This window comes from Oryctolagus cuniculus, chromosome 4 (genome assembly GCF_051225735.1).
Source record: "Oryctolagus cuniculus isolate XC-2025 breed Fujian yellow rabbit chromosome 4, ASM5122573v1, whole genome shotgun sequence".
Lineage (NCBI taxonomy): Eukaryota > Metazoa > Chordata > Mammalia > Lagomorpha > Leporidae > Oryctolagus > Oryctolagus cuniculus.
Genome location: NC_142870.1, coordinates 85,438,498 through 85,509,654, shown reverse-complemented (window position 1 = coordinate 85,509,654; position 71,157 = coordinate 85,438,498). Strand labels below are relative to the sequence as shown.

General features: G+C 51.0%; 1 long non-coding RNA gene across 4 annotated transcripts; it reads right to left on the bottom strand.

Moving 5' to 3' along the window:
- Positions 1–30,758: 30,758 nt before the first annotated feature.
- On the bottom strand, positions 30,759–40,174 carry LOC149127033 (uncharacterized). Of its 4 annotated transcripts, XR_016232461.1 has the most exons (7): positions 40,029–40,174; positions 39,338–39,445; positions 36,318–36,455; positions 35,884–36,034; positions 34,740–34,936; positions 33,081–33,151; positions 30,759–32,639 (listed from the first exon to the last, which is right to left on the bottom strand). It is a non-coding gene; the product is annotated as an uncharacterized LOC149127033 (long non-coding RNA). The 4 variants fall into 4 exon arrangements; XR_016232464.1 differs by lacking the exon at positions 34,740–34,936 and having other exon boundaries at positions 35,858–36,034; XR_016232463.1 differs by lacking the exon at positions 34,740–34,936.
- Between the last annotated feature and the right edge of the window lie 30,983 nt (positions 40,175–71,157).

Sequence of the window (71,157 nt, the reverse complement as noted above, 5' to 3'; positions counted from 1 at the left end):
TAGGAGTCAAAATTCTTTCAAATGCAGGGCATACAGCAGTTAAGGATATAATAAAAAAAGGATTGAAAATATAATTGAAAACGTTGGGAACCACTGCTTCAGGCCAACGGGCTCATTTTGCAGCTGAGGACCAGAGACAGGAGAGGCCAAGAAACCGGACTCAGCTCACGGAGTTGCTCAGCGGCAGAGTGGCAAAGCCAGAGCCAGAACCCTGGGTCTCCAGGCCACTGAGTTTTCGGCTGCGTCTCGGCGTTCTTGAGCCCCATTTAGAAGCCTGCTGAGTTGCTGTAGGGGTGTGAGTGAAAACAGGCCACCTTCCCGAGATCACGGCCTGGCGTCGGAGCAAAGGGGTTGTGCACTTGGCCGCCCCTCCTCTGTGGCTCACCTGGAGAGTCCCCGCACCAGCACCAGCTCCAGCTCCTCTGATGGAATTTTCCCGGGCAGGGGGAAGACTGACAAGCAGCCACACCCTGGGAGGCTCCTAGGAGTGTTGGGGTGGGGGGTTGCACATCCTCTCTTTATCTTCAAAGCCGAGGTTCAGGAAGGGAAATGGCAGCACTTCCCAGAATTCAGGCTGAAGCAAAACACAGAGGACGCATCACACAGGCACTTCATGCAGGAGGCGGGAAGACGCGGTCGCCAGGGGTCGCTGAGGAAGTTGCTTGTCACCGAAGGGGGTGGGGGATGGGAGTGGGTATCGGAGGAGCATCTCCTGTCTGGCAACGCAGTGCATGGGTGAGTCTGGGTTTTCTAAACAGAGGGAATTATGCACGGCCTTCGGGGTTGTGAGACGCTGAACAAGGGTGCTTAGCTGAGCTGTGTTCCCCACCCGCAGAGGGCTACAAAGGTTCGGATCCATGGGTTTAGGTGCGCGGTCATCTGTTTTCCTCTGGACAAGCTGGAGAGGCCTCATTTGATAACGTCTCACGGTTATCTTCTCTGTTGTGGGAAGCTTTCAAAATTTAATAGAACACCAGCTCTCGAGCTTCCACTTTGATCCGAGATTTGAGGTGCCGTCTTGGCCCTGCCTTCTTCCCACGAAGTTAGCAGGCTCTGACTCCAGCTCAGGGAGCTTAGTGGTCATGCCTAAGTTACAGCTAGAAGTAGGTGGACCAGACACAATCGCACAGTTCCCACTGTTGGTTTGAGACCCAACTCTATGTGGTGTGAACCCAGACACCACTCCCAAAGGATTCCTTTCCTAACCCCCTCATGACATAAACATCGATTTCTTTTTTAAAAGATTTATTTATTTATTTGAAAGGCAGAGTGGTGCACACACACATACATACACAGAGAGAAAGAGGGAGAGGCAGAGAGATCTTCTATCTGTTGGCTTACTCCCCACATGGTCGCAACAGGTGGCATTGGGCCAGATGGAAGCCAGGAGCTAGGACTCCCATCTTGGTTTCCCACATGAGTGGCAGGGGTTGGACCATCATCTACTGCTTCCCAGGTGCGTTAGCAGGGAGCCAGACAAGAGCAGAGGAGCTAGGACTCAGACTGGCACTCCGATATAGAAAGCAGACACCCCAAGCAGCAGCTTAACCTCTTGCACCACAACATCCACCTCCACAAACATTTATTAATCACCAGCTGTAAGCCAGGAACTCGGATGAGCCTCATGGGTTGGAGGGTGACCAAAGTTAGGGTAGTTCTACTGAGGAGCTAGTAGTGCTTCCAACTCAGAGTCTGGAAAGTGAGAAGTGCTTCCTGGCATGACTAGGCTTCTGAAATCACTTCTTGTCACACACTTGAGGGTAGAGGAAATGCTGGAAGCAAAGCCGCAGATGCAGTATTCCTTGACATAGGACGCCCTGGTCTATTTCCATGAGACACGTGGGGCAGAAACCAGGGGTTGGCCCCAGCATGGCCCTTTCCTCCTGGCAGCAACCCAGGGAGCCCTGTCAGGGATGATGGCCCCATCTTCGTCTCTGCCACCAGCACTGAAGGCTGAGCCACCACGCCTGCCCCTACTTCAGCTTCCTCAAGGGTGTCTGTGTCTGCCCTGGGTACCACCCCCCCCCCCCCCCCCGCGGCAGCCACCTGGGTCTTTCAGGAAAGCAAATCTCCTTGCACCGCCACTCCCTACTTTAAGCCTCACAGCAGCTTCCTGTTAGGCCCTGCAAGGCCTGGCGTCCCCTGCCTCCCGAACCCTGACTATTTTGGCATCTATCATGCTGCTCTCCTTCCGTCCTCACATTCTCGCCAGGGTCCCTCCTAACACAGGGCCTTTGTGCATGCTGTTCTTGCCTTTCTCTCCCCTCTCAACTTGGCTAGCACTTCCTTAATTTTTAGGTATCCACTTACTTGTCATTCTCCCAGGAAAAGCTTCCTCCACACCTCTGTCTATGCTAAATTCCTTATTTACATGTATTTAGAAATCCACGCATGTCTCCTTTGTGGCCTTAGAGACAGTTCAACTGCTTTTGCATTTTGTATGTAGTTATTTCATTAATGCCTAAAACCTCCCTTCGACTGAGAACTTAAGAAATTAGGAAAATTGGCTGTGTCACACAGTAGTGATACTCAAATATGCTTTAAATTTTATTAATTTTTTATTTATTTGAAAGGCAGAGCAAGAAGGAGAGAGGGGGAGAGAGAGAGAGAGAGAGAGAGAGAGAGAATCTTCCATGTGCTGGTTCACTCCCCCACTGATTGCAAAAGCCAAGGATGGGTCAGGCCATAGCCAGGATCCTGAAACTCAATCTGGGTCTCCCACGTGGGTGGTAGGGACTCAACTCCTTGAGTCATCACCTGCTGCCTCCCAGGGTGCATAGCAGGAGGAAGCTGGATGGGAAGCAGAGGCAGGACTTGATCCCAAGCACTCCGATGAGGGATGAGGGTGTCTCAAGCACCCACCTACCTTCACATATATTCTTTTTTTTTTTTTTTTTTTTGGACAGAGTGGACAGTGAGAGAGAGAGAGAGAGAGAAAGGTCTTCCTTTTCCGTTGGTTCACCCCACAGTGGCTGCTCCAGCGGCGCGCTGTGGCCAGCACACCGCGCCAATCCGAAGCCATGAGCCATGTGCTTCCTCCTGGTCTCCCATGCGAGTGCAGGGTCCAAGGACTTGGGCCACCCTCCACTGCACTCCCGGGCCACAGCAGAGAGCTGGACTGGAAGAGGAGCAACCGGGGCAGAATCCGGCGCCCCAACCGGGACTAGAACCCGGGGTGCCAGCGCCGCAGGTGGAGGATTAGCCTAGTGAGCCACAGTGCCGGCCCACATAGATTCTGACAACAGGAAGGGGAGACCTCCTGTTTGACCATGGTGGGTGCTATGAGAGCAGCTGACTGCAAGTGGGCAGAAGACAATGCCGGGAGTCAGGAGCGAGGGGTCCTAGTCTCTGGCCCTCTACTGACTTGCTCGGTGCCTCTTCGCTGGGCATGCTGTTTTCTGCAGACTTGAGCCGCTGTGCAGTGCTGCCTGGGGTCTGAAGGCCTGAAGTTGAATCCTAGCCCCACCACTTTCCAGCGATGACCTTGGGCATGCTGCATTACTTCTATGAAATATTGGTATATTTAAAGTCTCCCCAAGTTCTCAAAGTTTAGAAATCTGCGAGAGGGGCTGCCACTGTGGTGTAGCAGGTAAAACTGCTGCCTGCAACACCTGCATCCCATTTGGGCACCGGTTCGAGTTCCAGCTGCTCCACTTCCAGTCCAGCTCCCTACTAATGCACCTGGGAAAGCAGCAGACAATGGCCCAAGTGGGTGGAAGCTCTCCTTCTGTAACTCTTTCATATTAATAAATAGAGCTTTAAAAAGAAAAAAAAGAAAGAAATCTGTGAGGGTAACAACTAAGCCAGTGGCAGTGAGAATGGAGTGGAGATGCATGAGAGAGATGTGCAGGCTGAGACCAGCTGTTCTCTAAGTGTGGTCCCAGGACCAGCAGCCTCAGCCTCACCTGGACTCTTGTTGGGAACGTTAGATTTCCAGGCAACCCCGGAGCTACTGAGCTAGACACTACCAGGGAGGGACCCAGGACACGGTGCTCTAAGAAGAGACTTGGTGTAAGCTCCAGTGTGAGGACCGCTGGAGTGGAGGCTGAGGGGGAGGGAGGAGGAAATGCTGAGGGCAGTGGAGGTGCTAAAAGGCCAATGAAGCCAGCTGGATCCACTGGAGAGCTCGCCTTGCCTGCCTCCTAACGGTACCGACTCCTTAACTGGTCGGGGCTGTCTGTAGGGGATGAGGGTGCGGAGGAGGGGCCCTGCTTAGATCATCTACGGGCAGAAAACTCCCTTTTATGAGGGACGTGTAGGAAGTTATAATCAGGGAGAAACTCACGCTCTGATTTCACGAGATGTCCCAGCACAGCTTGAAACAGGACGAAGCCCTGGGAAATGGGACCATGGCGTGCACCTGTGTCCTGAAACATCTGGTGAGCGCAGACGCAGGGAGAGGCAAACAGCACTGAAGAGACCTCGCTGCTTCCTTCCCCCGGAAACCTCCTGAGCACAAGGGGTCCATTTGCGCCTGAGAGATCCTGCTCATAGCAGGGGCTGCACAAGGGCGCGGTGCAGCTCCCAGGGGCCTTTCTCTCCTCGCCAAATCATCCGAATGCCTAGTAGGTAGGATCTGGAGGGGGTGTGCGCATGCGACTCCACCCCTATCACCACGAAGTTCTGCACAATAAACCCAACATCTGGTTTCTCGTCTGTGTCATTACCACAGGGATGCTGTTGAAACCACGGAGGCACTGCTGTAAATCCATAGCATGTGGAGTCCAATTAACTCTTTCCTTACTCGGCACTGGTGTATTTTATACACGCTTTGACCATATTCCTTTTGTGTTTGCTTGTTTTAATCAATGTGTTATATGTTGACAATAGCTATCTCTGTTTTGCATATCTTTTTGGATATGCCAAAGTTTTTTTCAAGCAATGCTTACCATCATCATCATCACAAGCTTGAATTTGATGGGAGAGCTCCCTGGAAGATGAAACTAGAGAAGCATGCTAATTTATTTGTTCATTTAACAAATATTTACTGAGCACCTAGTATGTGCTGGGCATTGGCATATAGCAGTGAATAAAATTAATCAAGTTCCAGTTCTCATGAAGTTTATGTACCACTAGAGCTGACTAATTATTTGTTTAGAGATTATTTATTTATTTGAAAAGTAGAACGACAGAGAGAGGAGGGTGTAGAGACAGAAAGATCTTCCATTGACTGGTTCACCCCTACCCCTAAATGGCTGCAATGGCTGGGACTGGGCCAGGCCAAACCCAGGGGCCTGGAACTCCATTCAGGTCTCCCACTTGGGCTACAGAGATCCCAGTATTTGGGCCATCGTCTGCTGCTTTCCTAGGCACATTAGCAGGAAGCTGATCAGAAGCTGAGCAGCCAGGACTTGAACCAGTGCTCTGATGTGAGGTGCCAGCATCACAGGCAGCAACTTAACCTGCTGAACTGTGATGCTGGCCCCATGGAAGATAGATTATAATTAAATTGTCAGATAAGTGAGTAGTAAACCAGACTGTTAGGTGTGTTAGCCTAAATTTCTGTTGCCAATAACACAACACCACACGCTGGGTAAGTCATCAAGGGGTTTGTTTTGGCTTACAATCCAGGCTCAATGGCCCATATATGGTGGAAACCTCCTTGTTGGCAGGGACCTAAGGCTGCCTGGGGCTCCACGTGGCAAGACAGAGAGCATGTGTGTGTGTCCCCTCTGGTCTCTCTCCTTACAAAGCCAGCAGTGTTTAGTCATGAGGATTCTGTCCTGATCACCCCATGAAATCCTCATCAGCTCCCAGAGATCCAACTTGACACACTCAGACCAAAGCAATGTGCTCTGTTGAAAACAACAACAACAAAGTAAATGAAGTAGCGAGGGCCCGGACAGAAGGTGCTGTTCTATGTTGGACAGTCAGGGAAGGCCTTGGTGCAAAGGAGCCTAAAACAAGCAAGGAAGTGGGCCTGGCGACAAGTGTGCGAGGAGCACTCCCAGGCAGAGGGCAGGGCAGATGCGAAGGCTCTAAGGTCAGAGCCAGTCTGGAACACGCAAGGGCCCAGGTTGGCTGGAGTGGGGGAAACAGGGGGCAAAAGAGCAGAGACGGAGAAGAGGCAGATAGTGTAGGACCTTGTAGGCCACTGGAATGAATCACACACTCACTCTGAGCACGGTGGCAATTATGGATTCTGCACGCAGGGTTTTATGGTCTGATGTGTGGGCTTTAGCTGGAGCATTCTGGCTGTCTCTGGAAAATAATAGTAGGCAGGGGAGGACACAGTGAGACTGCTCAGCAGGCTCTGCAGTAATCCAGGTGAGAGATCAGCAGCAGAGGCTGTGAGCAGGGAGGACACCCTGTCTCCTCTGGGGCAGGGAGATGGGCGGGGTGGGGCTGGGGGGGTGCAGGGCCTGCTGGTTGGGTTGGCCCTGATGACTCATGAGGACTCCCAGGTTTTGGCCTGGGTGGCTGGCTGAGTGGAACCGTCTTTAATGCAGGTGTGGAAGACTGTGCAGGCCAGGACAGGACCTTGGGGAGCACAGTTGGGGAATCTGAATCTGAGCAGTCGGGGGCACTTGCTGAGGCTACAATTCACAGAAGCATACTAGTAAGCTTTTGGTTTAACTCAAAACAGCACACAGATACAGCTGCTCGTGACACTGTGAGCACTGGCTACAGGAGAGGCCAAGGGCAGGGCACACCGTGGGAGGCCACGGCCATCAAATCAATGAGGAGGCCCTGGCAGAGACAGGAAGTGGAGCTGGGAGATATTGAGGATGAGATGTCCAGGGTGGGAGATGAAGGACAGCCCAGACCATGTTTCTCAGCAGGACGAGGCCATGCGGACTCACAACCCATCAAAAAGACACTGCGAAATGTTCCCTCGTTCCAGCCACAGCCCATGTCTGTAATCAGGCCCAAGACATCAAAACTACAGCATCACCGAGGACCTGAGGTAGTGGAATTTCAAGTTCTGACAATGATAGAAGACAAGACATGTTACAGATTCGAATGCAAGCTTCGATTTACATACTTGGCTCCCTGCATAAGTAACAACTGAGGGCTTTGCTATTATCACGCTGCTCTGCCATTATCATCCTCTGGCAGTGATTTGCTTTCCTGCTAAAGCTTTCCAGCATTGCTTATGTGCCGTATCTGTTACACAAAGCAATACATAATGCACTAGACAGGATTATTGGCCCAGATGACAAAACCAGATGTGATATGGAGGAGTTTTTTTTCCTAAAGCCACACATAGACTTTTGGCCTCACACAGCTGTTTGTTATAAATGGGAAGATTCACACCAAGGCCTACACCCTGGGTGATACGGGGTACATAACCCACCATTCACATCCCCGTTTGGATAGGAAGCATACCTCTGGCCCCAGAAGCTTTAAACTCTTTCTACAGGATGAGATTTGCAGCTTGTGAAAGGGGGGCTTTTGAGGAGAACCTGCTGGAGAAAGATTCTGGGGTTGGAAACCTGGGCTCCTGGGCCTCACAGCCACATCCAAACGCTGGGATTTGCACAATGTGTCATCACTCTCAGTCTCAGTATCTCCATCCAGGGAGTGGGAACGATATATTGCTCTTCTTAAAGTGTCTTTGTCAGGGACTGGTGGTGTGGGGCAGAGGGTTAGGATGCCACCTGCCACACTGGCACCTCCTACGGGAATGCTGGTTCAAGCTCCAGTTGCTCCACGTCTGATCCAGCTGGCTGTTACTGCATCTGGAATGCCGAAGATAATGGCTCAAGTACTTGTGTCCTGACCCCCATAGGGGAGAACTGGATGAATTTTCTGGCTCCTGGCTTTGGATTTGTCAGCTCTGGTTGTTGCAGGCACTTGGGGAGTAAACCAACAGACAGAGGATAGATCTTTCTGTTTCCTATTATGTCACTCTGCCTTTCAAGAAACAAAAACAAAAACAAAACAAACAAAAAAGAAAACCAGGTAAATAAATAGTTCTTTTAAAGAAAGTCTTTGTCAGGTTTTTTTCTGTTAAGATTATTTTTTTTAAAGATTTATTTATTTATTTGAAAGTCAGAGTTGCACAGAGGGAGAAGAGGCAGAGAGAGAGAGAGAGGTCTTCCATCCGCTGGTTCACTCCCCAGATGGCCACAAGGGCCGGAACTGCACCTATCTGAAGCCAGGAGCCAAGAGCTTCTTCCTCCCATGTGGGTGCAGGGGCCGAAGGACTTGGGCCATCTTCCACTGCTTTCCCAGGCCATGGCAGAGAGCTGGATAGGAAGTGGAGCAGCCAGGACCAGAACCGGCACCCATAAGGGATGCTGGCACTTCAGGCCAGGGAGTTAACCCGCTGCGCCACAGCGCTGGCCAACTCTGTTAAGATTATGTTGGCCTCAGAATGTGAGCTGGAAAACAGTTGTTTTTCCTCTATTTTTCTAAGAGTTTGTGTAAATTTGGTATTATTAATTCCAAAACTGTAGATAGCATTCACCAGTGAAAACATCTGGGCCTGGAGTTTTCTTTGTGTAAATGTTTAGGAATAAGCTAATGAGTTGAATTTTCTTCTAATAGAAAGTGGGCTATTTATACTTTCTGTTTCTATTTGAGTCAGCTTTGGTCTGTCACAATTTTCAAGGAATTTGTTCCTTGAAACAAATTGCTGACTTTATTGACACAGAGTTCATAATATTCCTTATCACCCTTTTCATGTCAGTAGAATCTATAGGATTACATTCTTGAAATTAGTCATTTGTGTTTTCCCTTTTTTTTCTTGACTAATCTTAATAAGGAATTGCATATTTTATTGATCTTTTCAAAGAACCAACTTCTCGCTTTGCCGATTTTCTCTGTCTGGTTTATGCTTTTTATTTCTTTGCTTTCTGCTGTTATTTTCATTATTTCTTTTCTTCAGATTTATTCGGTTCTTTTTCTAGCTTTTTATGGTAGAAACCTAGATAACTGATTTTGAATTTTTCTTTGTTTTCAATTCAGGCATTTAAAACTATGAATTTCCCTCTAAGCACTGTTTTAGGAGTATATAAAAAATGTTGACATATTATACGAGTATAGTCATTACTCATCAGTTCAAAATATTTCTAATTTTCCTTGTGAATTCCTCTTTGACCATTTCAAAGTGTGAAGACTGTTAGTTAGCTTCCAACTGTTTAGCAGGATTTTCTAGATATCTTATTGTGATTGATTTCTAGTTTAGTTTTGTTGGTTTAGGAGACCATTCCTTAAGATTTCAATTGTCTGAAATGTACTGAGATTTATTTTATAGCTCAGCAAATGTTTGATCTTGGTGAATGTTCTATTTGTAGCTGAAAAGGATGTGTATTTTAAACTTATTGGGTGTGGAATGGTCTATAAATGTCAGTTAAGTTAAGGATTGTTTGGATCTGTATCTTTACTGTTTGCTTTTTTGTGTACTTCTTATAGTCATTACTAAGGGGAGTTCAGAGTTCATTCTTTAACACATAAACCAGAATATATCCTTTCCAGGGTAAATTCCTCAAAGGCTTCCTCGTGTACTTAGAATAAAATCCAGGGTTCCAGCCCTGACCCAGAGGAGGCTGTGTGGTCCAGCCCATGCCCTTCCTGCTGGTCTTGGCTTCCTGCTCTCTTCAGCCTCCTTCCCAGCCCCTCCCTGCCCTGCACTCTGCCAGCCAGTCACTCTGGCCCATTTCCTGTTCCCGGCACCCACAAAAGCTTTTCCTCTCCCAGGACTTTTGCATTTGCTGTTCATAATTCCTTTGCCTGGGTTGTATCTTCATCCAGTTGATTGCAGAGTTGCCTCCTTCATGCCCCTTTTGTCTTCACCCAGATGTCATTGCCCCAGGGAGGCCTGCTGCTTCTTCTCTATCTGGAAAGTCCTTTATTCTACTAGCCTGATTTATTCCTTTTGTGGGACTTCTTGTTGTTAGAATTAATCCCTTTCATTTTATGTTTTGTATTTTGATTTCATTGAATGCTGCATTCCCAAAGCTGAGAATAGAGCTGGTTTACAGCAGATGCTTGGTAAATATTTGTGAGATGCCTGGCCTATGGATGGAGGGATCGATAGATGGACTATTGGAATTTTAGGCCATTCAGCATTATCTGTCTTGTATCACGGTTGTTTCCCGCCGGGTGTTATGTCTGGACTGTGAGGTCTTTAAAAACAGGAACTCGTTCTACTTTTTCTCAGTTTCTTTGACACAGCCTAACAGTCGCTTAGTACATACTTACTGGACAAAACCGTGAATGGCCGTGGTGCTTTCAGAATGCTCTGGGCACACTTCTGCCAGCGGGCACTTTTCTGCGTCTCTCTTCTCAATCAACAAAACCAGAGTGTGACACAGAGTCTTGTATACAGTATATGTTCTATACACCAGCGGTCTTCACACATATCGTGGAAATGAGTATTATGAAGAAAAATGCATGGATTTCTTTTCTTTTTCTTTTTTCTTTCTTTCTTTTTTTTTTTTTTTTTTTTTTTTTGACAGGCAGAGTGGACAGTGAGAGAGAGAGACAGAGAGAAAGGTCTTCCTTTGCCATTGGTTCACCCTCCAGTGGCCGCCACGGCTGGTGCGCTGCGGCCTGAGTACTGTGCTGATCCAATGGCAGGAGCCAGGTGCTTCTCCTGGTCTCCCACGGGGTGCAGGGCCCAAGCACTTGGGCCATCATCCACTGCACTCCCTGGCCACAGCAGAGAGCTGGCCTGGAAGAGGGGCAACTGGGACAGAATCCGGCGCCCCGACCAGGACTAGAACCTGGTGTGCCGGTGCCGCAAGGCAGAGGATTAGCCTAGTGAGCCGCGGCACCAGCCAAATGCATGGATTTCAAACATGTTTTGCATCAAAATGACCTTATTTCTTAATTCCATTTTTCCATGAGACTTTGGAACTACCTTTGGATATTAGTAGAAAGAAAGGAGCTAGGTCAACAGAAAGGAAGTTGTCACAGCCCCAGAACTGAAAGCACTGGCCACAAATTGCAAATCTGAGGCCCCAGAGCTGAAATTTCAGAAAGGATCTTCTTGTCCTTTTGTTACTTGGAGAAGTCAGAGGAGCCTCAATTCTGCAGCAGATGCTCTGTTTCGCTCCCCCTCCCCTGCACCAACCCCATCCCTGGCACAGGAAGCAGAAGTGAGCTCAGAAAGTCATGGTTTCTTTTCCCAGATGTCATCACAGTTGCCTGGGAAAATGGTGACCAAAGCAATGTCATGCTCATCTGATTAGCCGTGAAGGCTTAATTGTTTCTTAAATGTTTGCTGGAAATGAATACTTGAGTGAAGAAGGAGTGGAGAACGTGCAGCACAGACCATGAAATCATTTCCACGCCGACTGCTGAGCATCCAGTGTTCTTTCCCTTGAAGAGCTCACGTTAACCTGGGATTTGTTTTCTCGTTGTCGTATGCAATACTGAGTTTGTTCAAACTCTCAGAACCTCTTCCGCACAGGCCTGCGAGCCACTTGTCTCCAACGGCTGACCCACCTGTCTCCGTCAAGCAGCTGCTTGACCAGGTTGCACTCAGGAAGGGGCCTCTGGGTTGAAGAGATGCAGAGGTGGAAGTAGCATCCTATTCACCAGGGGCAGATCAACACTGAGGTGGACATTTGCTTCCCCACCCGAACCAGCGATAGCTATGCAGACCGACGGGGGGGCTGCCCTGGTCGCTTCTGACCGTCACTCTGTTCACTTTGCCTAGAATGGGCAGAAGGGCCAGGCTCAGGTTAGGCTTCGGCATCTGGTGTTTTTGATCAACATAGTATGCAACCATTCAAACCATTCTATAACATTAGGTATTTTAAAGAGTGGGAAATCTGCATTTTGGGTTCTTTAAACAGAGATATGTAATTCTGGAGAACTGTGGACATCAGGGCTGGCCTATTTTGGATTGTATTATATTTCAGTGATAATAATCAGTAAACTCTATAAAGAGAAATACAGGCCAGTGTGTGCCCAAAAGGTAATGTGGAAATTGACTGACTGCAAGTTAAATCAGGGATCACTTGTGTATTGTTTACCCACCAGATCCCAAAGAAACACTACTGTGGGGTTTATAAAATAGAAATCTCTTGTGTTACATTATACAAGATGAGGCTTAGGGTGAACATTTGAAAGATTAAGAAACTGGAGCTATTTTCTGCTGTATTTGAATTTCTAAATGGCACATTCTTAAGAGTATAATTCGTATATCCATGATGTATATTACATTTGTATTCCCCAGCTTCTTTTGAAATTAAAGAAAAAGAATAATCTCTCAGAAGAGCCAGAGCCGGGGGGCCTTCACGATCAGACTGTCCAGCACTGTGTGGCTTGCCTACACCAGGGGTTTCCAAAAGCCAAGTCTTGGGCTAGAGCCAGGTTCCTGCAGTGCATTGCATCACCTCTCAAGCTCATTACCAGGCAGACTGCCAGGCCCCATCCCAGGAGGTTCTGAGTCAGCCAAGCCGGTTTGGGAACCCCTGCACTCAAGACACTCCCTGAGACGTGACGTTCAAGGAGCCGGGGAGGCCAGGCTGGTCTCTGCCCTTCATGACAAAGAATGCTCAGAGAGGGGATGGACATGGCACTGGGGCCATCTGCTCTGGGACAGGGTCTCTGGGTTATCAACGACTTCGTCACCAATAGTGATTCAAATCTTTCAATTCATAGACAACCTCCTCTTATCAACTGCAAACCTACAGCTTCAGCCATCCTGATTTCACTCATTTCTAGCGTACATATTGACTGAGTGCCTATCGAAAATAAAGCAGTTACTTCTGCATATAAGTCCAACTAGGATGACCGACAAGTACACAGTTAGAACCCAGTGATTACATGCAAATAGCAGAATGGTAGGGGGTACCTGGGAGGAGTTCCCACCCAGCTTTGGGGAGTCAGCTGATGCTGATGATACGTGGAAGTTAGTCACAGTGATGGAGAGAGACCTACTTAGATGCACCCTCCAGGGATAGACACATTTCTATTTCAGAAGGAAAAATACACCTTCTGGGACAGCAGCCAGGCAATCAAGTGTATCTGTCACAGAAGCTATTAAAACTGTTCAGTCCACCGTGTTAATTTCTTAGAGTGGAAATCTGTACCATGGTTCTGTAAGATGCTAACATTAGGGAAGCTCTAGGAAGAACATACATGAACTCTTTGTTCTATCTTTGCAACTTTTCTATGAATTTAAAATGATTTCTAAAAATGTTTTAAGTAATCACTCAAGATAGAAAAGACGGCATCCATTCAAGGTAGTGACTGAGGTAGGCATATTCGAGGGATGTTTAGGAGACAGAATGAAGAGGAGTCAGGGATTGACTGAACCAGGGTGGTGGAAGGAGAGGAATGTTTCAGCCAACAGGGGGTACCAGTCCCTGGAAAAGAGAATGGGAGAGGAGAGGTCTGGAGGCAGGATAGTGAGATCTGATGTGGACATGGGGACCTTGGGGTGCTCGTGGGAGCTTCAGGTGGAGATGCTCACAGGAGTATGGGATATCTAGTTCTGGGGCTCAGAAAAGGGGTTGATACCTGGAACAGAGGTTTGAGAACCAACAAGAAACAAATGAGCAAACCCTGAGCATGAAAGCAGTTGAAATAATTGGGATACGTGGAGTTTTCCTGACAAGGGCCTGCAGAGTGATGCATAAAAGTGGTTGGAGGTCAGGACCTTAAAGGAGATAGAGAAAGAGTACACTGAAATGAACATCCAAAGAAGAAGTAGGAACAGTGGCCAAGTATGATATCATGGAAGCCAAGGGAGGAAGAATTTTCCAGAAGGCAGCAAGATCAACTTCAGAAAGGTCAAGCAAGATAAGAAGAGCAATGAGTGGGTTGCTGGCAGCCTTGGTGAGCTCTCATTAATCTTTATCTTTCAGCTAGATGCTTTCTATAGCACAAGAACAATATGGAAACATCAGTGCATAGTTTAAGTTCCTCCTTTGATGGAACAAGTCCTGAGCGTGAGTCAGCATGCTAATGCCAAGAAGCCATGACTGATTTGAGGCAGAACTAAATTCAAATCCTGACACTGTCACTTGTTACGTGAGTGACAGTGAGTAAGTGATTTAATCAGCCTCCGGAATCTCTGTTGTTTCTTTTATAAAATGAGGATGGTAATGTGCACCGGCCCTGTGAGGATTGATGATCATACATGGAAAGCTTCTACCATGCTTCTGGCACATAGTAGGTGCTCAGGAGGTGGAAACCATTATTACAGTCTAAGTGCTCCTCTTCTGGGCTCTAAGGCATTGTGGGCATCCATTTAATGGGTCAATGGCCATAATGCCTTAAAACAAGGCGGTCTTTAAGACTTTCCGGAGCCCAGACTTCTTGAGGACATTTTATTTAATCTAACGTCCCCATCAACCAGCACGCAGCAAACATCATAGAAAGGAGCTTCATTCTGCAGGATCGGGGGAAAACACGGGAAGTCCTTTTTAAAGATTTATTTATTTATTTATTTGAAAGTCAGAGTTACACAGAGAGAGGTAGAGTCAGAGAGAGTGAGATCTTCCAAGCAATAGTTCACTCCCCAATTGGCCGCAACGGCTGAGGCTGCGCCAATCCGAAGCCAGGAGTCAGGAGCTTCTTCCAGGTCTCCCACTTTCCCAGTAGAAGATGGCCCAAGTCCTTGGGCCCTGCGCCCTCAGAGAGCTGGATTGGAAGTGGAGCAGCTGGGTCTCAAACTGGCACCCATATGGGACACTGGTGCTTCAGGCCAAGGCATTAACCCACTGTGCCACAGTGCCGGCCCCGTCCTAGACATTTTCATGGGAAGGTTTGTCTACACAAATGGCATTGGAGGTGTAGGTCTGAAAACAAGACAGATATGTTTCATCCAGGTCGGAAAAGAGCTAAAGATCATTTTTAAATTGGCAAATAATCTAAATGTATGCTAAATAATCTAAATCTCAATGAAAGGATGGCAAACCAGAGACACTGAGGAGGACACTTGGCACAACTTGTTGGTTGGGTGATTCATCCAAACTCACCAACATGAGTTGGTAACCATGGAGAATATCTTTCTGAATAAAAAAAAAAGACACAAAAATCAGGATTCCCAGTCTGCCTGAAGGTCATGGGCAGGTCCGAGGTATAAAAGGGAATCTGAAGGAGCAGTAACTTGGATATCCGAGTAGGAGGACATGAAGAAGCATCGTGAAGCCTGGGTGAGAACTTTGCCATCTCACCCTCTGGAGCCCAGAGGCTGTTGGCAGGGCTGGTGCTCTCCAGGGGTCTTGGAGGGGGAATGTGAACCTTCCCTCTCCCCTAGCTTCTGGTGGCCACTGGCAATGCTTGGCATTCTTGGCTGTAGACGTCTGGCTCCATCCCCTTCTGTCTTCATGTGGTGTTTTGTCCCTGTGTATCTCTGGGTCCCATTTTCCTTCTTCTATCAAAGGCAGCGGTCACTGGATTAGGAAGTGCCTTCCTCCCACCACCTGCCTTTCATCTGCAAAGATCCTGTTTTCAAATGAGGTCATCACACACACGTGTCAAGTGCTGGGGCTTTGACATATCATTTGGGGGACACAGTTCAACTTGGAAAATTTCCAAGCACTCCCCCGTCGCTATCCTGTCTGTTGTCCAGTCTCTGAGATCTGTGTGCAGTTCTTGAGCCTCGCGATTTTCTCACACCTGCACGGCTGCATGTGCGCCTGGCTCCCACTCCTCTGTCTTCCAGCTGGGGAACCTACTAACCCTCAAAACTCAGGGGACATTTCTGTTTCCTGGAAGCCTTTCACCCCTCCTACCAACTCTGAGAATCAGACTCTGGGTTTTTGGAGCTGCCCAAATTCCTCTATGACATTTAGCAAGGTGCCTGCTCGTTCCACAAGACTGCGAGCTCTGTGTGTGCGCAGACCGTGCACCTTGATCTTGGCATCCTCTGACTGCCACACAGTGAGCACCCAGCCACCCTTGTGGGTGAGCACTTGACAGGAGGCTGCCCTCACTGCTCTGTGGCTTCTCCTGGCTCTGGCCAGGAGAGGACAGTCTGGCCATGCTAAATCATACCATTCCTTTTAGCCCAAGCCAGCACTTTCCATGGGGTCAAGTGTGGGCTGTCAGTGAATTTCCAACCTGATGTCCTCTGTTCCCAGTCTCCCTGGGAGGCCCGGGGGCTGGACTCAGATCCAAGCCTGGTAAGAGCTGACAAGTTGGGCTGCTGGCACCCCCAGCCTGCTCTATAGGAGACTGCAAACAGGGACTCCTGGCCAGAGGGGTCCAGTGATACAATGCAGCATTCAGTGGCTGCTGGTGTGTGGGGAGGGTGTCCCTGTGTGTGTGGGCAGCTTGTGGTCCAAGACCAGCAAAGGCCCATTAAAGTGTCAGGTCCATGCAGAGGCCAGGCCTCTTTGGGCGTCTTTGTCTCCTGGCTGGCGGTTTCCTTCTTCGTCATCTGTCTCCTTAAAGTAGGTCCTTCCCTTGCTCCATCTGCGGCTGCGGCTCCTCTGACTCTCTCTCTCTGGCAAGCGGAGCAAGAGAGAGGTCAGAAGAGAGATGTCAGTGTCGTTTCAGAGCTCTGAGCTCTGAAGTTCCCACGAGACAGAGGAGGGTCTAGTCCCATCCCTTCTTTCCACGGTGGAGGAACTAAGGCCTGGGATCAGATGAGGGTTCACTTCAGACCAGGCAAAAAACTGGCAAGCAAGGAAGGGACAGCTCAGCTCCCTAACCCCAGACAAGGGCTCTTCCCCGAAGCCTCATCTACATCTCCCAGGATGGGAAGGGGTTAAGGTTTGATTGACGTTTGTTGGCAGAACAAATTATGAGCCCTCCCCTGCCTCTGCTCACTTAAAAGATACAACTTCTTCAAATAGGTGGTGACCCTCATTCTAAGGGACTTCCGCACAGGACACAGAGGAGGCAATGTTTGCTGTCCAGGGCTGTGGCCATCAACACGTTGCTATTACTGGAGATCACATCTCATGTAGCATTATAGAAATAAAAATGGGGTTCAGTGTTGATTGCAAAACTCAAAATAGGTCAGTTCATTTTGTTTCATGAAAACAAAAATGAACAGGGAGGCATCTGGGATAGCAGCTAAGACACCACCTGGGATAGCCACATCCCCTCTTGGCATCCTGGTTCTGCTTCCAGGTCCAGCTTCCTGCCAAGGTGCACCCTGGGAAGGCAACAGCAGGTGATGGCTCAAGTACCTGGGTCTCTACTTCCCACAAGGGAGATCCAGATAGAGCTCCCAGCTCCTGGTTGCAGCCTGGCCCAGCCTGTTGCAGGCGTTTGAAGAGTGAACCAGTGCATGAGACCTCTCTCTCTCTCTCTCTCTCTCTCTCTCTCTCTCTCTCTCAATTCAAATTAAACACCAAGCTCCTGGGCTCGCGGGAGCTGAATCTCTCACCATTTCTCTTCAGCTATCCCCTCCTCCAGTCCCCCAGTGAAAGCCCTAACGCTGTGATCAACGGAAGTCCACATTCTGCAATCTGGCTTCGGCAGCCACCTGCCCCCACCTGCCTCTGCGCCCTTTCTCCCACCTCACCTGGTTGACTGAATTCTTTCATGGCATGGCGTGCTTCTCCTTTGCTTGGAGTTCCCTTTCCTCCCTCTCTTCCTTCTGCCTCCTTGCTTCTCTCTCTCACTGCTTGACTAAATCCTAATACCACCCTCAAGGTTATAAAGCACTCACGTGCCTTTCCCGCCTAATATTTCCTTTTACCCTCAGGGGCTCTTGTTTGCCTCTCCTGTGGGACACGGGGCTCCCGGCCTGTTGGCGAACTGTGCACACACTCCTGTGCCCTTCGTTGTTTACTGAATATTTCTTCTGTGCCAGCCTCAGTGCCTGCCCCCGTGGAGCTCACCTCCCAACCTGTGAGGCAGGAGATGGACAATGAGAACACAATAGTCACTGCTACAAGACTGAGAATTCATGTTGAAGGCAATCAGGAGCCAGTGGGGGTGTTACACAGGCACAGAGGCAGTGGGAACACCCATGCGTCGTAAGGACCGCTCTTGGAGGCGTGTGGAGGGCAGATTTGGGGAGGGTAGGAGTGTGGGGGTTAGGGTCATGACGGTGCTGAAGTGCAGGTGAAGAGGCTCATGAGGATGTTATGGCAGCGGCTCCCACAAAATAGTAAAGCACACCCCGAGGGAATACCGGAAGTCCAGGGGAGGAGGCGCGAGGACTGGAATGGGCGGGAAGGTGTGGTTGGCGGCAGCCCCTCTGTGGAGGACCTCACGCTTCTGACTGGGGCCCTGGAGCTTGAGGCAGTGGCAGCCAGCAGGACTCCTGTAGGAGCCACGGGGACAGGAGCAGGGCCGAGGAAGAGACAGGAGCTCCCTGCCAAACACGCTGCTGTTAAGGAGACGGGTGCAGGAAGATGGAGCAGCCGGGGGTGACGCTCGGGACAGCAAACCCAGGTTCCCGGCAGGCTGTGCGTGCTTGAGGTCGGAAGAGCGCAGTAGATTCTCAGTTGTTTGTGAATTAACAAACAACTCAAACTCCAACGTGGATGGTGTTTGCAGGGAGAAGGTGGAACATTAGAGGGACAGAGTAACCGCGGGGGCAGAGCCGTTCTGACGGGCCCCTCACCCGCTGCCTGACCCATTTCATCACCGATGCTGGAGAAGCTGGGACACAGGACTGCCAGGAAGGCGCCAGGTGGTGACAGCACGTGTTCTACCAGCCCAGCCCCGTGGCCTGCGCAGGAAACACCAACGCTGGACTCAGGAGTTTGTGGTTGTATTTCTGGTCATGGCTTCGGACAAACCACTTCCCCTTGCTAGGGCTTAGTTTTCTCTTTTGGTCACAAGATCCGGAAGGCCAGCTCTGAGTTGAAGATGCCACACCCCAAAGACAGCACGAGAAAGCCCTGGCTGACAGCCGCCGTCACGGCTCACTGGAAGAAGAAGGGATGGCCAAACGGGCATCTGACGCCTCTCACTTAAGACAGCCAAGCCTTGGGAGCATTGCTCCCGGAAATCTGGCCCCTGCTTAAGAGGGGGGTGCTTCTAACTTCCTTGTCCCTCAAGCCAGAGGGGAAGAGACCCGTCCGCAGTGAGCTTGGCTACAGCTGCAACAGGCACAGCTGAACCTCGTCCACATGTCCCGCAGAGCGGTAACTGTTGATGCCAGGTGGAGGGGTGGGGGATGTGGGAGGACTGGTTTTGGTGGGAAGACCCAATTGTGTCTCGGGTCTGCCCATGCTTGCGGGTTTCGTGGTGGAGAGAGCACGGGGCCGAACGCGCTGTGTGACTGAGTGTGGGTCCTGGCTCTGCCACCCACTTGCTAGCGGAGCTGTAGGGGTTACTGTGCCTCTCTCAGTCTCCTCATCTGCAAAGCGGGGATGCGGAGGGCTACCATGGGGGAGGTGGGGAGGATGCAGTAGTGAGGGCATGGAGGGCGAGGCCAGGGCAGTGTTAGTGCCTCCTCAGCTGAGAAGCAGTGTGCATCAACCACCTTCCTCTTCTCCAGTTCAGGTGCACACAGGGGGCCCTGGTGGAGGGGGAGGAGAGGACTTGCTTCCTGCTACCTTGGGGATCCTTTACATAATGGATTAGGCAAATGCAGGCCACAGTTTGCAAAGCAGAGAGTCTGTCCATGCATGCAGCTTTTGTGGGGACCCCTGGAAGCTGCCGCGCCCTGACATGGACACTGCTTGAGTGTGGATCAGCCTTGTGGACGGGGAGGAAGCCTGTGTGTGCAAGCGCCTGCCTGGCCTCCCATGAGCCGAGACTGTTGTGCTTCACGAGCTGAGGTTTGAATGAAATTCAAGACTTTGCTTTCTGATGTGAGGCCCCATCCTCCCTCCCCAGGCTACTTCAGATCTCTTCCAGCTGCCCCCTGAAGGCAGGGGCGGGAGTGTCAGAATGTGTGTTTGGGGGAGGTGAGCGGGACTTTATACTGCGCATTACCCCTCAGCAGGGAAAACAGGGTTATTCATTACTTAGTTCAATAAGTCACTGGCTTATCACCTACTTTGTGCCTAGCCAGGTGCTAGACACAGGCCACTATGGGTTTGGGCTCCAAGAAACAGGGTTGCTGGAGGGAGGCAAAGTGAATACAAGCAGGCAAAGAGAAGTTCAGAAAGGAGTTTCTGTCCGGGCAGCACTGGCCTCACATTCCTAGCCTCAGGCTTTTAAAGACATCCCAGGCGCTTAGCGGCAAGGAGCCTGAGGCTGGAAGGGAACACAAGCCAGCACCTGCTTGGGAGGTGAGCAGAACACAGCCATGCCTCTGTTCCTCTTCTCACAAGCAGCCGGTGGGGCTTCTGCAGGCCTGGCCCTTGTCTGCTGCCTCCTCGGTGTGTCCTTAGCTCTGCTGGCCACCTAGCGCTGAGGTGGACCACGCGTGACCCCAGGAATGAGCGAATGGCACACAGGATCCCGGCCCTGCTGCAGAGGGAAGCACCTGCTGGCCCCTGCTGCCGAGTACTATGTGGGCTCTACTCAGAGCAAGTCCCGCTCTGGGGCAAAGGTGCAGCCTCCTGAGCTGGGGGAAATGTGACTCACCTTCCTGAGCGCATCCTTCTCTGCTGTTGAAAACAGTCCATAGCACAAAACCAGCTGGGTTTGGTCTCAGCGAGGGCAGCTGTGAGCATCAGCCTCTGAAGTGCTCCAGGCCACACGCTGGCTGCCTCGTCCCGCTGTGACGCAGAAGCCACCACACTCGCTCCCACTGCTGCTCGTGCTCCTCGGACCTCGTCATGCTCTGCTCATGCACCCTGTGTCTCCCCACCTTCTCGGTGTGGTTCGTGATGACCTCGAGCTCTCTGCCTGCATGGCCTCTGCTGCGCGCAACAGTCCCCGCCTAAGGAGCCTTCCCTAAGCCCCTGGCCGGGGTTAGTCTCGCTCCAGTGTGTGACTGGAGAACGGTGGTTGCAGCTCTCAGAGGGAAGCTTTTGTGCCTGCAGTGGGGCCAACAGAGCCCAGGCTTAGCCCCCGCCAGCCAGCAGGCTCCGCCGCTCTGGGGACAGCCACCTTGCAAGCGGAAGGGGCTCTGGGTACACCACTTCCTGATGTGTCCAGATCACATGTGGAGATGGACAAGACAGGGCGGTACTGGTCCAGGAGTCTGCTCTCCATGGAGGGCAGCTGTAGGCATGGACAGCGTTGGACCCTAAAGGCCTGAGAAGGTCCCACCACAGCCAGCCCCGTCCTTGTCCCCACATTTGCTCTATGCTATGGTGATTTTCTTCCACAATAGCCAGGTAAGCTGTGCAAGGCAGAAGGGGATGAAATCCAGCCACGCTCCACTTCCTGCTCTGTGTGCTCCAGTGAGGCCTCACTCATCCCGCCAAAGGAACACACTTTTCCACTCTGCATCCCGGTGACAGGGGAGCTATAGGCCTGCCCTAATATTTGTAGGGCCTGGGACACAGTGTAAAGCAGTCTGCCTGTATGGAACAGAAGCTTAGTCCTATTAACTAGACTATAGTCAATCCTGCTGCCTTAATTAATACACCTTTACAACAAGCTGACGGGCAAGTTCTAATTTAGAAATCTCAAGTTCTTGGAGTTTTGCCTTAGAACTGAGCAGCACAAACAGAGCTTAGCCCCAGCCGTCTTTTCCTCCCTTCCCTAGCAATAGCTTGTCACCAGGAGCCTCCCACACCCACATGTGGACGCATCTGGACCTCCAAGGCGATGTCCAAGTTCTCTTCCAAATCCCTGGGATACTACTATCCCCCGTTGGCCCCTGGACTTGAGGGTACACACACTTGTAGTGCAGCCTGCACTTAAGAGATCTGAAGAAAGGCCCGTGCAAATTGCAGGCAGGGAATCTGGGGCCCCAGGTAGCCAAGGCAAGATCTAGGCTAGGAAGCCATGTGCCCTTGACCTCTTGTGCTCCTTGCCTGGGAGATAGGCCTGGTCCTGCACAGGCTGCAGGGTGAGATGACTGCCTTGGTATGGCCACTGGGGTTGAGTTCCAGAACTGGGCGGATGGGGCCAACACGCCAGTAAACGTGAACCTTTGGCTAACACCATGCCGTCCGCCCCAGGCCATAACTGTGACATCTGGATGGTCTGCCCCTCTGTCTAGTTGTCTAATGGCAGGCATCTTGTCTTGTGGTGGCCCTGATCTTGGAAGCACAAGCCCTGCCGTCCTTCAGAGCCGAAGTATCCAAAGTGCACAAGACTGCGCTCGGGACACGGCCGCCACTTACTCTCGCCCTAGACTTACCGCGTTCCCTCCCAGGGTTCTCCGCTCCCCCAATAAAACCAGGATATTGGGCTGAAAGGTTTCCAAAGTCCCATTCAGATAGGAGGGTCTGTGGTTTATGACGTTGGAGAGCTGCATTTTTCCTTATCTGTCAATCGCTCTCAACCTTGGGTACTCATTAAAATCTCCTAGGAAACTTGAAAAACTCCCAGTGCCAGGTCCTCCCCTCACCCCCGGAGTCCCCCGCCCACAGTTTCTGATGCCATTGTTCGGGGTGGGGCCCAGGCCTGGCTCGCAAGGAAACTCTGCTGCTGCCGGGGCTGAGAACCGCTGCTAGGGTTGGCCGGTAGCCCCTCCCCAGCGCCTCTCACCGCCTGGGAAACGATGGAGCTGGACAGATGCTTGGATGCAGAGCGGGACAGCTGCGGGCAAGGCTAGACGCAGCGCCCCGGCGCGGGTCCCCTGCGCACGCTCCAGGAAGATGGGGATGCACAGAGCCAATTTCCTGGCCTCCCAGCCTCTCGCCTCCCCAGCCAGCTCCCCCTCCTCCCGCCGACAGCCCGGGGGCTGGGAAGAGGGAGAGCAGGCAGCTGCCTAATCTGGGGAGATTTTCTCAGGGGCGGGAGGAGCCTGACTTTTGGCTCCAGCCTTCCTCCGCCCTCACAGCTGGAGCCGGAGCAGCCCTGGGAGCGCTGGCGCTGGGATCCCAGCTGCTGGCAGTTGTCTGCAGACAGCCGCCAACCTCCCGGCGCGTTGCGCGTCCGGGGTGAGTGCAGGCGCGGAGGAGCTAAAGGAGGCAGAGGAAAAAGTAAGAGGGCGCTCCCGAGGTCCCTTGTTCTTACTGGTTTTCTGGACAACCCTGAAGCGCCTTGGGACCCCTGCCTTCCTCCAGGCTGCGTGACGCCCCCCCCCCCCCCCCAGGGAGCTCAGAGCTTCCCCTTACTGGGACTCCGCACCGGAAGCAGCTTCAACATCGCCAGTAGCTACCCTTGATGGAGTGTGCACCACATTCTCTTAAGTGCCATGGGCTGGTGGTTTTATTAAGCCTTCCAACAATCCCAGGAAGCAAGTGCTGCCATTTTTCGCGTCGTCCAGGTGATGAGAGCAGGACCAGACAAGTCAGCATTTAAGCCAAGATCAGAGCCAGGCATCTGATACCAGAACCGGGAGTGCTTGGCCACGTTTTGGCCTCCTGCCGGGAGCTGATTGAGGATGAAGGCCTGTTTGAGTTCATGTGACTCCTCTCTGCTTGGCCATTCCCAGGCTGGCATTGTTTGCAGGAACAGACTTTGAGAAGTGCGATTTTTTTGCTTTAGGTCGGAGCTCTTCCTGCACAGTGTTAGCTGAACACCTAAGGCACGGAGTCTGAAACCCCTGTCGTTGCACAGGGCTCTGCTTCCTGAGTACCGTCAGAGCAGGTGGTCAGTGCAGCCCTGCTGGGCTCCAGGGGCCAGCATGGCGGTGAAGCCACCGACACAGAATCACCGAGGCCAGGGCAGGTGCGTGGGCCCACACCCTCCCACGTCCAGCGCCTTCCGCTCACTGGCGGCCTGTGGGCTGCTCATGGAGTCCCAAAGGGAGAACCAGGGTGTGAGCTACCTGCCACGGCCTCCGTGCAGCTTGCGACGTGTGGGCCGGCTTGCAGGTGCAAGGCTGCAGAGCGCCCCACTCTGGGGTGTTTTGCTGAGCTTGCTGACTTGTGTGTGCACAGCCAGGAGCTTCCCCTCAGCAGTCCGCATTCCAAGGCCAAGAGCTGGCGATCAGGGGGCAAAGGTAGACCGTCTGCCTCTCAGTGACCCTGGTGCCTGCCTGGCGATCTCAGCGTCTCAGCTTCTGGATTGCTTCCCAGGAGCTCAGTCTCTTTCTTCCCTCGCTTTAACCAGACTGTATTCCCATGTGTCCAGTTACCAGTCGTATCTATAAGCCCTTCTATCTTCCCTTACCAGGTTTTACAATTTTCATTCCTTGACACATAAAACACAAAGTTAAAAGTCTTTGCCTGAGAGACATGAGTCCCACTTCAAAAGAGTGGAGCTTTTTATTAAAATGTATTTTTTTTAATTTATTTGAAAGGCAAGAGAGACACACAGAGAGACTAAAAGAGATCTTCCATCCACTGGTTCACTCTCCAAAGGTCTACAATAGCCAAGACTGGGCCAGGCTGAAGCCAGGAGCTGGGAACTTAATCTGGGTCCCCTACATGTGTGGCAGACACCCACGTCCTGGAGCCATCAACACACTGCCTCCCAAGGTGTATGTTAGCAGGAAACTGGAGTAGAGCCAGGACTCAAACTCAGGCACTCCAGTAATGGGATGTGAGCCTCCCAAGCCACATCTTAGCCTCTGCTCTAAAAATGGGCCTTGTTGGTGTATTGTATTAAGATGTAGATTCTGCCTCCACACCTCTGGGGCAGGACCTGGGATTTTTCATTTCTTTATTTTTTTTAAGATTTATTTATTTATTCAAAAGGCAGAATTACAGAGAGGCAGAGGCAGAGAGAAGTCTTCCAACTGCTGGTTCACTCCCCAAATGTCTGCAACAGCCAGAGCTGGGCCAATGCAGAACCAGGAGCCAGGAGCTTCTTCAGGGCCAAGCACCTGTGCCGTCTTCTGCTGATTTCCCAGGCCATAACAGAAAGCTGGATCAGAAGTGGAGCAGCTGGAACTTGAACTGGTGCCCATACGGGATGCTGGCACTACAGGCAGTGGCTTTACCCACTATGCCACAGCACCAGCCCCAACAGCAGTATTTTTTAAATATTTCTTTCTTTATTTGAAAGGCAGAGAGAGAGAGAGAGAGAGAGAGATTGATTCCATCTGCTGGGTCACTCCCCAAATGTCTGCAATGGCCAGAGATGGGTCGATCTGAAGCCAGGAGCCAGGAGCTTCTTTCAGGTCTCTCATATGAATTCAGGGACCCAAACACTTGGATCATCTGCTGCAGCTTTCCTAGGCCATTAGCAGGAAGCCAGTTCAGAAATGAAGCAGCTGGGACTCGAACCAGTGCCCATACAGGATTCAGTCACCCTGAATCACGATGGTGGAAGCCAATACAAGGAAAGCAGGACAAAAAGAGAACCCGGTCTCTGATGACTCTGATGTTTCATAGTGGCCTGGAAGTGCAACAGGCTGACCTTCTTATTGCTTAAACCAGTTATGTTTTAAGTTAATACAGCTAAAAATAATGCAGGAGTTATATAGTACATATAGAATTCACCTTAGAGGAGATGTAGTTGCCAATGCAACATAGATGCTAATATATGTCAAAACCTTGATGGAATTATTTTAAGATAATAAATATATTTCAAAAGTTTCTTGCACAGGAGGATTTTTCATTTCTAACAGGCATCCGGTGGTGATGACACTGCCAGTCCCCTGACCACACTTTCAGGTGCAAGGCTGTAGAGAGCCTTTGAGCCACACTCACCCAATCAACCTAAATGCTGGAGACCACAGAGCCATCCAAGCAGTGGGTCTGCTCTCCGCACTGCCCCTGCAGGTAAGGAGTGACACTGCAGCCCTGCTGGGATGCTTGAGCAGCCTGGGGCAGTGAACCCACCCCTGCAAGGCTGTCCTTACAATCATGTGTTTACATTCTGTGTTTTAAACATTCGCCTTCCCTTTCCAGTCCAAATTCTTCCACAGCAGTCACGAGCTGTATTTGTCCCACTACTCACTGGTATATCTGCTCTTGCAGTTGGCTCTGGCTTCTGTCCCTGCTCTGCCGGGGGCCACCAGGTTACCTCATGTGGTAAAGTAACTTCATCATAAAATCTGTCTCTGGGCTAGCGCTGTAGCATAGTGGGAAAAGCCTCCTCCTGCAGTGCCGGCATCCCATATGGGCGCTGGTTCGAGTCCCAGCTGCTTCACTTCTGATCCAGCTCTGCAATGGCTTTGGATTGGTGCAGCCCTGGTCATTGTGGCCCTCTAGGGAGTGAACCAGCAGATGGAAGACCTCTCTCTCCCTCCCCTCCCCCCGCCTCTGTAGTTCTGCCTTTCAAATAAATAAATAAATCTTAAAAAAAAAATCTCTCACTGATTGTATTCAACATTATGCTTGAGGCCTTAGCCAATTCACTACAAGTACTAAAAATAGTGTATAAACTGGGGAAAAAAAAAGAGTAAAGTTTGCTTTTTTTTTTTTTTTGAATGATGTGATCACTTTTATAAAAAATCTGAAGGAATCTTCCATAAAATTGTTAGAACAAAGAAGTGAATTCAACAGCAACAGACATAAGATCAGTGTACAGAAATCAGTTGTATTGCTATCTGCTAGCAAAGAAACATTCACAAATTAAAACTTCAAGTATTTCATTGACAGTAGCATACAAATATTTAGGAATGAATTTAACAAAATAGGTTTCAGACTTGCACAGTGAAAACTACCAAACGTTGCTGAGAAGTTCAAGTCCTGAGTAAGCAGAGGGGGACACCGTGCTGCGGTTCCGAGGCTCTCCTGTGGCCCCTGTGAGCGGCAGCTCTCTCTGAACTGTCTGCAATGCGGGGCGATCCCAGGAAAACCCAAGCGTGGGAACGGACAGGCTGATGCTGACGGTTTCTGGGATACAAGCAACCTCCATGAAGCAAAAACACTTTACACTGTTTCTCAAAAACGAAACAATGGTAAACAGAACAATGTAAAAATTCTAACTGCGGTCAAATGCACATCAAATTCACCATCTTAACCATTTTAACGCGCATGGTTCAGTCATCCTAAATATAGTCACGTTGCTATGCAACCAATGTCCAGGACCTTTTCGCCTTCCCAGCTGAAACCCTGTACCCATTAAACGGCAGCTCCTGGTGTTCCTCTCCTCCCAGCTCGAGCAGCCAGCGCTGGACTTTCTGTGTCAATGAATTTGACTTTAGTTAGCTCGTATAAATGGAATTATACAGTATTTATCTTTTTGTGACTCATTCATTGAACTTAACATAATGTCCTCAAGATTCACCCATGTGATTGCATTGCTGGGACCTGCCTTTCTTTTTTTAGGCTGAGTAATGTTCCATTGTGTGCATGTGTGCACACAGGCACATGCAAACACACACACACAGGGTCTTCAAAAGTTCATGGAAAATGCATGCTATGAAAAAAGGAATGGATTTCAATTTTTTTTGCACTACAATAAACATCTTTACATTCCACTTTTCCAGGGACTTGTTGAAATGCCATATGTGTGTGTGTGTGTGTGTGTGTGTTTATCCATTTGTGTGTCAGTGGACACTTGGATTGCTTACACCTGTTGGCTATTGTGAACAATGGTTCTATAAACATGAGTGTGCAAATACCTCTTCAAGACCTGCTTTCGGTTATTTGGGGTGTAACCCAGAAGTGGAAATTCTGGATCATATGGTAATTCTGGTTTTTAATTTTTAAGGAACTACCATGCTATTTTCCAGTGTCACTGCACCATTTACTTGGTGTACAAAGGGTCTAACTTCTTCACACTCTCCCTAACACATATCATTGTTTTAGGTAACAGTCCTAATGGTATGGGTGCTGTCTCATTGTGGTTCTGCTTTGCACTTCTTTAATGATGAATGATGTGACTATCTCTATATGCACATATTGGCCATTTGCAAATCTTCTTGAGAAAACATATATTTAAGTCTTTTTACACAGGACAATTTTTTAAAAGAACAAATTTAGAGGACACATATTATCTGATTGAAAGACTAGTTATGAAACTATAGTAATTAACACAGTGTGGCATTAGGTAACAATTTTCATATGGATCTATGGACCAAAAGTGAGAGTTCAGAAATAGATCTTCATTATGTGGTTAACTGATTTATTTGAGAGGCAGACACACGGCGGCGGGGTGGGGGGAGAGGGAGAGGGAGAGAGAGAGAGGGAGAGAGGGAAAGAGGGAAAGAGAAAGAGAGAGAGAGGAGAGAGGGAGGAAACTCCTACCTGCTGGTTCACCCCCCAAATGTCTACAACAGTTAGGGTAGAAGCCACGAGCCGGGAATGCAATTAAGATCTCCCGTATGGGTGACAGGAACCCAACTACTTGAGCCACTGCTACCACTCCCAAGGGTCTGCATTAGCAGGAAGCTGGATTCAGGACAGAACTAGGACTCAAATCCAGGCATTCTGATGCGTGACGTAAGCATCCCAACCAGTGACTTAACCAACAGGCCAAACACTTGCCCCTGGCCAACTGATTTTGATAAAGATACCAGGATAATTCAACAGGAAAAATTAACTTTTTAAAATAAATTACCTTAAAATAACTGAATATTTATAAAAGATATTAACCAAGACCCTTTTCTCACATCAGATACAAAAATTAATTCAAAATAATTTCAGAGCTAAAGCTATAATATCTCTAGAAGAAAACATGGAAAAATGGTTGTGACCTTGGGCTAGGCAACTATTTCTTATATAGGACACGGAAAATACAAATTGGGAAAGAAAAACACTGATTCACTGGACTACATCAAAACTTAAATACTTTTGCAGCACAAGAAAATGAAAAGGGAGACCACAGACTGCAAGAGAGTATTTGCAGATGACCTGGTTTGTATTGAGAATACATAAAAAGTTAATTCAATAGTAAGACAGACTACTCAACTAAAAAACAACCTGGCAAAATATTTGGACAAATATTTCGCCAAAGAAGATCTATGAATAGTTTGCAAGTATCATGAAGCAATGTTCACACCACTGATCATTAAGGAAATACAAATGAAAACCACCGCAGCATAGCACCGTATGCCCATAAGGAAAGTCAAAACAACAACAAAATCCCGGCAACAGCCAGTGTGGACAAGGATGTGGGGAACCCAGGACTCTGCTAAGTGGCTGGTGGAACTGGAAATGGACTAGCCTCTCTGTAAGAGAGTCTGGCAGTTTCTGCTGAGAGTAAGCACCTGCTTGCTTGCCATGCAACCAACAATTTCCCTCTTGGGTATGCGTATTTAGAAATGAAATGAAGATCTACGTCCTCACGTGCCCATTGCGGGATATTCATCCGAGCACAGAGCTGGAAACAATGCAAATGTCCATCAGCCGGTGAATGCATAAACAAAACACGGCCCGTTCAAACCAGTCACCCAGGGAAGGAACAAGTTACAAACACATGACACCACGCAGAAGTCTCCAAACACTCCGAGAAAGAGGCCAGACACAAAGACGCTGCATGCTGGTGCCCGGGTGAAATGCCTACCGACGGCACACCTGTGATGCAGGAAACACTCCTGCGCTGCCTGCGGCTGAGTGTGGAGGTTAGGGGCCGGGTAGGGGCCCCGGGGCAGCTCTGGTGGTGCTGAAAACGTTCCCAAACTGGGGGGTGCTAGTAGTTTCACAACTACAGATGTGCAAAAGCTCGTTGAACCATACATTTAAAATAAGTGGATTTGATAGTACGTAATTTATATAATGATAAGTTGCTAAAAATAACCTTTAATGTATTAGAATTATCTACTCGAAAAAACAAATAAAAAGGCCACCTCCAGCTGTCTGCTTTGGACAACTTGCTTCTGCCCTCTCTGGGGTCTCCTCACACCTCCGTGCTGGGTCCCAGGCTCCCTCCTGGACCGCTCTGTGACCCAGCAGCAGTAACCGCTCTGTCACTCAAGGTCGCGCTTGGACATTGCGTTCTGATTCCCAGTCCCCCTCTCCGCACCTCTGACTCCTCTTGTGGCTTCAACGACACAGGAACAAGCTGCTCTCAAAGCCATTTCCTGGCAGGAGTCCCCACTCTGAGCAGACGCATTCATTGGGTTCCCTGTGTTTTGTAGCTTTTCTTCTCTTTGGGGGAGTGCCACCTGTTGGTGCCTGTAATAATGGACCCCCCACACCCCACATATACACATATACAATAGTTTACTCACTTTCCACCCCTCCACCTGCTCTGCCTCTCTTATCCTGTATCCATCTTAGTCTCACATTTGAGCTCCAAAAGTGAGGGTCAAATGTAAAGCAATCTCCAGACCTGGTTTTTGCTTGTTTATTTGTTTCGATACGGTTCCTGTACAGAGAACGTTCAGATGTTCAATCTGATAAACTTTGACAATGGTATACACTTGCTTAATCATCACCCAAAGCAGAGAACATTTTTCTCGCCTTTGAGAAAGTTCTCTCAGATCTTTTCCCAGTCAACACCCCACTTATTCCACCCCAAAACACTAACATATACACACTAGCTGATTTCTCTTTTTTAAATGATTTATTTAGTTATTTGAAAGGCAGAGTAACAGGTAGAGGGGGAGAGAGAGAGAGAGAGAGAGAGAGAGAGAGAGAGAGAGATCTTCCATCTGTTGGTTCACTCCCCAGATGATGGAAACAGCCAGGCTAAGCCAGACCAAAGCCAGGAATCAGGAGCTTCATCCAGTCTCCCACTTGGGCCACCTTCTGCTACTTTTCCCAGGCCATCAGCAGGGAGCTGGATTGGAAGTGGAGCAGCTGGGACACAAACCAGTGCCCACATGGGATGCCGGCACTGCAGGCGGCGGCTTTACCCACCACACCACAATGATGGCCCTCCACTATCTGATTTCTAACATTGTGCGTTAGTTTTACCTGTATTTGTATTTCATGTAAGTGTAATCACACAGCTTGAGCTATCTCTTAACATATTTTCATTACTCACACGTGTTTCATTGAGTGTATAAATAGTCTGTTGTTTTTTTATTGCTGAGTGGCACGTTATTGTTGGGATACACCGTAGGGTTTTTTAATGCATTCTGCTGTTGGTGGACACTTGGATTGCTTCCAGTTCTTTAACATTCAAATAAGGTTGCTATAAACATTCTTTACTATTTTATTGGGAACATGTTTTTCTTGCATGAGTTTTTGGGAACATATTTTTATTGGGCAAAGACCTGGAAGTGGAATGACTTGGTTATGTATAATTACTTCTAAGAAACTGTCAAAGAGTTCTGCCATTTAACTCGCACCAGCAGTTTCGTGATGTTCCAATTTCTCCATGCTCTTAACCAACGTTCCTGTAGTCAGCCATTTTGAGTCTAGCCATTTCAGTCAGTGTGAAAGGATTTGCATTTTTTGACTACTAATGTTGCTGAACACTCTGCCTCATGCTTATTGGGCATTATCTTTTGTAAAGTGTCTGCTCAAGTCTTTCTCTCTTGTTTTACTGGATCATTGGTCTTTGTATTTTTCATTGTTGGACAGTCTTGTCGATTTTTAACATTCATTTATTTATTTATTTGAAAGAGAGGAAGAGCGAGCAAGGGAGCTAGAGCTCCCCTCTGCTGGGTCACTCTCCAAATCCTGCAATGGTTGAGGGTAGGCTGGGTTGAACCGAGGAGCCGGAATTCAATTAGATCTCCCAAGTGGATGGCAGAGACCCAACTACTTCAGCCATCTCTGCTGCCTCCCAGCGTCTGCACTATCAGGAAGGTCACAGCAGGTCTCAAAAATAGGCACTTCAATGTGGGACCCAAGGGTCTTATCCAACATGGGACCCAAGGACCTTATCCAATGTGGGACCCACAGTCCTAACCAGCACCTTAACTGCCCAGTCAAACCCCAGCTCCAGTCTTGCTGACTTTTACATCTGAGCTATTTCTCCTGTGGTCCCCTCTTTCCCGTTCTACAGCACTTGCACGGGTTCAGACCCTTCCCATGTCTCAACTAAACTCTAACAGGAGAATTTGACTTGTTTCTTTGACACTGGCTCTTGTATATGATGTCCCCTTGTATATGATATCTTTGATACAAGCAGGAAAATCTCTCCCCATCAACCCATGTCACTCCGCTGCTCCCCAAGTGTCTGGGATGATGATAAGGCCCTCGGTGTGTGCCCAGAGTGACTTCCTCCACCGCAGCTCCCTCCATCCCCATCTCCCGATTTGCATAGCAGCAGTGCCTGTCACTGGCTTCTGGGCCTTGGGTCATGCGCTACAAACTGGCCCCAAACCTTGCTCTCGTTAGCTCTTTCTTGAAAAACAAGTCTCAGAAAGAAAGTGTTGAAATCCACCAATGTGGAGAGCCCGTTCTTGGGTTTCAAATTCCCACGGGTATCAAGGACCTGCCGAAAGTCGGCCTCTGCCTCCCGAGGGGGCGGGTACTTCCCAGGAGCTCTGTGGCAGTCTGGTGTGGCCTGCAGGCCTCAGCCCCCCACCCTGGCCCTGCACCTTGACTTTCTCTTCAATAAACTGCCAGGAAGGAGGCAGGTGTCTGGTGTAGCCACAGTGCCTGGGTTCGAGTCCGAGCTCTGTGCCCAGATCCAGCGTCCTGCTGACATGCACCCTGAGAGGCAGCTCAGGCAGCGGGGTCCCTGCTGCCCACGTGGGAGACCCAGCAGGAGTTCCCATCGCTTCTTGGCCTGGCCCAGCCCCAGCTGGTTTTGGGTATCTGGGGAATGAAGCAGCAAATGGGAGCATGCTCTCTCTCTACCTCTAAAATAAATAATACATTTTTAATGAAAAAAAAAAAAAAGAATAAACAGCCTGGAAGATGAGCAATCTTTCAAAGGCCCTCACAAATCTGGGCGGTGAGGGGAGGCTGTCCCTGCAGGGACCTTGGAACTAAGGGCCATTCAAAGAGCCCGCGCTTCCCTGGTGACCTCTGGAACCCAGGCGGCGTGTCCACGGTGAGCTCTGGGGGCTCTGGGAGTGGGAAGCTGTCCCCTGCCATCGACTGACGGCTGGCACCCAAGAAGCACTGCAGTGTGGAGAAGGAAAAGCAGTCTCATTACCAAGAAGACGTCAGGGCCAGAAACGTGCTCGGCTGCACTTACTCTTCTGCCTTGACGCTTGTGCCAAGACCCCGGGGCTTCCGCCTCCGAAAACTTTTCTCCCCCTCTCTGCCTCCCAGCCTCCCCATATTCCTCCCTCCTGCCCTCTCTTCCTTCCTTCCTTCCATCCCCCCCACCCCAGCTTGATGCGTGGCACTGAGGAAAGTTTCTGCATTTTATGCTGTCGTATATCAAAGTTTCTACAGAAGCCTATTTAAAACATAGCACAGTCCGAAGACAAAAGCCCACACAATTTCACGCAAGGCTTCTTGGGCTAAGATGTGGTTCTCTCTGCAGAAATGATCTTCCTCAGTCCCACAGATCTACGGCAGCAAGGGATCCAAGGGGTCCGAGCCAACCGGACTCACTCAGCAAGGAAGAATGCCCCTGGTGACTTTCAGGTTGCCTTGCTCTGGGGTTCCCACACATACCATGGAATCTGGAAGATGAACAGTGAAAAATGACCTATTTTAACAGGTGCACGTTTGTGTGTAAGTGGGGTTTAACCAAGCGTGGAATTATGTTAACACGGAAATAAACTGTGGACACTGAGAAACATCACTCTTTTGACCACACAAGAATCAGACACATGGTCAACACTGGGGAGTTTCTTAGGGCTTGAAGCGGATGTGTTGGTTGGATTTTTCCAGAGGAAGCTACAATATCACCGGGAAATAAACACCCATGCCTATAAAACCTGACTGTTCGTGTTCCAATTCTTTCTTCAAAGCATGTCCCTTTTCTCCAAGGGACAGAAAGGAAAATTCAAAATTCCTAAATCTGTTTAGGAACGAACAGTTCGGTCATACAAGCCAGCACCAGCTAAAGGAAAGCCACATTTCTCCTCCCAGGGCCATGAGAGGAGCAGCAGGCAGTGACCGTGACACACCTGAGCTGGACAAGAAGCTGCGTGCCTCTGAGCCTTGACGCTGCCGTGTAACCGGAGCTCCTGGCTCTGCCTACTTCTCAGGGCCCTCGGACTGAGCTGATGAATCGGATAATAGAAAGGAAGATGCCGTGAGTAAGTGCAGGCTGCTGCCACTGGCTTGGCCACCGTGGTGAGTGACTCAGGTCACACGTGTGGTGGGGTGACATGGCGCAGGAGGAACCCCACTGGTGTCTTCAGAACACGACTTTTCTCCCCAGAGGGGCCAGCTGTTCTTTCCTGTGACCCGACTGCCCTAGGAGAATCCAGAGCATTTGGCTGTGGGAGCACCAGGTCCTCACCGGGTGGATGGAAGCACAACTCCTTCATGGGGAAGACCCAGAAGCTGCCTATACATACATTATACACATATAGCAGCCAGGGCCAGGCCAAAGCCAAGGACCAGGAACTCCATCCAGGTCTCCCATGAAGGGGTCAGGAACCCAAGGACTTGAGCCATCCTCTGCTGCCTCCCAGGTGCCTTCACAGGAAGCCAAACCAGAAGCACAGAGTAGCCGGGACTTGAACCAGCACGTGGATGCAGGATGCGGGGTGCGGGTGCCCCCTCCTGGCAGCTAAGCTTACTGTGCCACAATATCTGCCCCTCAAAAACATCCCAGAAGAGGACTCTCTTAAGCACCCCTGTGGAATGATTCCAGCATGCAGGGTTCGTTGTCTGCTTTTGTAGAGAAACGCTTTAAGGAAACGCCAACTCCTGCCCCTTTCTTTTGGAGACGGCCACTGGCTGCGTGACTTTGCTCAGGTCACTCAACCTTCCTGGGGGCTCAGCCTTGGCCCCTTTACAAGGAGGAGAAACCGAGCCCCACTCTGCCCGCCCCACATGCAGGGCTGTGTGTGTGTGCCTGTGTCTGTGTGCATGGATGCAAGCATGCACCTACACGGATGCTGTAGGATAGGGAAGATGGCTTTCACTTGTCTTTGGCTGTGCTGGTGCTACACACACACACACACACACACACACCACTCAATCTGAGGCTGTGGTGAGATGGAGCAACTCGACACGAAAAGTCGGTTTCTGAGGGTAGGCTTTGCCTAAGCCATGTTTTATCAGAGATCATAATTGCAACCATTGAATACCTACCGGGCACCAGGCAGAAGATAAACTGAGTCATCATTAAACCTGTACAACAATCCCACAGGTAGGTATGACTCCATTTGCAAAGCAGGAAGCTGTGGCTTGGAGACACCCGCTAACTTGCCCAGGGTCACACAGCCAGGAAACGGTGGCCTTGGATTAGCCCTCTGCTGGTCCTAGGGAATCTGACCTCTCCCTGGCTCCTGCAGCAGAAAGAACAGGGGGCCAGCGCCTGAGTCAGGGCTCCCCAGACGTTCACAAAGAAACACAAGCAGGTTTCGGAGCCCTGTGCCTTTTGTTTGGTTTTGACCACGTGTACATTTTGTCTGTGTTCCCCAGATCTCTTCATCTTTCATCTTCTCTAGCTGTGGCACACGGCTCAGCCACTCCCCAGCCTCGCACTCCGCACCACAGACGCTCCCAGCCCCTTCCTGCTCTCTCTTTGCAGGCTGCCTTCGCTGGGCCCACTGCAAGCCCCCGCTGGGAAAAGGGCGCTCCCAGAAGCCAAGTCACTCGGACTGGGTTCCTGCAGCGGGGGGCTCCGGGTGCAGGCTTTGCTCCTCCCCCTCCCCTGCCCCAGGAGGGAGGGGCCTGGTCAGGCAGAGCCGGGGCTGGCTGTGGCCCAGACTGCTGGGGCTGCCTGCGCCGCCGGGGGTGAGGGGCGGGGGTGGTGGTGGTTTCAGGCTGCGGTGAGAGCCGAAACCAGGGCCAGGCACACACACGCGGGAAGGCGGAAGAGGAGGTGTGCGGCTAATCGCGGGTGGGCGTGCTGGGGCTTGTCTTCGCCGGGGAGAGGGAGCCGAAGCCAGCGCCACCCCCAGAAGGAGGGAGCGGGCCCTGGGGCCGCACGAGGGGCGCGCCTGTGGCCTGTAGAGGCCCAGCAGCAGCCCTGGCGGGGGGCTGCTCCCCTCCGCGCGCAGGAGCGCTGGGTGGTGAGACAGGCGGAGTGCGGGAAGCGGGCAGCTGGTAGCACCGATTCCTGTCTAGACTGGAGTTTTGGAATCCGGGCTGCACGGATGAAAGGGGCCATTATGAAGACAGGGCGTCAATCTCCCCACAGTCACCTCGGGTTTCTGACACCTGTCTGCCTCCCTGCGGTCACTGCCTGCACCACTGGGACCCACCTTCAAGTTCTGACAGATGCGCTTACCAGACCATCCCGCGGAAGGAGCCCGACGCGTGTATTTTCAACCGAGGGACCCTCGCAGTGGCCAGGGCAGCCCGTGCGGACCCCCGGCCCAGGTTCGCTTTTTGGCTTGGGGGCCTCAGAGTGCTGGGCTGGGGGTGGTGTTAGTCACCGCCTGTAGAGAAACCCGGCCGGGAAATGCGTGCGTTACTAATTCTGTCTCCACCGCACCCTTGGGCGCATGCCCGGCCCCTTTGTGTGGTGCTTACATGAGGTTGTGGGAAACAGTGAGAGCAAGGCCCCGGACACGCCCCTTGCGGATCCGCCAGCCTGGACTCCAAGGCAGCCGGCAGCCGGGGCACACTCCCAGCCCGGGGCACTGAATCTGCCAGAGCAGACGGCTCTGGGCCTTCAGATCCAGCTGCGAGTGCCACCAAATCCGAGGAGCCGACACCTACCCTGGCCGCGTCCCCGGTCCTGCGGCCTCAGCTGTCTGTGGAGCACCCCGAGCGGGATAATGCCGCACATTCACGCGTGGGAGCACGCGGCTGGCCTGTCGCTTTCTCTCTGGGCGCCTCGGCTCCGCGGTCTCAGTCCTGAGAACACAGGGCTAGCATGGACGCTCCGTGCAGTGGGAAATCGGTGTGCATGTCCGTGTCAGTGTCCCTGTCTGGCTGCTTTGTGTGGCTGCGGGCGGGCACCGGGCAGGCTCCTCACCTGCAGAGCAGGGCTGGGAGATGCCCATTGGTCGTGGAGCCACACCTACACCACAGCAATGCATAATGGCTGGCGTTTGTCGCTTCCTTGCTAGGAGCCCGGCTCTGCTCTAAGTGCTTGGTGCAAACGGATCTATCTTGTGAGTAGCAGGACCTCCACAGAACACAGCCCAAGGCTGTGTAAGACTTGAACCCAGCCATCAGATCTTAGTGCTCTCTGTCCAAGAGGAAGCCAGGAAGGATGAGTTCCCTTTTCCTTTCCTTTCCTTCCCTTTTAGCTTTGCACACTCTTATAGCTTGGTGTCCCAAAGTGACATCTACCAGCAGCATCTTTTCACTTTCACACTGAGTGATGGTCCGGTTAGAAGGAACTGCCTGTGCAAATGTCCTGTGGCAGGAGAGAGTGTGGAGGGAGGACAAAGAGGGGGGAGAATACAAGGACTGCCTCCAGGCATGTTGAGCTACCTAAGGCAGGGGGACTCAGCCCCTCTGGGCTTTGAGGAGCACATAAAGGAGTTCTTTCTGTATGCGAGGAGGAATGAGTAAGCTTAAAAGGATGTTAAGCCGAGGAGTGACATGATCCAAGTTCTCTTGTAAGAATGCAGCTTCCACCTGCCAGAAATCCTTTCAAGAGCCAGCAGTGTTTTCCTGTCCCTGAGTCTCTGTCCAGAATCCAGCTGGGGTGTGTGTCTGGGTTGGGGGTCAGGGAGGGGCCTCCCTGGTGGGTAGGAGGGCCAGGAAGTCTGCTAGATCCTCCCAGTCCAGAGCCCACCTGCCTAAGCGCCATCCCTGGCTGGCCCTTTCGTTCCAAATGCATGGTACGTGCCTGGGCTCCTCTTCTGGGTGGCCCTTCGGTTCCTCTCCCTGACAGCCTAGTGAGGTGCTTCCATCCCTTTCTGTCTTTCCTACATCCAGCCAGCCTGTGCTGACAGACACTTCCTGAACATCTACCAAATCAAGGGTGTGACAAGGTCACACAGCCCAGCTGGCAAGGTGCTCACAGTCTAGTGCCGAGAGCAGGCACGTAACTACGGCCCCCAGATGGGGGACCTCAGGGAGGGGAGTGAGGTTCCTGCCTAGGGTGTGGCTGGCTGAGGAGGAGCACTACCTTGGCAGCCTGGAGGACTCATGGGGTCCGGCCTCAGGGCAGGTCTGGGCTGTCACTTATCCCTGGGAGGAAGATGCAGGTGAGGATGAGCAACAGTGGGAAGCAGCGGGGGTGGGGCGGGGGGGTGCAGTGAGCAGAGCTTTGTGTAGGAGCTTGAGAGAGGAGCCTGACGGGGCTGGAGACAGAGGTTGTTCGGGGCTGGAGACAGAAGGGTTGTTAGGAAACAACCCCTTCACGCTTCGTGTTCCAGGCAGAGCTTTCCTGGACACTGAAGTTTCTGAGCCCCGGGAGGCAGCATCTAGCTGCTCATCACCTATCACAGCACCTGGAGCCGTGGCTGGAACAGGCTGCTCAGGGGGTGCCCAGAGAACCTCGTAGGCTCTGCTGCTTGTCTCTGTGGGGAGGAAGGATTTGGGCCAAGAAGTGGGGGCCGGGCCTCGGCTGCCCTCCTCCCTGCCTTTGTTCAGACAATTCCCTCTGTCCATGGTTCTCCCCACCCATATGTCCAAACCTCACCTCAAGTCCCAGCGCAAAGCTCCCCTGCCCTTACCCCTCCCCAGGAACCCCACTAAAAAGCGTCCCTTCCACTTGGGGACTTGAGAGCTTTCTTAGCAAGGTGCCTTGCCTCGCTTGCACCCTGAACAACCCCAGTGCACACACTATTGGCCTATGCCAGAACCTGTCGTGCCTTTCCGAATGAAAAGAGCCTTAAGGCATCTCTCAGCAGCACCTCTGATGCTCTCCGAGATCCTCACGAGTGTACAGCTCGGGCATGCTGCGTGCAACAGGGCTTTTGAAAAGAAGCCTGACCCCTTGTAAGACGGCGGACCTGTGTGCAGGAGGCGGCTGAGGTCCGGGGTGGGGCCTCACCTGGAGCTGCGTTTATCTGACTGCAGGCCCGTGACTCCATGGCTGAGCGCTGATAAGACAGGGCGTGCTCTGTTCCCCCGACTGCCAGCACCCGCAGACCTGCAGCCGGGGCGCTGAGTCATCAGGGAGGCACCACTTTGCCTTCTGTGGTTTCCTTTCCTGGCCTCTCCCTCACGTGCGTTAAAAGCAGCAGGAGCCCAACAACATAGCTGCCAGGGAGCCTGGCCGAGCGAGCAGGGACGCTGGGAAGGGGCAGCCTCTTTCTCTGCAGGGTTGGGCAGTGCCCACCTGTTCGCCCCGGGGAGCACCATCCCCTCTGTGCAGACTGGGTGCCCGTGAGCCGCACGAGATCAGTGCTCTCTGCTGATTTACAGAAACCTCACCTCCTTCTTTGCTGCCTGAAAGTGGGGCAAGTTAGCAAATGACTATCTGAGGCATTTTTTGGCTATTTCCATGTGCCCAGGGCTGTTCGTGGCCCCTGTGCACACGTGCAGTGCTGCGATGCTCTGGGACAAGCCAGCCGCAGCCCTGGGGGTGCTGTTTCTTCCTCGTTTGCCTATAAACTCCCATCCCTAGCCAGGGTTTTGCTCAAGCTGTTTCCTTTACCTGGAGTTTTCTTTCTCCCCATTTGTTTATTAAGTCCCTTCTCATCCTACATTGCCTAAGGATTCCTACCTGCTTTTTCTTAAGCTCTAGTTCTAAGTAACCAGAAAACCATCGGGGCCCCGTGGGAATCTCTGCCCCTCACCTCCTTGCTGTCATCACAGACGTCTCCGCCCCTCACCTTGCGTAGCTGGCCAGGGCTCTTCCCCGTCCAGAGGACTTGCCAGTGCTGGGAAGAGAGATCAATCCTCCAAGGGTGAAGAAACACAGGTCCTGGTGGAAGTGGAACCTGCAAATAGAAGGCAACACTGAGCCCGTGTCGTTCTGCTCAGCCTCAGTTTCCCCATGTGCAGGGGCTTGTCCAGAGTAGAGTTCCCAATCCTGACTCTGCTTATCCCTGTCTCCCAGGCACTCGCTCAAAATGCTGGCTGCTGCATCTTGCCCTAGGCAGCGGGAGTCAACCCTCAGAGGCTAGCCTAGAATTTATGTTTGTAAACAGCTTCACAGGCCTCTTGCACATGGCCTGCCTGGTGCTTGTCCCAGGAGTAGGCTCGCAACACTGCCTAGGGTGTCCCAAAAATCCTACAACCCTGTGGTTCCTTCAGGGACACCCCCACACACACACTGCATTTCACACTCCCTGGAACAAACTACAACAAGCACACCGCCATGAGTACAAGGCTGGTGTTTGACAGTGAAAACCCGGGGTCATGACTGTGGTTTTACCCGCTCAAGAGGTGCAGTGTTGTGTGGAAATTTCGGGTGGTTGGTCTCCCATAACCACCACCAACCCATCTGTATGAGTCAGCTTGGGCTGAGCTAACAAAATCCCACAGACTGGGTGATTCAAACAACACACATGTATTTCTCACCATTCCGCAGCTAGTCCAAGCTGCTGGAAGGTTTGGCACCTGGGGAGGCTCCCTTCCCGGCTGCGGTCGGCAGCTTTCTCACCACGTCCTCCCATGGTGGGGAGAGAGGCAACCCCGGTGTCCCTTGTTCCTTCTGCAGGAGCTCCGGCCCTGCGGGAGGAGGGCCCACCCTGTGAGTCATTCCACCCTTATCACCTCCTCCCAGGCTCTGCCGCCTCCACCAGTCGCACTGGGGGTGAGGGCTTCCACACAAGAACTTTGGGGGCTACACATCATCATTCGGAGGTCCCAGCTGTGCCACTTTAGAGAGGGCCAAGCTGCTGTAGCAAGGCCAGTAGGTAGCCAGAGCAACTATTTATTTATTCATTTATTTGAAAGTCAAGAGTTATATATAGAGAGATCTTCCACCTGGCTGCAATGGCCAGGGCTGGACCAGGCAGAAGCTAGTAGCCAGGAGCTTCACATAGGTGCAGGGGCCCAAGGACTTTTGCCATCCTCTACTGCTTTCCTAGTCCCATTAAGCAGGGAGCTGGACTGGAAGAGGAGCAGCAGGGACTCGAACCTACATCCATATGGGATGCCAGCACTACAGACAGTGGCTTCACCCACTGTACCACAGTGCCAGCATCTAGATCAATTATATGACCTGTTTTCCCCAGCAAGTTCTTGAGAAATAGGAGGGCACTTCAAAAAGTTCACAGAAAATGACCATGATGTAGTAAACTACGCGTGAATTTCAAAATCTCTTTCACCAAAATACCCTTTTTTTAAAAAAGATTTATTTATTTATTTGAGAGGCAGAGTTACAGAGAGCCAGAGGCAGAGAGAGAGAGAGAAGTCTTCTTCATTCCCCCAGATGGCCACAATGGCTGGAGCTGTGCCAATCAGAAGCCAGGAGCCAAGAGCTTCTTCCAGGTCTCCTAAATGGGTGCAGGGGCCCAAGGGCCTTAGGCCATCTTCTACTGCTTTCCCAGGCCACAGCAGAGATCAGAAGAGGAACAACCGGAACTCAAACCAGCGCCCATATAGGATGCTGGCGCTGCAGGCAGCAGTTCTAACCACTATGCCACAGAGCCAGACCCCTTATTTTTGAAGTCCACTTTTCCACAAACTTCTTGAAGTCCCCTAGTAGCTGCCACTCCCTCCATTCTCATGACAGGGAGATTGTGGGTGCAGTTCCAAGTGAGGTCCAGTGTGCGTCTCTAGGTCCCTAAGCCTCCCAGGACGGTTCTGGACGAGACTCAGTGTGTTTCTGGCGCTCTGAGATCCCCTTGCTCACCTCATTTCTCCAGCTGCATTTCCAGCCTCTCTGCCAGTTCTCTTGATGACAATGTCTTTTCTACGTTTCACTCAGCTGGTCTGGATTTCTCCTGCTTCCTACTCAGAACCTTGACTGGTACGGGTGTCCTGTAAGGGACCCGTGGAAAAGTTGCAAGTGTTTGTTCTGGAGCAAGGACGTCTCAGGGAATTGCTCCTTACATACAGATGTCCAGAGGGCTGCTGTGGGGGGTGCCAGAGCCCTGTGGGGCTCAGGGGACACTCCCAGACCAGTGAGGACAGCGCTGGGGAGGACGCTTTCAACTCAACCCAGGTGGAACCTGCAGGGCCGGTCTTTGGGAACAGGAGGCCTGGGGACGAAGGGGCTTCCTCCTGTCACCGCTGGGGCACAAGGAGACTGCAGTCCTTGTCCCTGGAGCTGTGCAGAGAGGGTGCCTTCTCTGGATCGGGCGCCTCTGCTTTTGTGTTGGATCCGTTCGTAACTGTCAGTACACGTCAGGTGCCGTATTAGGCGCTGATTCTCAACGAGAGGAAAGGGAAAGAAAGGAAGGGACCATCTAGTCTCCTGCTTATTAATGTATGTCATCTTAATTCTTACAATCATAAAGGAGAAAAATGAAACCATATGCAGCGAAGAAAATCAGCTTACTCTGGAAAAGTGTGAAGTAGAGTGTAAGGACACCACGGCTCGCCACATATTGGAGTGATTTCCCATCTTTCTATAGCTATATATATATATATATATATATATATATATATATATAAAATTTGGGGGTAACAGCTTTATTGAAATATAATTAATATACCATACAACCCACCCGTTAAAATTGTACTACTCAATGGTTTTTAAAAGTACACTCACAGAACTGTGCAATTGTCATCATAATGAAATTTCGACCACGTCTATCTTGCCCAAGAGGAACTCCAGAGCCTTCCCCGGCCGGCCCTAGCTTCCCCTGTCCTCTGCCCCCAGCCTGCCTGCGGCAACCACTCATCCCATTTCTGCCTCTGTCAGCTTCTGTCAATTAGCATGCTATTTCTAAGGTTAATTCATGCTGTAACATGAGCCAATGCTTCATTCTTATTGCTGAGTAATGTTCCAATGTGTGAGTGCACCACCCTTTTCTTAAAATCCACTTGCTGGTAGATAGACCTCTGGGTTATGTCTGCTTTTGGTTATTACAAATAATTCTGCTGTGAGCATCTGTATACAGATTTATGTGTGGCCATGTATTTTCATTTCTCTTGGTCCATACCCAAAATTTAAGGCTATGATCATTCTATGTTTAACTTTTAGAAGAATTTCCTGTTTGGCAAAGTAACTATACCATTTTACAGTTTCAACTGCAGGATATGGAATTACGATTGCTCCTTATCTTCTCCAACACTTGTTATCAGCTTTCTTATTGTTGCCATCCTAGTGGGTATGAAGTGGCATTTCACTGTGTTTTTTATTTTTATAATTATTTTTATTTTTTTAAAGATTTATTTATTTTTTTGAAAGTCAGAGTTACACAGAGAGAGAAGGAGAAGCACAGAGAGAGAGGTCTTTCCTCTATTGGTTCACTCCCCAGTTGGATGCAATGGACCGAGCTGTGCTGATCTGAAGCCAGGAGCCAGGAGCTTCCCCTGGGTCTCCCATGTGGGTGCAGGGGCCCAGTGACTTGGGCCACCTTCCACTGCTTGATTTCTCAGGCCATAGCAGAGAGTTGGATCAGAAGAGGAGCAGCCGAGATTCGAACCAACACCCATATGGGTTGTTGGCACTGCAGGCAGCAACTTTACCTGCTACACCACTGCACCAACCAACCCCTTTACTCTGTTTTTTTTTTTGTTTTTTTTTTTTTTGTTTGTTTGTTTGTTTGTTTTTTTTTTTACAGGCAGAGTGGACAGTGAGAGAGAGACAGAGAGAAAGGTCTTCCTTTTGCCGTTGGTTCACCCTCCAATGGCCGCCGCGGCCGGCGCGCTGCAGCCAGTACATCGCACTGATCTGAAGCCAGGAACCAGGTGCTTCTCCTGGTCTCCCTTGGGGTGCAGGGCCCAAGCACTTGGGCCATCCTCCACTGCACTCCCTGGCCACAGCAGAGAGCTGGCCCAGAAGAAGGGCAACCGGGACAGAATCCAGCTCCCCAACCGGGACTAGAACCCGGCGCCCCGACCGGAACTAGAACCCAGTGTGCTGGTGCTGCAAGGCAGAGGATTAGCCTATTGAGCCACGGTGTACTCTGTTTTTTATTTGTATTTCTCCAGTCATTAATTATTAATCTTTTATATGCTTATTGCCTGTTGTATCTAGTCTTTGGAGAAATATCTATCCAAATCATTTGTCCATTTTTGAATTGTGCTAATTGACTTTCTATTATTGAATTTCAAGAGTTCTTTTCATTTTCCACTTATAAATCATGGATTGGATATATGATTTGTAAAAAATTCCTCCCGTTCCTTTGTTTTTCTTTTTACCTTCTTGATAGTGTCATTTGAAGCACAAGAAATTTTTTAAGATTTTTAAAAAAGATTTTTTTTTTTTATGCCAAAGACAGAGTTACATAGATGGCTTGGGCCATCTTCTACTGCTTTCCCAGGTCATGGCAGAGAGCTGGGTTGGAAGTGGAGCAGCCGGAATTGAACCGGCACCCATATAGGATGCCGGCACTGCAAGTGGCAACTTTACCTGCTACGCCACAGTACCAGCCCCAACAAATATATGTTCAAGTACTAACTCCTTGTATCTGTGGTTGGGACTTTATTTACAAACAAGGTCTTTGCAGATGTAATGAAGTTAAGCATCTTGAGATTATCTTGGTGGGCTCCAAACGCTTATCAGAGACAGAAGAAGAGAAGACACAGAGACACACACGAGGGAAAGCCGTGTGAAGACAGAAGCAGACATTGGGATGATTTATTTGAGAGTCAAGAATGGCTGAAAGCTAGGAGAGAGGCATGAAATGAGTGTTCTCATTCCTTACATCATACATAAAAAATTAACTCGAAATGGATCAAAGAGAGCAGCATCGTGGCACAGCAGGTTAAGCCCCTGCTTGTGACTTCAACATCCCATATGAGCTATAGTTCGAGTCCCAGCTGCCCCCCTTCCAATCTAGCTCCCTGCTAATGCGTCTGAGAAAGCAGTGGAAGATGGCCTGAGTGCTTAGACCACTGCCACCCTCGTGGTAGACCCAGATGGAGTTCCAAGCTCTTGGCTTTGACCTAGCCCAGCCCCAGCCACTGAGGCCATTTGGGGAGTGAACCAGTGGGTGAAGCGTGAGCTCGCTTTCTCTCTGTGTGTGTGTGTGTATGTGTGTGTGTATGAGTGTGTATGTGCGTCTGTCTGTCTCCCTCGCTATCTATAACTCTGCCTTTCAAATAAATAAATAAATAAGTCTTGGGGGCCGGCGCTGTGGCGCAGGGGGTTAAAGCCCTGGCCTGCAGCACTGGTATCCCATATGGGTGCAGGTTCGAGACCTGGTTGCTCCACTTCAGATCCAAGTCCCTGCTAATGCACCTGGGGAAGCAGCAGAGGATGGCTCAAGCCCTTGGGCCCCTGCACCCATGTGAGAGACCCGGAAGAAGCTCCTGGCTCCTGGCTGCAGATCAGCTCAACTCCTACTGTTGCTGCCACTTTGGAGTGAACCAGAGGATGGAAGCCCTCTCCTTCTCTCTCTGTCTCTCTCTCTCCTCCTGCCCCTCTGTCTGTGCTTTTCTGTAACTCTGCTTTTCAAATAAATTAATTAATCAAAAAAATATATATATATATGGCCGGCGCCGCAACTCACTAGGCTAATCCTCCGCCTGTGGTGCCAGCACACCGGGTTCTAGTCCCGGTTGGGGCGCCAATACTGTCCTGGTTGCTCCTCTTCCAGTCCAGCTCTCTGCTGTGGCCCAGGAAGGCGGTGGAGGATGGCCCAAGTGCTTGGGCCCTGCACCCACAAGGGAGACCAAGAGGAGACACCTGGTTCCTGGCTTCAAATCGGTGCAGCATGCTGGCTTAGCTGCCATTTTGGGGGTGAACCAACAGAAAGAAGACCTTTCTCTCTGTCTCTCTCTCTCACTGTCTAACTCTGCCTGTCAAAAAAAAATATGCAAAATATTATTATTTGACAGGCAGACAGTGAAAGAGAGAGAGAGAGGAGAGAGAGAGAGAGGACTCTGATCTGCTGATTTACTGCCCAGATAGCACCATTTGGGATGGGAGAGACCTTCAGGAGCCATGAACTCAGCCTTGGTCTCCCACGTGAGAGGCAGGAACCCACACACATGAGCCCTCACACTGCCTGCAGGGGCTACGTTAGCAGGAAGCTGGAGTCAGGAGCTGCAGCTGGGTATTGAACTCAGGTTCTCCAGTACGAGACACAGACGTCTTAACCTTGGACACACAGGGGCAGGAGGTGGGGGCAGCTGCTGTTCACTTATCCCAGGGACCACCCATCCTAACGAGGTTGCTTACTCACCCCTTCAACCGTCACCACAAAGATCATAGGAGGAACTGAGGCCGTGGTAATAAATTAGATGAGGTCCCCGCCCTGGGGAATATTGGAAAGCACCGCGACATGAATGACAGAAATACGAGGCCAGGGGTGGAAAGAGCCACAAGATTTGGAAGCTAAAGGCCTAAGGGAAGCAGCACAGACGAGGCAAAGGCTGTCCAGGCAGGGGCTGATGCTTCCAGCAAAACAGGGGCCAGAAAGCAGGGGCAGCCCGCGCACTGCTGAGACTGGATTGGCAGGACTGCGCGGCGTGTGGGTGGGAAGAGATTGCGAGATAACTCAGTCGGGCTCCAAGCACTGTTGTTTATTTTGGGGTATGTGGGGGGGGGGGCGGGAAGCGAGAATGTTCTGGCTGTAGGCAGGACTCCAGGCTCACACCTTCACCAAGCCTGCACACTGGCCCGCTGCTCTCTAAGTCCAGGGAGGGATCCTGTAGCTGGAAGATCCCGGCTGATGGTGAAATCTGGGTACCTGCACGGGGGAGGCGTCTCTGGACAACTCCCCTGAGCAAAGCTAGCTTCCCAGTCCAGGCGCATGTGCAAGCCCAGTGTGAACATCTCATCTCTTCCCTCAGCAAGAAAATCCCTCTGCAGCAAACCAGTTCCCAAGTCGCATTTCTTCCTTGCAGTTTTTGCCACAATCTCCTATCACCATTCATAGAGGGGACTGCTCCTGGGGAGCTCCATGAGTGCACATGGGTGCCTGGTCTCATTCTCGGGGCAGCCAAGGCTCCAGAGTGCCACGGCCAGGGAGCGGAGGGGGCTGTGGGAGAAGAGGCAGGACCTCTGGACTTCCCAGCAGAGGAGGCGTCAGCTCACCCCACTGGGCCTTCTCCAGGCCTCTCCCACCTAGAGAGCAAAGGCTGGGGACAAAGAGGGAAGCAGAGTCATGTCATAAAACTCCCTGGGTCTCCAGCCAGGGAACAGCTAGTCCCGCACAGATTTACGGGAGGTTGTTGGAAGGGAAGTGTGTCACGGAAGGGTGACAATTGACAGAGCCGCACTGGGCTGGCCGCGCCACTTTTGGCTGTCTCCTGGGAGGAGCCCCTCGGGTGGGACATTTAGAGACACAGGAAGAACACGGAGTGGCAGGGCCTTCCTGCCTGCACCGGCCACTGGGCCACTGGGGGAACAGCAGGTCAGCACATGCAGGTTTGCAAGCCTGAGGTCACCACACGGAACACAGGGGTGTCCTCTCCCGAACCAGTTCTGCGAGATGCATGTCCCTTCCTTCCTTTCCGTCTCTCTTTTTAAAGGGTCTGTTTACTTACTTTATGTTTGTTTATTTATGTGAAAGGCAGAGCAACAGAGGGGGAGAGGGTCTATCCTCTGGTTCACTCCCCAAATACCTGCAATAGGCATGTGGCAGGGGCCCAAGGACCTGAATCCTCTTCCACTGCTTTCCCAAGTGCATTGGCAGGGAGCTGGATTGGAAGTGGGGCAGCTGGGACTTGAACCAGCGCACTGACATGGGATTCCTGTGTTGCAGGTGGCAACTTTACCCACTGCACCACAACAGCACACTCTTCTCTTTCCTGTTCATTTCTTTTAGTGTCCCTTATCCTACCTAATTCAGTCTGGAACCCTCACCAGCCAGAAAGCCACCCCGCAACCCAGTGCCTCCTGGCTCCTGTCAGGCCACATCAGGAAAGCAGATCCCAGTGTTAGTTATCCCAGCACGCCAAAAACAGCTGTGCTCTGCCTCTGGAGGAACGGAGAGCCACACTGGACTGGACCCAGGGGACCCGGCGCCCTGTGTAGCCCTGTCACTAATATAATCGGTTATTGATGACTGTCAGTTACCATTGCTGGGCCCCAGTTTTTAGTCTCTGCAAAATAGTCCTGGATCGCATGCTATTTGAGACTTGCAAGCATCTGCAGAGCTTTAGTCCAGGAGTTGGCAACCTGCAGTCCAGTGGCTACCCTGTTGGCTGCCCATGCTTACACATACAGTTCACTGGGCACACCACATCCTCCATTTACATACCGGTGGGGGTGCTTCCACATTGCAGTAGTTGAGAGGGACACCAACCATGTGGCCCATAAGCCAAAAATATTTGACACTTGTCCCTTTACAGCAAGCAGCAAGTTTGTGAATAACTGCACAAGACTTATATCACCATGGCTTTTTTTAAAAAATATTTATTTATTTGAAAGGTAGAGTAACAGAGAGGCAGAAGCAGAGAGAGAGAGAGAGGTCTTCCATCCACTGGTTCTCTCCCCACATGGCCACAACGGCTGGAGCTGGGTCGATCCGAAGCCAGGAGCCAGGAGCTTCTTGAACTTGGGCCATTTTCTACTGCTTTCCCAGGTACACTGGCAGGGAAGTGGATCAGAAGTGGAGTAGCCGGGACTTGAATTGGTGCTCACATGGGATGCCAGCACTGCAGGTGGTGGCTTAACCCTCCATGCCACAACACTGGCTCCTACATAATTTTAACAGCAGGGAAACTGAGGCACAGACCAGATAAAGAATTTGCCAAAACTCAGAGTGAGTCAAAGCAGAGGTTGGGGCAGTTCAGGGGTCCTGCTGTCAGTGCCCATGGTCCTTCCCCGGTCTAAAGCTTTCTGGTTCCAGACGCTGGGTAGATGCCGTATTGGGGGTGGACATTCACAAGGGCACAGACGTCGGCTCCACTACAGAGGGCCGTGAAGTCGGAGGGCTGAGACTTGCGTGGCCAGGGCAGTCCTGCTGAGTTCTCTGTGAATCTGTAGGGGCCCAGGGTGTCCGGGTGCCTGGGCCTGAGAGAGGAGCCAGGTGGCCCTCCAGGAGGGCAGGGCCCTTCAAGTTGGAGTAGGGGGCTGGCCTCTGCGGGCATTGTCACAACAGGTCACCGGTCCCGGTAAACTGTAGTTGGCTTTTGAACAGCACGGATACATTTTTTTCTCGCCTCCTTTTCTCCTGGCTGTTTCCTCCTTCTAGCATTTATTAATCAGGCTGGTTAACCATTGAACTGCACTGCAACCTGCTCTTGTTTCAAAGCCGGTTCTCCCTGCTGGCTGCAGACGAGAGCTCCCATTAAACAAACCTCCTTTCCTTCTCGTTCTTTCCACAGCCAGAGTCCAGCGATAAAGGAGGTGGGGTCAGAGGTGCGATGTTTGCTGTAAAAGACACACCCCAAAACCCACGGCTTGCCAAGGCAGGGGGCCCTTCCACGGCAGCCCGGGCAGGCTCAGAGAGACACCCAGCAGCTACAACGTACAACACACACGAGGCAAAAGCCACCTAACTGATCAGCGCGGGGGCACAAATCAGAGAAATGATGCATTTCTTCCTAAGACCGTATCTCCTGCATGTAGATACGGTGGCTGTTTCCCTTTAGTCACCCCAGTGAAAGGCGGATGGTGGAGGTAAGGAGAGCCCCGAGAGCGGAGGCAGGAGCAGTGACAGTGGCTATAGCGAGAGAGGAGCGAGATGGGCCATGGGTGCTTCAGGGAGGAGCTTTCTTTTTTTTTTTTTTTTTTAAAGATTTTCTTTTTTTTTCTTTTTATTTTTTTTTTTTGACAGGCAGAGTGGACAGTGAGAGAGAGAGAGACAGAGAGAAAGGTCTTCCTTTGCCATTGGTTCACCCTCCAATGGCCGCCGCGGCCGGCACGCTGCGGCCGGCGCACCGCGCTGATCCGATGGCAGGAGCCAGGAGCCAGGTGCTTTTCCTGGTCTCCCATGGGGTGCAGGGCCCAAGCACCTGGGCCATCCTCCACTGCACTCCCTGGCCACAGCAGAGAGCTGGCCTGGAAGAGGGGCAACCGGGACAGAATCCAGCGCCCCGACCGGGACTAGAACCCGGTGTGCCGGCGCCGCAAGGCGGAGGATTAGCCTAGTGAGCCGCGGCGCCGGCCAGGGAGGAGCTTTCTGAAGATGGGGCCCCGGCCAGCAGCTGCCCCTCACCATTTGTCTTAGAACTGTTAGAATCCACCAGCACGTGGGCTCTACGAAGGCAGGGATTTTATTTTCTCATTGCTACACCTGCCACACCTGGACTAGGGACTGGCATGGAGTAGGTGCTCAAAAATGGGAATGGGAAATTAGTGATACGGTCGCTGGTCCCCGTCTTTCAGTGGCTGACAGGGGCCCCACAGAAGTTCGTCAGTTGCTCTTTGTCCAAAGATACCAAGAAGTTCCTTCCCAATTGGGACAGAAGGTATCATGGCAAACGCCATGAAGGACAAGAACTCTCTTGAGCTATTGAGATGGCTCCAGAGGACCTCCGGCCTCCAGGGGATGCCCATCAAGCCCCGTGACCCCCACACAGTGCTCCACACAACCCGGCCTTTGTGAATTTCCACCTCCCCCTGAGAGGGACCACACGGACACTATGATCATCTACACGGTAACCTAACAATTCCTACCAGCTAGAGAGCACTGTTCTGTGTCAGACGTTTTACATCTCTCTTCACATCTCTCTTCTCTTAAAAAAATATTTATTTATTTGAAAGGCAGAGATACAGAGAGAGAAGGAAAGGGAGAAAGAGGGAGAGAGAGAGAGAGAGATTTTTCCTCTGCTGGTTCACTCCCCAAATGGCTGGGGTTGGGCAGGCCAAAGCCAAGATCCAGGAGCTTCATCCGGGTCTCCTCTGTGGGTTCAGGGGCCCAAGGCCTTGGGCTATCTTCCATTGCTTTCCCAGGTGCATCAGCAGGCAGCTGGATCAGAAGTAGAGCAGCTGGGACTCAAACTGGCATCTATATGGGACGCCGGCACTGTATGCGGAGGCCTTGCCTACTGTGCCGGAGCTCCAGCCCCAACATCCATCTTCTCATTTAGTTCTCATGGTAAGCACGCTGGGCAGCTGTTCTCACCCCCATTTTCAGATGAACAACTGAGCCATTAATGACTCGGTCCGAGGTCATGCAGCAGAATCTGGGCCTGACCTAGGCTTGTGTGAGCCCTGAGGCAGGGTACTCGCTACCCACATGTTCCGTCTCTAACCAGCTCTGGGACCTGGGGCAAGTCTCTCGTCTCTGTGCACCTGTTTCTGTATTCTCAAATCCACAGCGCGGGACAATGGGATTTACAGTTTTCCACGCATCAGTGTGTGAGCAGGTGACTTCATTCCATAGCCCGCCACAGCTTCCCCTTGCCTATGGAAGTTGAAATAACAACACCTTTTATGAAAGACTGCTCACAAAGCTTCCTACCTTCTCTGGATGAGGACACTTTAAGTCCTGGGGCTGCTTCCCTTACAAAGCGCAGTTTTTAGTGGAGGCCACAGCCCTGCTCCTCGGGCTGCAGGTCTTCATAGGGGCCCCATCTTCTCTTCCTTTTGGTCTGTGTCACGTGGCAGTAGGCAGGCCCCTGCTGGGGAGCGGAGCACAGGGCGTTGTGCTGACCAGACCTCCCGGGCCCTGGGAACTCCTGACTCAGGCAGCGCCCCCAGCACCTGCAAACACATTTCCTGCAGAAGCGGGGGGAGAGGGTGGAAGAGGGGGAAGAAGAACCTGGGGCCAGCAGTGCTCCCAGCGACGCCCAACTGTGGCCCAACTGGGGCAATAGAGGAAGTTCAGACTCCTGGCACTGGGAGGAAATTTAGCAATAATCAAATACACGGTTTTCCAGCTTTTTTTTAGCTCCAGAATCCCGTGTGTAAAGCAGAAAAGTCCATCGTTCCAGCTAAATCCAGAGTAGTGGGGCGACAATCCTTTGTCCCGCCTCCTCAGTCTGCCCTGCTAACAGGTGAACCCCAGGGATGGCCACAGAACAAGGTGGAGACGATTTTTATCTAACCAAAACCCTCCGGTTTTTCACCCAGAGTCCTATAAAGCAAGCCGTGTACCAGGCACGACCACCAGCTCTGGCGTTCACACTCAGGAGCCTTGACCAGTGAAGGAGGCAGTTAGGTAGGGATCAGGGGTTGTGCTGACCCAGGAAGAACAGTGCAAAACCACAGGCAGTTACCTCAATGCCAGGAATTTCACCTTGAGAACCAGGTAGTCCGACGGCAAGGCAATTAGTGATGGTCCTGCTTCGCCCTGCTCCGGGCAGTGTTCAAGGTGGGGCCGCTGAGAGGATGAATCACCCTCTCACCAAGGCTTTCTTTAAAACTTTTATTTACTTATTTGTATCTGTTTAAAAGGCAGAGAGACACAGACAGGGAGACAGACAACTGGGGTTGGGCCAGGTTCCCCATGTGGGTAGCAGGGACCCGAGTGCTTGAGCCATCGCCTGCTGCCTCCCAGGGTGCACATTAGCAGGAAGCTGGAATTGGAAGCAGAGCTGGGACTTGAACCCAGGCCCTCTGATATGGGATTTGAGAGTCTCGAGTGGTGTCTGAACCACTGCGCCAAGAACCCCCCACCCCCACCCCGCCATGGTTCTCCATTCTCCCTGTGCCTTGCTCCTCCTCCTCTGTTGCACCTGCTATGAAACTTCCTCCTGACCTCCAGGTCCTAGGTTTCCCCGTTTCCTCTAAGTCTATAGCTCTACACTAATTCATTCCCTTTCATATCACCCTAAATCCTGCCATCCTTCTTTCTGGACAATCTCTAACCAATATGCTGGTTCTTTCACTCTCAGGCACTAATGGTTCACATGCTGATGATTCTAGCGCTTTCTCCTAAGTTTCCAAGCTACACCAGATGCTGAGTGGGACTGGCCAGTAGGTGAAAGCCAGACCCTACCAGTTAGCAGGCACGGCATGTGTGTCTTACGCCTGACTGCACGTTAGAGTCACCTGAAGGATGTTTAAACCGTTAAGAAGCTAAGTTGCATCACAGATGCACAAAATCAGAGTCCACCAGGGTGGAGACAAGGCACTGGTATTTTTAAAAAATATTGATTCCTTTATTTTTCATTTATTTGAAAGGCAGAGGGATAAAGAGAGGAAGACAGACAGAGGGAGATTTTTCCATCTTCTCATTCACTCCCCAGATGCCTACAACAGCTGGGGGACTGAAGCCAGGAGCCAGAAACTCAGTCTGGGTCTCTCATTTGGGTGGCAGGGACCACATTATTTGAGCCATCACCATCTTGCTGCTTCCCAGGATGTCCATTAGCAGGAAACAGTAATCGGACGTGGAGCCAGGACTCCAACCAGGCACTCAGATATGGGATGTAGGCATCCGAGTACCATCCCAAGCACCACAGCAACACATGCCCCAGCAACGGCACTTCTAAAACGCAATTATAATATACATCAAAATCACAGGAAAGCCTTGGCACCATGTCCCCATGGTGGGGGTGAGTACCACCAGCTCCCCTCGCCCCCTCCCGTGGCTCCAGTCTCTGCCTGCCTCCACCCCAGAAGGCTAACGTTCTCCTGTGTGAGAGCACTTCAGAAATATCATGGGAAAATGGAATTAAAATTTACTTTGGTGCTAAAATACTTGAGATCCATGCTTAGGTTTTCACCATATACATTTACGTATTTTCCACTAGCTGTTGGAGCCCTCTTATGTCTTTGTTTTGCTTGTTTGTGATATCCACAGAAATGGAATCTGTGATGTATACCCTTTGTGTCTGACTTCTTTGATTCAGTGTTTTGTTTTTAAGATTCATCCATGCTGGGGCCACCATTTGTGGCATAGTGAGTAAAGCTGCCACCTGTGACACAGGCATCCCATATGAGTGCTGGTTCGAGTCCCGGTTGCTCCAACTCACATCAAACTCCCTGTTAATGTTCCTGAGAAAGCAGTGGAAGATGGCCCAAGGGCTTGGGCCCCTGCACCCTCATGGGAGACCAGGAAGAAGCCCTTGGCTTCTGGCTTCAGTCTGATCCAGCCCTGGCTGTTGCAGCCACTTGGGAGTGAACCAGCTGATGGAAGATTGCGCTCTCTCTCTCTCTCTTTCTCTCTCTCTCTCTCTCCCCCTCTCTGTGTGACTCTGTCTTTTAAATAAATAACATAAATCATTAAAAAGAATTCGTCCATGCTTCTTTGTGTTCTGGTTGTTCCTTTATTTGAATCATTGAAGAGTATTCTATTGTCTGATGGCTGGGGTCTAAATATTTATGTCCTCCCAAAATTCATATACCAGAACCTAATCTCCAGCACAAGAGTGATAGATGTAGGGCCTCTGGGAGTGATGAGGTGATGAAAGTTGTGGCCTCATGAAAGGAAGTAGTGCCCTTATTAAAATTAGGGCTTGAGAGAGCTTGCACCAGCCTGTTTGCCCCTTGGACCATGCAAGGGGCCAGCTAAGAGGAGGGATCTTCTCCAGACGTCAAATCTGCTAGCACCTTGACCTTGGCCTTTCCAGCCTCCAGAACTGCAGACAGCAAATTCTGCTGTGCATGCATTACCCAAGGAATTTCGCTATAGCAGCCCGAACGAACGAAGACATGGACAATACAGACATACAGTATATAACGATTCTATTGAAAAGCATTTACATTTTCCCCTGTCTTTAGCTCTTACAAATAAAGTGATTTCTGAATATTTTTGCACATTTAAAAATGTTTTATTTGAAAGCCAGAGAGACATTGGGAGAGCTCCCATCTGCAGAGTCACTCCCTAACTGCTTACAAAGGCTGGGACTGGGCCAGCCTGATGCTTGGAGTCAAGAACTCAAACCAGGGTCTCCCATGCGGGCGGCAGGGATCCAAGCACTCAAGCCATGATCTAGCAGGGGTGGGGAACGTCTGGCCTGTGGATCATATAAGGCCCATGAAATCATGTGGTCTGTCCCTGCCAAGGCAGCTGCAGGCGGGACTCAAAATTCAATAAATCTATAGCAGGCTAATTTTTCAGTTGATAATTCTGTATGGCTCCTGGATGATGTTATAAATATTCACATGGCTCTTGGCAGAAAACAGCTCCCCACCAGGGTGCACATTAGCAGGAAGCTGGAATCAGAAGAGCCAGGACTTGAACCCAGACACTCTGATACGGAATGTGAGAGTCTCGAGCAGCATCTTACAGCCTAAGCCCAATGCTTGCTCCTTGAACATGTTTGTGACACATACAAGTATGTGTTTCAATTGAGTACATACCTAGGAGTGGAATTTAAATAGGTACACGTTCAGTTTTAATGAGCAATACTAAACAGTTTCCAGAATAGTCACACCATATTGACGTTTTTCTAAAAGCTCCCCAGGTGGCTCCAAAGAACCCTGCTCCAGACTCACTGAGGGGTGGCAAAGCCAGCCCTTCTGCCACCCATTACTTTAAAATCTTTCCCACGTGGGGGAAATAGGCAGCAGTGAGGGTTCAAGTATCTGAGTCTCTGTCCACCACATGGGAGACTTGGATTGAGTTCTTGGCTCCCAGCTTCAGTCTGGCCCCATCCTGGTGATTACAGGCATTTGAAAAGTCAACCAACAAATGAGAACAGCTTCTCCGTCATTCTCTCTGCCTCTCAGGTCACAATAATAAAAGTAATAATCTTTAAGAACCTTCCCACTCCTATTAAATACCTGGGCAGAGGACGGAGAGGGCATTGCTGGCCTTGTTCCAGGTGAAGGCATGTCCTTCCCTGCCCTGTGGGGAGGGAGGGCTCAAGGATGTCTGTCTCAGTGACCATGGGCCCCCCCACCCCTCTGCCAGAATGTCCCTCCCTCACTGCACCTGTCAGTGAATCAGCAGGGGCTTTTCTGGCCTTTCAGAAAGAGCGCCCCCGTCTACAGGCAGAATCCCATTGCTCCTGGAAAAATGACCGGTGCTTGTGAGGAGCGCTTTATCCTTGTTTCTCAACCCACAAAGTCATTGCCTGACATGTGCATATTCACGTAGGCCACGGCTCACAGCGGGACTATGTCCAATTTGCCTTTAATGCTTCCAATGGCATCATCCCTATATAAAATGCTTTCAATAGATGCTCATTGCGTTAGGCTCCAAAATGTGGCTGTGCTGTGAAATAGGAAATGCCTTGGACTACCAGCTGTGAAGAAAGAACGGTGTCTTGCTCTGATTATCTATTGCACAACACTGCTGTTTGGACAACAATGTCTTATCAGCCGTCGCAGTTCTGTGGGTGGGCAGGGTCCAGCTGCTCTGGGGTTCTGGCGTCAGGTCTGGCTGCAGTCAGACAGACGCTGGGATGTGGGCGTTACCTTAAGGTCAGACTGGACTGGGCCACCAAGACGGCCCCTTTGGTGCTGTGCTTGCTGCCACGGTTGGCATGGCGTAAAGAATGGGGCCCTGGTTAGGGCCTCCCCGCCTCTGTGAGGCCAGTGTAGGCATCCTCATAGCACGTCGGTCTTGGGGCAGGCAGACCTCTCCAATAAGCTTCGCCAGACAGCCAGGGCCCCCTCTGTGTGCCTTCCTACGGCTCACCTGAGAAGCCACCCAGCATCACTCCTGCTCGGTGGGAATGGTCTAGAGCAGGCCACGGAGCAGGCGGATAGAGAAGGGGACTTCACGAGGACATGGACGCAATCTGAACTTTAACCAGGACAGACCAGTGACACTCAGTTCCCTTAATGCCTTCGGGAACAACACAGAACATAAAGTAATACTGGATGCAAAATATACGTGTTTAACTACAGTACTTCACCATGAACACCTTTCAACAGGGCTTTGGGGCTCGGCTGCGGGTCGTGAGATTTCATTATGGTAATGACACACCTGAGGCAGCTGCCTTTGTAAAGAGAAAAGGTTTATCTGGACTCAGTGATCTGAAGGCGCAGAGGGCGGAGCTGGGTGGGCCCCGCTGGGTTGGCCTCTGGTGATGGTGTTCTTGCTGGCAGGGTCTAGAGCTGGCACACAGCATCCTGGTACATGTGACAGTGCATGCACCTGTCTGTCTACATGCCTTCTTGCTCCCATAGAAAGCCACCAGGATTCAATCAGGACAGCCCACCCGCAGGATCTAATCTAATCTTAATCACCTCTCAGAGGCCCCACCTGTAAATATAATTGGATTAAGTTTCCACCCTGTTAGTATCATCATTAACTTATGACTTTGGGGTTAGACTCAGGCATGAGTTCAGGGTCTAATCATATTCAGACCACAGCAGAGGGTGAAACTACAACAGTTAGGGCAACCTTGCATTTGTGAGTCCCAACGGAAGATAAGACACTAAGAGCTTCCCAGAGCAGCCAGCATCCCCGGCAGTAACCTGCAGGAGGCACCTGACTGTGGTGAGCAGAACACGCAGCAGGTGGTAGAGTCTTGAGCAGGTCTTGTTTCCTACCACCTGTGCAGCTACCTGGACTGAATGAGAGGGGCTGCGGTCTTAAAGACAGAGCAGAACACAAATCTACACATAAGAATGTTCAGCCCTATTACACATCATAGCCAGTGCTTAGGGAAGAGCCTTGGTGTCCAACAGCAGAAGGCCTGCTACCACTTTTTATGCAACCACATGGCAGAAAATTATGCAAGCCTTTGATACTACTTAACGGATGTTGATGGCGACCAGGATAACACACTGTTAGTTGAAAAAAGAATCAGTACATGCAACTTTGCACAAAGAATTCTTCCAGTTATGTTCAAATCTGAACACACATAAACAAGACTAGAAGATTATATATCATAATTTCAACAGTAGTGGTATCTGCATAGGAGAATCATGAAAGTGCACTGAAGTTCTCTTCTTCATGCGTTTTACAAGGTACACACAGTGAGCATACGTTTTACAAGCAGAAAATAAAATGAGGAGTGAAGTGAAATTCCACTGGGCTGTTGGGGCTGCATCGTGGCCCCCAGGTTGGCAGGGAGCGGCATAATTGTCCCTGGGAGAGCAATGTGAGGCTTTATCGCTACTGCCTTAGACCAGCGCCCTGTGGTCACATGTATGTCTCCCCGCTTCTCCAAACTTTGGTGATCTGCTCTAGGAGATAACGGGGTTGGACGGTAGGATTACACACCCGTAGGATTTCAGAGTTGACAAGCACTGCCCTGATTCTGTTCGCCCTCACAGGGACTGAATGCAGAAGCAAGGGGAATCTGATCTCCCTTTGGCCCATAAGAGAAGAGGTTCATCAAGGTGAGGTCCCTAGCCCAGGGCTACACGGGATTCCAAACTGTGTTTTCAGGCTATATCCCGGGGAGCTATCTGTTCAATCAGGGTTCCTTCTCTTTATCTGCTGTAAAGTCCCATTCTGTCCAAATTCCAGGCAAAATTTCTGCCTTCCGCAGTCACGTCTCTTCCTCATTTCTGTGTTCCAAGGATCGTAAAGGAACCTCCAAGTCATCGCCGTCTCTGAGTCACCGGCAGTTCTGTCTGCCTTTCCTTAAATGACATTATATGGGGGCCACACACACTCCATCTTTGAATCTACTTATTTATTCAAAACGCAGAGCCACAGAGATCTTCCATCCACTGGTTTCCTCCCCAAATGCTTGCAATGGCTGGGACTGGGTCAGGCTGAAGCCAGGAGCCTGGAGCCGCATCTGGGTCTCCGACAGGGGAGATCTCGAGCCATCACTGGCTGCCTCCCAGGATGAGCAGTTACAGGAAGCTGGGTGGGAAGCAGAGCAGCCTGAACCCAAACCCGGCACTCCGCTATGGGATATGGGCGTCCCCAGCGGAGTCCTAACTGCTGTGCCAATGCCAGTCCCCCATTTTAGAATCTTAGCAGCAGCAAAACTGGAAGGGATCCCAAGATGCCCCTGCCGGCACTTAGAGAAACCCTGTTGTCTGAGAAAGGCCCTCCGCAATGCTGCCCTGGGCGCGCCCGCCCCCGCCACCGGCAACCTTTCCCCTTCTGAGCCACCCACATAAGCCGGGTTATCTCCATTCGGAAGGAACACGGAGGCCACAGAATGTGAGCCCAGTGCCCCGGGCCCTTGGCTCTCGGTGGAAAGATCTGAAAGTTCCGAAGGGAAAGGAAAGCGGAAAGGCCAAGACAACTCGCACACAGAGAAAGCCGGCGGAGAACAAACCCCACGGGCCGAGAAGAAGCCGCTGGAAAAGTCTCTCGGCGGCCAGGGCTCCATTGTGTGCGCTCTGGGTCAGAAGCCCTGCGCGGCACCGGGCTCTCCCACCTGCTGGGACTCTCCAGAAGGGGCCTTTTTGCTTCTGTCTGCTTCAGCGAACTTCCTGCTTCCTCCGCCCCTGCACACTGAGCCTTCTCTGAACCCAGGGCGAGTGTGGCCGCCTGGGTGGCAGCCGGGCGCAAAGTGACTCAGTAAACGCCGCGGCTTTGATAATTTCTTGCTTCGTTGGTCTTTTGGGATCCTTTCCATCCGCCATCTGAGTGAAGAAAAAGGAAACTAGACATCTGTGCTCCCAGAGTCCGAAGCTTTCATTTTGTGTGAAGTAAAAGAAACGGGTGCCCATTTCTGATCCCAGCCCATTGAGTACAATATTTTTAAACAGGAACAAGCCACACTGTTTCAAAGTCCCCCTTCTCCGAACGTCAGTGAAAGCCTTGCTAATACAGACACTTCAAGAAAGAACACTTTATTCAATTCAATTTGAAATGGCAACACTGGAATGCAAAAGAAGTCATATGCAGGAGGCACTATTAAGCATGAAAAATTCCATCATTCTTTTCCCTTCCAAATAAAATGCATTTGTGTTAACAAACATTCCTGCGTTTATGGCCAAGTTGCGGAGATCAAAAATGGGTACTCTGAGGCCACGTCTCTTTTCTTCCTGAGAGTCCACGCAATAATTTCATATACAGTAAAGAAAGGAGTTCTCATTCGCGTTGTGCATTAAAGGACTAGAACCCTCGGACTTCAGGAGTCACCTCAGGCTGGCTGTCCGACCTCCTGCGACATCAGAGCCAGGGTTACACCTGTTGTGAACCAACTGTGGCCCAGGTGAGAGCATGCCAGGAACTAGGGTACCATTCTCATTTAGTCACCACCACAGCCCCCTGAGAGCTGTGTGGTCTCCATTTGCAAATCGTGAAAACAAATGGGGGGGTGGGCAGGAAGTGTGTCCAAGCTCACAGACCTAGTCAGCGGGACATAGGGCAGAAAGACTCGTAAAGCAAGACCTGTGTCATCTCAGCCCTCCCTGTGGTCATGTAGTCATCGTCGCTGGCACCCTCCGCTGGCCAGGCATCACCGCCCCGGACAAGCCGTTCTGGTTCAAGGCAGTTATTGTTATTTTAGAGAGTTCTTCCTTGTCCTGAGCCTCCCCGGCCTGTCCAGCCGCAAGTCCAAGTGCAAGTGTGATTCTATGCCTCCCACAGCCTCAGAGTCACGGGGCACGGGGAAGGGTTGTTGCCAAGCTCCAGGTGAGAAACCTGGAGGCCGATCTACAAGGAAGTGTCATTTTAGGGCCGTGGCAGCCAAGCCCGCAGCTCAGGGTTGCCAAGGATGGAAAACACAGGGTTTCAGGAAGTGTTCAGGGCTGGTTAACACAGGAGCGGGAAGTGGAGGGTGGACCACAACCCACACAGCATCGGCTCCCTTCGTGGGAAGACGGGTAGGGAAGGAGACACGTGCTCTGATACTCGGCAGGCTTGAGATTCCCACCCTGCACTTGTCTGCAAACCATTTCCTGATTCTTAGATGGCAGTGATCTGAAGATGCAAGTCACAGGGTGGTCACATTCCCAGAGATGCTGCCCCACAGGCTTCACGAGGGTCCCCAGCCAGACCCACCATTTGTATTCTTGACCTTGCAGTGTTGCCGGGAGCTGTCTGCATTCATTTCTCTCCTCTAGACTGTGACCTTGTAGTGCACAGCTTGGCAAACTCTGACCCATAGATAAAAACCTATCTCATGGTTTGTTCTTGTAAATAAAGTTGTATTGGAATACAGCCACACCCATTCATTTTGTAGCTTTCTGTACACCTACAGAGGTGGGTAGTTGTAATACAGATTGTATGGACTGCAGAGCCTAAAGCATTCTCTGTCCCTTCTACACAAAAAGCTTGCCAATCTCTGTTCTTGAGGGCAAGGACAAGGTCTTATTCATCTTGTATCCCCCTTGTGATAGCCATAATTTCTTTATGTGTTAAATAGCAGTAGCATCTTTGTCACAGAGATATGTGAACCATAAAGGAGGTATGATGCCTCTAGTACCTGGCGTAGGACAGATACTCAGTACGTATTAAGCGGAGGAGTGGGCACCTGGTGCAGCAGTTAAGATGTTGCCTTGACATCCACAGCCCACATGGAGTCCCTAGCTTCCTGTCGTGGTCCCACTTCCAGTCCACCTTCCTGCTGCTGTGCGTCCTGGGAGGCAGCTGCTGATGGCTCACCTATTTGAATCTCTGCCTCTGACATGGGAGGCCCATATTAAGTTCCAGGCTCTTGGGTTGAGCCTGACCCAGTGCTGGCAGTTGTGGGCATTTGGGGAGTCAACCCACTGATGAAAGACCTCTTTCTCTCTCTCTTTCTCTTTCTCTTTCTCTTTCTCTTTCTCTTTCTCTTTCTCTCGCTCTCTCTCTCTTTCTCTCTCTCTCTCTCTCTCTCTCTCTGTCTCTCTGTCTCTCTGTCTCTCTCTCTCTTTCAAGTAAATAAAAACTTGTATAATCTAACCTAGACCTTGCTAGTCTCCATGGTCCACAGCTTATGCCACAAGCCCACTATGTCGATTAGATCAAGCATAGGATGGTGTGTAGGATGGAGCAATTACTTTGTGTATCCTGTAAGAGAAATGCAAGCAGAGGGAGGAATGCAAATCCCCCAAGAACTGAAGGGCCAGCTCTTTGGGGGACATCAGGCCATGTTGAGATATTCCATCCAACATAAAGGAGAAGTTGGGCCTCTCTCACCCCTAAGGAAGCAGCAGGATACCGGGTGAACTTGTGCCTACAGCTGTGCTACACCAGGACAGGCTGCCTCTACCCACTGAGTGAGTAACCTGCCTGGCTGTGGTTTTGAATGCAGTCCAGAAAACCTGGACAACCGTGCAAGCTGCTGCACCAACTGAAGGGAAGACATGGCTCAGCCCGGCCAGACGTGCCAGAAGTTCTGTGGCCAATCAGGAAGTGTTGTGGAGCTGGTAGCAGGTCCCTGTAGGAAGTCACAACGCAGACCTTCAGGGGCTGGGTGCAAAAACTGTGTCACACTCTGAAGAAAATCACCGACTCTTTAAGAAAATCTGTCTTGCTACTGAACCTAACCGAGAACTGAATGCCTGACCACAGGTGCCCAAGTTACCATATGACGAGAGTTGAGTTTTGTCCCTGAAGTCCCAGCCTGTCCTGTGCTCTTCTGCTTCCTTCCCACTGCCTCTCCTGCTGACCTGTGGTAGCCCCAGGCCGCTGCCAGGTACCAAGCCTTGCGTAAACCTCTTTTCTGCCACAGACTGTGGGCCCCAGTGGGTGAATTTCCTCCCATCCTTCCAGTGTCTTCTTCCAGATTCTTAGCCCCCTTTTTTTTTTTTTTTTTTTGGTTGCTATAACAAAATAGCTGAGATAAGCTAATTTATGAAGACTAGGAGTTCCTTCGGCTCCCAGTACCGGAGGCTGGGCCCTCCAGGAGCATGTCACAGACGTCTGTTTGTTGTCTGGTCCTCACTGTTAGCTGTCTGTTCGGACTCTGGTCTGCTTGCTGCCTTATAACATGGCAGAGGGCATCACCTGGTGAGCCAAAGCACAGGCCTCCTCCTCTCCTTATAAAGCCGTGGCTGTTATCCTAGGGGCCTCATTCACTCAGCCACACCTAATCCTAATGCCCGCCCAGAGGCCCTACCTCCAAGTATCTTAACACATGGATTTGGGGAGTAAGTCTCTAACACCGAACTTTGAGTGGACGCATTCAATCCACTGCACGTATCTTGCTTCCCACTTAGCTTCTGTCCCAAATCTGATGGTCAAATTCCTGTAGCAAATCCTGCCCTCTTTATCATGCACACTGCTTCCATTTTCTTCATGGAGTTCCAGTTGGCACAACTGCCCCCAGTGTACATGATTGCACGTCGTGTTCACGGTAACTCTGTCTGAGAGATTTCATCCTCCAATTTTACAGAGGCACAAGCCGAGCACCGAAGTAGCCCAGCATCTCATGTTTAGTCCACGGGAACCTGAATCGGGCCCCACTCATGTCCAGAACCTCACACACTGCTCAGAGGAGCACAAGGTCCTTGCCAAACGGCACCCAGGCCCACCTTTAGGTGGACCTCCAAGTTGTTCCTACAGGCTCCTTGGTCAACACAAGTAAGACTTGAGGTCTGCCTATTCAAGTGCTCTCCTCTCTGTGATCTCTTTGGATTAATGCTAAATTATAAAATATCTAAAATATACAGAAAAGGCCCAAAGGATTATATGGCACAAATTATTATGCTCAAAATCTAAAATTGCTCTACTTGCTTAGCTTAATTTTATTTCAAATCTCTATATATGGATCCATCTCTATCTCTATCTCTATCTCTATCTCTATCTATAAAACCAGGGTGACCTTTGGTCCCATGGTTAAGGCACTGATTAAGATACCTGCATCAGAGCAGGCATTGTGGTATAGCAGATAAAACCACCACCTGCAATGCAGACATCCCGTAGGGGTACTGGTTGGTATCCTGGCTACTCCACTTCTGATCCAGTTCCCTGCTAATGCTCCTTGTGAAATCAGTGGAAGATGGCCCAAGTGTTTAGGCCGCTGCCTGCCACATGGGAGACCCGAAAGAAGCTCCTGGCTCTGACCTGGATCAGCTATGGCTGTTGTGGCTATCTGGAGAGTGAACTAAGGGATAGAGGATTCTCTGTGTGTGTGTGTGTGTCACTCCCTCCCTCTGTAGCTCTGACTTCCAAAGTAAATAAATAAATCTTTATAAAAATTAAAAAAAAAAACCTGCATCCCATGTAAGAGTGCCTGGGTTCAAGTCCCAGCTCCACTCAAATTCCAGTTTCCTGCTAATACAATATCCTAGGAGGTCATGAGAGGGAGTTCCTGGCTCCTGGCTTCAGCCTGGCCCAGTCCCATTTCTTTACATGTCTACTTCTACCCCACAGACTTCTCTGAAATCCCATTTGATCTCTTTGTCGCTCCTCCTGCTGACACCAGCAGCTTTCCCACGGCCTCGGAAAGAGCAGTCAGAGACTGACATTGACGTCTTGAATGCTCAAGCTTAAGTATGGGCCTTTCCCTGAAAGTGTAACTCAGTGTCCTGCTGTACAAATACTACAGCGCGGAAGACCTGAACCTGATGTGGCAGAACCTCCAACTCGGCTGTATGTCTGGGCAGCCCCCGAGCCCTCCTGGTGGGAGTGCAGATTGGTGTGGCCACCTGGGAAGACCACCGAGCAGTATGTTCTGAAGGTGAAGACAGGCCTCCTTCCTGTGGTCCGACAGTTCCACTCCTGGGCACATCCTAACGGAAATGGGTGCACCCTGTGGAAGAATGTTCCCAGCAGCGCTCAGAACCGTTCCAAACTAAAAGTAACACCGATGGAAAGTCAAGTGGAGGAGCGAACTGTGCTGTATTCTGATAGAGCGGTGGTGACATGTGCCACCCGCGCCTCCCATGAGCAGGGACGGCTCTGCTCCTGTGTTGAGAGAGGGAAGCCAGACCCATTAGGATTCCACTGTATGGGGGTCAAAAACAGTGGAATGAGAGCTTGTTCAGGGCCCAGGGCTGCCTACCAAGGTGTGCGAGGAGAGACAGGCAGGGAGGTAATAGCCATAAATGTCAAAATAAAAATTATTTTGAGTGGGAAAAGGCGTGACAGTAAAGGCACTGGGGTGCTGGTAGTGTGCTGTTACTTGACCTGGAAATATTTGTTTTATATAGTCATTTGTGTCTGAAGGCCTCCTCTATGTGTCAGCTGGATTTGACAATAATGGTTTTAAAAATACCACACAAGGGGCCAGTGCTGAGGCATAGTAGGTTAAGCCTCTGCCTGCTGTGCCGGCATCCCATATGGGGACCAGTTAGGAGTCCCGGCTGCTTCACTTCCAATCCAGCTCTCTGCTAATGTGCCTGGGAAAGCAGTAAAAGATGGCCCAAGTGCTTGGACCCCTGCATCCATGTGGGAGACCTGGAAGAAGACTTCTGGCTCCTGGCTTCGGATGGGCCCAGTTTTGGCCTTTGTGGTCATTTGGGGAGTGAATCAGCAGATGGAAGACCTCTCTCTGTCTCTCCGTCTCTCTGTAACTCTGACTCTCAAATAAATACCTAAAAAACACAGCACATTTCACTGTACTCTTAAAGTTTCACACTGAGTCCAAGGGAAGCTTTGCAAAGCCCTTTTGAGAAGCCCCAAATTCTCAAATTCCACCCCACAGTGGATTTTCTACCTAAGAAACTACACTTTCTTAGACCTATTCACTTGGAAAAGAAGCTACTGTTTTTCTTTTTGCAAAGAGGAGTGTATCACTTGGCAGCACTGCCATAGGCACTGCCAGTCAGAGTGAAATGGCTGCCGTGTGCCCCACCCTCACAGCAGAGGCATGCGCCAGGACCCCTCACTCCACGGGCACCCCTGCTTCGATTCCAAGTCACGGAACCTTGGATACCAGAAGGTGGTAGGCCTAGGGACATAGCAATAGCTAACAGGTTTACTGTTCCTTACAGAGGAGGAAACGGAGACACAGAGGAGTTCAACCACTTGCCTATGGTCCTTGTCTAGGAAACTGAAAGCCCAGAGTGCGGACAGAGGCCCTCTGACCCCGGGATCTGTGAAACTGCCTCCCTATCCGACTATCCCCAAGCACCGTCTACAAAAGGGAGCAGCACAGGCTGAGAAATCTTTATGTCCTCCCTCTCCCTGTGGTCCATCTTTATTTTTCTTTTCTCTGCTGTCTCCTCGTTCTGTCTTCAGCTTGACAGTAGCCAGTGACATCCTTCACCTTGTTAGCTGCAGGTCCTCTGCTCATCACATCCTGTGGTGGCTCTGTCAAGTCGCAGACCACGGCTATGACTTGTCATGTCCAGCATGGCCTGGCCCCCTGCCTTTCCCCCTGGGCATCTCTGGGCCTGTCTAGCCACTTACAACCCCAGACTATCTACTGTGCTCCCCACGTAGCAGGGGCTTCCTAACCCCAGCGCTTGGCTTGGCTGGCCCTGCCCCTCCCCTCTCCACCCTCTTTTTGGTCTCATTCTGCCCAAGCCCCAGTGCAAAAACCAGTCCTCTGGGAAGCATTCCTGGACACCTTCCAGCCAGAACCTCTCCCCACAGCATCTCTGTTGTGCGTTTTTATCACAGCCTGCTCTGTCTAATATTTGCCCACCTGCAATCCCCACTCTTGAGAACTGAGGCTGGGTCTTATTTATTTTTGATACCCAAAGTCTGGCATAAAATAGCACTTAGCTGTCCAGTTCCTAATAAGCGGATCTGTCTCCTGCGCGTAAGTTCAGGTCCAACGGTGAGGACTCCCACGGCACCATGATACTCTCTTGTCCTAACATTCTGGCCTGGTTCCTTCCAGAACAAAATGGCTAAAGCAGAACTCAGGTGAACTGGAGACCTTTCCTGGCTAGCAGGAGATAGCTGATACCGGCAGCTAACGGGAGATACCTGATACCCAGGGCTCTTGGCTGCGGGTGCAGTCTGGCTGGCTGCCCACCTGAAACAGATTTGCCCTGCCCCAGTCTACGACTCTGAAGACCCCACCAAGGTGAACAGGGATGAGGAGAAGTGGAAAATTCTGCATTCACAGTTGACTGGGAAACTTGAACCAGAAATCAATGTCGCAGGCTGAACCTGTCTCGTTTTTCCAGACAGGACTCCCCGATTCTCCAGGGTGTTCTGAAGGGAGTGGTAGCAGGAACAGCGCAGGACAGCTGCATAGACTTTCATGTGGCTTCCCCCCTAGCTGCCTGCCCAACACAGCTTCATTCAGAATCTGGCTTCGCCTCCAGGCAGGGCACAGGGACTATTTTTCAAGGGCAGGCACATGCATAACTGCTGGAGAAATAAACACATGAGATTTCTTTTGAGCCCTTGAAGCTTTCTTCCTTAAATAAATCATCCTGCACGATCCTGTGACCTGAGACCTGGAAGTGGTTTTGTCCTGGCCCCGAGCCCTGGCCTCCGGAGAGAGGAACTCTGTCCCATTTGGACGCCCACGTGAACACACACGATGCTGCTCTGCGCTCACCCCAGTGGGTAGACCAGATGGACTTGCTTGAGGCTGTCATCTGGGGGAGGCTGTTTGCAGGAGCTGGGCAGAGACGTGGCCACCTGCCTACCTTGCAAGTGAAAGGGAATGGGAGAGAGCTGTGCTGAGAGGAACACAGAGGCCAGTAAGCTTGGGTGAACGCGGAAGACTGAAGAGCCCAATCCTGAGCTGGCAGCCATGGGAGAAACTGCTTGACACAGTCTCCCGATGCATTGAGGTCCAGACTGGAAATCCTGGGCTGGGGTTGCCTGTTATAAAATCACCTGGGAGCTGGCACAAACGCCACTTCTGGACCCCGTCCCGGACCCAGAGTCTCTGGGGATGTCCCTGACCGGCTTCCCAGGTGGTTCTGCTGAACCCAAACTCTGGGACACTGTGCTGAGGCTTCTGGCCTCTGTGTCCAGACACCGGCTGCTCCCCCGTCCCCCAGGCTGTTCCTTCTGGCTCCAGCTACCTTACGTCCACCCTGCACATTCCTAAGTTCGGCCTGCCTCCCCTGGCTGAGCCCCCTCGCAGACCCCCCAGCTAAGCTGCCAACATCAGGAGAGGGATGGAGCACATGTCGCCAGGAGTGTTTGAGCTGGACGAGGCTCCAGAGAGGCCCCAGTGCTGCCCCTCCTTCCCCTCCCCGTCCACACGTGTTCGGTCCTCTGCTTCCCCTGTGTATTAGGTGATGACAGTATGATGACATTACCCGAGGGAGCAGTAGCACCTGCTTCTGCCGGAAGCCTGTAGCACCATGTGGTCCCCAGAGGGCTCTGTAAGATGATCAGGGTTTTGAATTTCGGGATGCGCTAAAGGCTTATTATAAACTGAGTCCTTGGATTATTTTTTTAAAAAAAGTGACTATTCTGCCAAATGTCTGTGCAGACGGCTGGTGCGTGTGGTTTAGAACTCCGTGAAAATGCATGCATCGTTGCAATCCGTTCCCTCCACACATCCATCTGCAACGGATTTAGGCAAATGTCTTCTGGGTATTGCTTTGTACATGAGTGGCATCTACCTGCAGGCCAGCTTGTCTTGGCCTTACAGGAGGCAGAGAAGAAGGACAGAGGCACACGACCAGAGTCTGGTCAGCACCCTCCTGCTGTGCCTGGGGAACTCTCCCGCTCCTGCCCAGAGCTTCCTCGTGCCTGGTCCTCCCAGAGGAGATGCTGGCCAGTCCAGCGCACGGTGAAGGGCACTCTCCTGTTCCCAACTCTCACACGCCGCTGTTTCAGACCGCGGGCTGCAGGGGCTGCTGGCCTGCTCCTCTGAGCTCCAGCACCCTGCCAGGTGGGCCAGGGACCTTGTGGAAGGAACTGTGGGCTGCTGGAGAGAGAAGAGCCTTTCCTGAGTCTCTGAAACCGGTTCGGCAGCCCCGCCAGTGTGTGGGATGCAGTGTGTCCCCGTGGCCACAGGAGAGGACCAGGGGACAAATAACCTCCCCGGAGTTAGACCCCTGAGGCTCTTCCTGTCCCGATTCTGTGCATACAACCCGGGTCTGCCATTTAAGGGCCTCTATACTCACAATCAAGCCTGGCTCCTGGACTTGCGGTGCGCCATTCTTCTCAAACCCGTCTGTCTTCAAGCCATGTAGTTTATCGTGTCCCAGCTCTGCTGCACCCCTTCCTGCAACCTGACTTCTGAGCCGTGTGCTTCCCACTCGTCCTTCCTCTTTCTGAGATGAAATGCCTCTTCCGGGCAGCTCCTCCCGCTTCCCCAGTGGCAGCACGCCCTTCCAGGCGGTGTTCCTCTCAGGGTGCTGATAGTAAGTTGCCCTGCAGCCTAGGGACGTGGGGACACATTTGGCCAGACCCTCGTCTTGTCTTTTCTTTTCTTTCTTTTTTTTTTTTTTTTTGACAGACAGAGTTAGACAGTGAGAGAGAGAGAGAGAGAGAGAGGTCTTCCTTCCTTTGATTCACCCCCCAAATGGCCGCTGCAGCTGGCGCTGCGCCGATCCAAAGCCAGGAGCCAGGTGCTTCCTCCTGGTCTCCCATGCGAGTGCAGGGTCCAAGGACTTGGGCCACCCTCCACTGCACTCCCAGGCCATAGCAGAGAGCTGGACTGGAAGACGAGCAACCAGGACAGAACCAGCGCCCCAACCGGGACTAGAACCCGGGGTGCCGGCGCCACAGGTGGAGGATTAGCCTAGTGAGCCACAGCGCCGGTCCAGACCCTCGTCTTTTCTCAAAATGTCCTCCGCCCCGGCCCAGGAAATTTCTCGTGAAATGCTAGTACGTTGAGACGAAGACTGCCAAGACTGAGTCCACCTGCGTGAAATCTTTGGTTTACGCATTCCTACTGAGGGCACATTGGTGACAAGGACAGGAACCCTCTTGAAAAATTTCAAATGAAAACAGGGGCTATTGAAAGGCAACAGGGGACTGTCAGTGACCTCAAAGAACAGGAAGTGAATAATGTTGAGTCACAGGGATCAGAAAAAGGCTGCAGGGTCTCTCATGGCCTCCAGCTTTGTCTGCACATCAAATCCCTTCTCCTCTCGGCATACTGGATTTCCTTGTAAGACTGTCAGTTTTGTCTCCTGATTCAGGCTTGTCTGTGATCCCTGCCTTGTCATTCACGGTGCTGGCTCGGCACTGCGGTCTCAGCCTCTCTCCCTTCAAGCATCCTCCTGCAGGTCTACATCTTTTAGCTCAAATTCTCTCAAGATGAAAGCTGATTGGCTTGACCCAGACTGTCATTCAAAGTCACATGTCCACCCCGGTCCAAGGAGTTGACCAAAAACAGTGTCACATAGTGGAGCAATCTGAGTTCCTGAACCCATCCACCCTTTCAGACAGAGGCTAGAATTCGAGGGAGGGTCGTCAGGTTCCCCACTAATGGGTCTTTGGTTGGGCTGCCATCGCTCAGTGAATCTAGCACGACAATGTCCACAACAGGCAGAGAAGGAGGCAGGCGGTGCCCCGAGGGTTCAGAGCGGGGCTCTTCCCAGCCCTTTAAGGAGGCGCCCTTGGCTGCTGCCGAGCCCCAACCCCGGGGCCTGCGGGAGCTGAGGGCTGCGTGTGCGTCAGCCCAGCTTCCCTCAGAACCTTCTGCTTGCATGTTTGTTTCCGTCCCAGGAGACACAGCTGACATCTGCAGATGGGATCAGCTCAGAATGGAAACATTCGGTGAACACGCCCAGAACCTTCCCTGAAGCCAGTTGTGATGTTGCCGCACACCAAGCAGTGCCCTGAATCCCCGGGATGAAGTGAAGCCGTGGGCACACCCTGCTGCAGCCTCACCTGTTTCACAGATTCCTCCGTGTCTCCCCATCACGCGTCATGTGCACTGCCCATCTCCTGTCATAGGTGTACTAGGGCTGCATGCGGACTGAATAGGCATCATTTCTGCCTTGCCATTGTACCCTATATGATACAGTATAGTACTACATAGAATTTATGGTGTACACGTTTTATATATATATATACATATATATATATATATATATATAGGCAGATACTATGCCATTTTATATAAAAGGCTAAGGAATTATCCGATTCTGATATCCACAGGGGTCCTGGAACCAATCCTCCACAAATGGTGAATGGTGACTTGACTGGATGGACATTTCCGGGCTGTTCTGCAGGTAGCCACTGAAGTCATGTCAGCAGGATGAGACCTGGGGGATAGGAAGGGGTAGAGATGGCAGGTTCAGATTCAAGGAGCCAGGAGCCCACTTGCCAAGGCCTGCAGGGACAGTGGGAGAGGGCAATGGGCTCCAGTTACAGCAGGTTCAGGCTGGTGCCTCAGGTTGACGAGAGGGTACTGTCTGCTCTCCCTACTGGATTGGTCCCTTTAGCCTAAGACATGCTGATGTATCCCCATCTTAACATAATTCTTCATTGACCTCCTTACAGCTCTGTCTGGGGCAGTTCAGGCTGCTATAATAAAATGCAACATAGGCTAGATGGCTTCTAAACAATAGAAGCTTATTTCCCCCAGTTTTGGAGGGAAGAAGTTCAAGATCAGGAGACCGGCAATGGTTGCATTTTGATGAGAACTTTCTTCCCGGTTGCAGGCTGCCCATTTTATGTTGTATGCTCCCATGGTGGAAAGGAGGCTGGAGAGCTCCCTAAATTATCTTTCATGAGGGCACTAATCCCATGGAGGAAGGATCCACGTGCACGAGTCGTTGTCCCTGAAGGTGATCCGCTCTTGCACCATCACATCAGGGTTAGGATTTTAGCATATGCATTTGGAGGTGATACCAACATTCAGTCTGGAGCCCGTTCCAACTGCTACCTCATTTTCTAGTCAGTGGATGACAATGCTCAAGTGGCCAGTCAGCCACAGGGACACATGAGATAGGGTGGGGCCCAAAGGATGGGCTTTCTAGGAACTTCTTACACACCTCTGCATCTACTCTTTTTTTTGTTTGTTTCTTTTTTTTTTTTAAAGATTTATTTATTTGAAAGACAGAGTTACAGAGAGAGAGAAAGGGAGAGACATAGAGAGATCTTCCACCCGCTGGTTCACTCTACAAGTAGCCACAATGGCTAGCTCTGGGACAGAATAGAATGTAGCCAAGAGCGAGCAGCTT